General features: G+C 39.5%; 1 long non-coding RNA gene across 1 annotated transcript; it reads left to right on the top strand.

Moving 5' to 3' along the window:
- The first annotated feature begins 4,616 nt into the window (after nucleotides 1–4,616).
- On the top strand, nucleotides 4,617–13,494 carry LOC112996769 (uncharacterized). Its single transcript, XR_003262545.2, has 3 exons — nucleotides 4,617–4,711; nucleotides 11,105–11,146; nucleotides 13,180–13,494. It is a non-coding gene; the product is annotated as an uncharacterized LOC112996769 (long non-coding RNA).
- The last annotated feature ends 58,595 nt before the right edge of the window (nucleotides 13,495–72,089 follow it).

The following is a 72,089-nucleotide window of genomic DNA, read 5'->3' on the forward strand; positions in this document are numbered from 1 at the left end:
GTAGAAAAAAAATGCAGTCAGTCTCAAAATTAATATTTTGTGTCTGAGCTGGTCCTTTGTATCTAAATGTTTTATCCTTCTTCTGAGGAAAACCAACTCAATATGCAATTCATGTTCTTTTGTACTAGTCAGAGTACTTGTCCAGGATTTGTCTTTTTTTTTTTTATTGGCCATGTCTCTGCTTACTCCAAGCTGAACTGCTCCCTTTGTATCAATTAGTCCGACAACTAAGTGATGAGGGCTTACAGCTTGTAATAAGAGATCTGCTATTGAGTACCTTAATTCTAATTTGCGTAGGTTCTCATATTCCCTTAAGTTTGCTCAGTGTTATGGAGGAAGTAATGCCTTTCGGTTCTCTTCAGAGCAGAAATGAAGGTAAGTACCTGTGCCAGCTATGTTGGATTCCTTTCCTTATTAAGGATGATCTTGCAATGTTGAAATAATTTCATCACCTTGAATGTTTTAGATTTTAGAGAAAATGATTTCTGCTTTTTAAAAAAAGAGGTTTCACTACTACATCAGGAAAATTTGAAACATACTCCCTTTGATTATGCTGTCTCTCTTTTTGTGAAGCCAGTAACGTCAGTTGCTCATTCATGTACAAGATAGTATTGCAAAATGCCCATTCTTATGCAGTTTACTACCATCTGCTATTAGACTTTGCAATGCAGATGCCAACTCAATCCCCAGGCAGAAGCTAATATTTCAGCTCCCAACAATTTGTCGTAACTTCTATGCTAACCATAGTATGCGTACACTATCTACCTAATCAGATTCTTCCTATGTATCACAGTGATGCTGTGTGACAGTTACTACAAGTTCAAAAGTCCAGACAAACTGCTTTGGTTTAGATTAATGTCTCTTCTTAGGATTAGAAGAGAGAGTATGGTCTTGATCTTCAAGACTGCACAATGCACATGTAGGTTGATTCCACAGTTAATGAAGAGTGATCTAATATGGTCCAACCGAAAGCAGCAGATGGGAATTCAAGGAACTTTGTTTCTCCAAACGGCATACAAACACACTGTGATCTGTGTAAGAAAGAACAAACTTAAAGCAAAGACCATTTCCCCCTACAAACTTCCCCAAAACCTGATAGGACAGAGAAAGCAGGCAAGACTAAAGATGAGCATCAAACCAAACAAAGCCCTTCCTCAGGAGCGCCTTCTTATGTGAGGATATCCTCTACACTGCAGATTATCCTTTTAGAGGATTTTTCCCCAGCATTCCTTTTTATGACATTTGCAAATAGCTGCATATTATTCTCTTTGTTCCAATAGCTATAGCTATTTCTCTTCAGCTTCCCCATTTTTTATTTCCAAATAAACAGTACAATCTTTTGGTAACTTTCTTTCCACTGTTTAACAAATGAAGCAATGCTGTCAACCTCCAAATTTGAGACACCCGTTCTTTATTTCAACACAATTTTTCTGATTTAAAGCTTCTGAAAAGAATGGGATGACGACAGATGCATCTCAAACCTGTGGAGATGTGATGGAAACAAGACTAAACAAAAAATCATTAACAAGGGAGTGCTTCAGCAATTGAAGTGTGGTTTTGATTTTCTGTTTTCGGGGTGTTTTTTTGTTTGGTTAGTTTTTTGGGTAGTTGGGAAAGCATCTTTGCACAACTACCATTCTAGAAAAATAGACTAAATGCCCTTCCATGTGGAATTCTAAACTTCCATGGGCATAAATAGAGGGAAACAATGCCCTGCTATTTAACATACTCAGTTTTCTGAGTTAATTGATTAATGTTTCATCTTTTTCTTTTCTGTGTATAGCTTCTGCTTTTATAAGTGTCATTTCCCTCAGCTATCATGCAGAACACTGTATATTTTAGATGGCTTAGGTCATACCAAACTCATTTCAGTTAAAAGCTACCACTTCAATTCCTTCTCCCTTGCTACTTAACCTAGGCTCTTTCTGAACTATTCACCTATAGTAACAACTCAAAAAGAAAAAGATAATGATGGTAAACTGGGTTGTCATAGTTCTCTTTGTATATGGCCATTGTAACACATATAGCAGACCAACACTGACTCATCAGTAACAACAAGCCTGAAATTTTGCTGTGTTTGCAATTTGAAAGAAGAAAAGCATCTCACAATTACATGTATTCAACTTTCAGATCATGCTGAAATTATGATGTACATCATTTATATTATCTGTCAACCTATATGGAGAGAACATCGGGTCTTTATGTGGCCCAGGTGCACATTTCTTATAATTTAATCAGCACAAAGCACCCTCATTTCACCAGAGGACTCTAATTTATGCTGTGAAAACCGCACTGTGCCCTCCATCCTCCCCCCACTGCAGTCAGTAAATTACAGCTACCAATTCATAACGGCTACCTGCACTTAATCTAGCACCTCTTGCAGCAGGTTCAGCCCGCTTCGCTCCCCAGCCCGGTAGCATTAGGCAGAATGCCAGGAATTATCCTCGTGGAGATCAAGGGGATCAGAAGGGGCTGCTGCAAAAAAATGTAGTGACTGGGTCAGGGCAAACGCGTGTGGGAAGTGTGTTAACGTCGATCTCCGTTACAGTGCAGTGTCCTTCTGCTTGACAAGGGGGAATTGGTGTTGGACGGTAGCCAGCTGCTCGCCTGCCTTCCTCCCTTGTTTCTTTTTATCTTCCTTCCCTTCCTTCCCTGCTCGGCCACAGGCCAGTGGTCGGGGTAACGGCCTGAGGAAAAAGCAGTCTTGTCAGGGGAAACTCAACTTTCCTCGTGGCTGCATCCTGCAAGAAGATGTCAAATTCAGAAACCCAGGGTTGGGCCCGGGGCACCTCCACGACATCCTCCTTGGTCAGTCCCTGGGGTGGCTGTGCCTAGTGTGGGCTGGCAGGAGGTTTGATTTGTTTGTTTGTTTTTAAAGGCTTTTCTACCAGAAACACGGTTGTCAGGAGTTTGCTGTCAGCGTATGGGTACGAGCTAATTTACGCTAGCGATAGGCGATCCTCACACAGGGTGAGGCAGGGGATGGGGGGCTGCAAGGTGCCTGTTGGTGAGGGACTGTCCCTCAAACCTGGGGTGCCCGAGAAGAGCCGCTGCTCCGGTTGTGCCTCTGTCCCTATGCGCGTCCCGAGGGCCACATCACCCCGGAGGGGGATTCGTGGTCATGCGTGCTTAGCTGCGGAAGTGGCCCTCCTGAAGTGGGCCACTCGTGAAGTACAATGAAGAAGTTAGGGCTGGCATTTGGAAAGCTGTCCAAAGAGGATTTGGATGCTCTGTTCTCATTAGAAACCAGTGGAAAACCAGGTGCCAAAATCCTGTCGTAAATCGTAAATCTTCCTATCCCAAGCGAATGCCAGAGCGAGAACTGAGAAAAGACTAATGCCTTTTTAGTTAACTGCAACTGGTTGATTTCGTGTCAGGTTCAATAAATGTATTTTTCTTCGTATGTCTTCTCACCTCTACCTACTTCAAAATGAAGGTGTGGGGGCTGGAAGGAAAAAAAATCACCCAGGAAGTGTTGCATGCAGTCATTCTGATTTTTCATTTTAGAATTATATGCCTCTGTTTTATTTACCTCAGTTTCACTTTTTAAAGAAAAAATTAAAAAAAAATACTAATCAACTAAAAAGTTAATGCCTTATACTGTTCTAATGAAAACTATTTCTGGGTACAGGAACAGTCTTTGTGTGGCTTAGCATAAACTGGGTGAAAATAGGTATGTATGAGAAATGCGGATTTTTTAATTGCCAAGAAAATATTTTCCCGTTCTGGGCGAGGGGGATGGGGAGGGGAGAAGAAGAATAGATAGTCAAAGCTTAAGCTGTACTTAACACCAGCTTCTCCATTGATTTTAGTTGTATGCATAATACATAAGAAGAGAATCATAATTGATGGGTTTATTAGTTTAAAAAGAAAAACAGAAACTAAGGAAAATATTTAAAAGGCTTTTTTAGTTACAGTCTACTCTTATAACCCTTTTAAAGGGGAACCATTAGAGATAAGAATGTTGTGGAAATTAGAGCAGACCAACATACCTTATTCCCAGACTAAGGACTGGGCTCTGTCTTTGGGTGTTGTAGGCAACTAGAGTTGCTTTTATGTAAGGAAAATAATTTCTTTTAAACATTAATGATTTATGATTGGCATATCTCAGACCATCTAAACACTTATAAATTGAAAAGATATGTAACTCCTAAAGAAGTCAAAGGAGAATGCTTATATCGGCTAATATAAGGTGACAGTCTTGCAGTGAGCATGAGACCAGCAAGTAGGCATTGTAAATCCAAACTAAATGCCAGTGTTTCCTCTATTAATAAAGTTCATCCATTTGGTTCTAGTGAACTGTTTGATAGTCTGATGTGTTTGTTCTGGTTATCAATGCACTGCTCATGATGTCCCTGAGACACTTGTACATTTCTCAATCTCAGTTTGATAAATTTGTTGGTGTCAGCTGAAGATCAAAAGGGTTCCCGTGACACGAATGAGGACGTTTGTTCTTTGAGGTCTCCTGTTAACACTAGAATAAACTAGTCCAGATTCTGTATCTAAATAAGATCCAAAATACGCTGGGAAAAGCAGTGTTGTTATGCAGTTTTGGCTAGCCCACAGTATACCTTGCTGCAATTCGATCCCCTGACTGTGATTTGTATACATTGCAGATGGGTGAAGGGACCACCAGAGGGAGGAGCCGCTTGTCCTCTATGCAGCATGCCCTCCAGCTGCTGTGCATCAGCATGGTCTACCCCAGCTAAAGGTAACCTTGACACCTTTCCTTTGGTCTGCTGATATTCTTGTTGGCGTTGAGGTTATCCAGGCTTATACTTAAAACAGAACCACTTAATGATGTTTTTATCCCTTCAGATGTCTGGCCTTTGTTGGTTATAACTCTCTTCGCAGGGGAAACCCATTGCTGTAGTAGCATTGGCATCCAGTATTTTGCAACTTAAACCTTGCCTGCAACTGCTCAATATAGTTTGTTACAGCAAGTGTGGAGGTGAATGGGATGGAGCAGTAGGTTGAGGCTGCATATTCCCAAGTTTAAATCAGAATGTGGAGTAAATCACTGAAAGGCCACCATGTTGGGAGTTTCCTACCAAAGGCTTTTCACAGGCCTGTAAATAAGTCTGACTGCCGCTTACTGTGTTGATATACAACTCTCCACAGATTTGACTAGTTATGTAATAGCATCTAAGGACTGTATGTTGTTTCTAAAGTGATATGTGCAGAGTGTATTGAGATGTGCAAGTTATGGATTTTGTTCAATATTTATTGCACAGTACAATTTGTGTTGTCTGATACTTTGAGTGGTGGTGTACGCTGTTTAAATTACAAGTGAGTTCAAGTCCATGGAAGTTGCCAGTGCTATAGAAAAGCAAGAAGTTAAAGCAGGCTATTTTCCTTTTAGCTTCTTTACTGAAACACTTCCACTTGCTTATTGTGGAGGGACTTACATATACCCTCAGACAATTCAGTTCTTGACTTTCTCACTCTTTTCCATGGCAGATTACAGTGCTAGTGATCTTCCCCCCCCCCCCCCCCCCCCCATTGTGGTTACAGTATTTCTTCTATAGTAATTCTCTGGAGGCCACAGACTAATTTTACTTAAGTCAGTAGACGGGCATTACATGGCATTGACTCCTGGGTTCTCTCTGTCTGGTTCGGATTATAACTATTGACCTAGAGGTGAAAGGCTCTATATCCCATTACCAATTCCCTTAGTCATACAGTTCCTTATAACAGCGCTTTAAACAGATGATACAGGATGCTAGTATTCAATAGCATCTGTACTAATAGCACTTACTCAAATTTATTGGTAAAGATGCCTTCCAGGTTTTGGTTTTTGAACAAAAATAAGTGTCTGTATATAGCCACGCTCATGAACTCCTGGCAAAGTCTTGAAGTCCTTATTCATCTAGACTTTTTGCTGAAGACAAATATTCCAAGCAAGAGTTAAAGACTTTTGTCTTAAAATTCTGGCATACTATTATTCACAATAATATACAGCCTACAGTGAAAGCCCTGAAGTTCAGAAAATCCTGTGTTATCGATTTTCCTATTTTGAATGCTAGTATAGTCCTTTTCATTTGTGACTTAGCATGCTTTCTGATTATTGATATATTAAAAGCTACACGTATCAGCCTTTCAGATCCCTTTTTAATGTGCACGTGTTAACACAGAAGAACTGAGATAAAATGGAGGGAGAGTTCAGGAGGGCAATCTTTTTCTCGAATGCAGATGAAAATTGCACCTTCACCTGGCATTTTACTTGGGGGGTTCACTTCTTGTTCACACCATTACTATTATGTAATGGATGTTGGGTTTCATCCCATATATTACCCTCTGGCCATTTTTTGTCACCTAATACAACAGAGAAGATGTTGCTAAACATCTCAAAAACTATTAAAATAATGTCGTTCATTTCATATATTCTTACATAAGCAGTATATGATCTAGATCCGTTGAAGACGGTCAAAAAAATGTGCTTGGATGTGGAAGAATTTTTTCTGTTGCTTCAGTATAATTTAATTCCTATAGTCTGATTTTTTTTTCTCCCTTGCTTCTTGTGGAATAATCCCGTTTAAATAAAAAAATGCTATCACGTTGAAAAGTTCCTGTCAAACCAATGTCAGATAAGTGTATTTGGCCCATATAGCCAAATTTTACTTGCATAAATCCCAGATCATCTTCTGTAGAGTTATTCTGGTATAAGTGTACGCAAAACAGATAGTTTAGTAAGCACTATAATGTAGAGTGGTCAGCTTCTGATTAACGTTGAACTTCTGTTAAAAGATGGGAAGTATATTGTGAAAAGTAAACTGTTTCTAAATACAGTTAAATTGCTAAACTTTTTTCACATGCCACAAAGTTGTCTCTCTGTGTGTGTATGTGTATATATATATAAAATTTATAAGTGGCTACCATTTGTCAGTCATCTGTGAAATAGTTATTTCACATACTGTCATGCGGCTGTTGTTTCTATTTGTGCAGTGGGAAAATTGTTACAGTTTGGAAACGCCCCAAAGAAATAGCTTTATGACATTATCCTCAATATCCTTGGTTAATAATGAATTCTACTTAAAAAAAAAAAATTGCAGCACTGGAAAAAATGCATGAAGATATTTAAGACCTGTGAACGCATTCTTAATGAACTATGCATTCTGTCCATGTGCAATTGTATGAAAAAAGACACTCATAACCACCAAAAAATAAGTCACACACATTTAATTTGAGGACCATATCAGAATAAAACTACGAACAGGAAAAGGTGATCTACTTTTCCTAACACTATGAATATCTGAACTTGTTCTTGCAAGATGTATCTGACTATTTTCTTCTCTGATACTACACAAATGGAAATGAAAAGACAATGTACTTCTTGGTATCTCTTTACACATTACTACAAAACAACTGTGTGTCAGATGCACAGATGCTGACTAACATGGGCTAAGTTTCATTTGGTACATCAGCAAGAAAATTGCTTAAATGAGCAACAGCCAAGATTTGGAGAAGGGATGAGTAGCAGATACTGTATCAAAAATGGTAACACCAAAAAGGTGAAGTAGTGAGCAAATAGTGGAATAGGAGAATATATGTTAGAAGAAGTAGGATTTCAGAACAAGTCAAAATAAAGGGAGAATAGGGTACAGTGAAGCAGCTGGTTTACAGTTGCATTACTGGTACTACTTGGGGAAAAAATCTCGGATATAGGAAAAGGAGCGTTGTATGCTTTAGTGTTGAAATATGGTAAAAAAGAATCTAGGAATAAGAGGGGGTTCCTTTTAGGCAGTGTTGGTCTGACAATTAATACTAAAGAATATTTATACTGCTCATTAGACAGAGAAATAAGAAACAGAATATTTATGTTTCTCAAGTATGTTCTACAATGTGTTTTCTTCTCCTGTCCTCCTAGGCATCTTGAAGCTTGCGAGTAGGAGTTTCAAAATGTTTAGAAAGAAAAACTGAAAGCTTCTCAGTTAGGAATGCATGGCCAGGGTACCAAGTGAGATGTCTGTTGCCAAATGAGAAACAGCAAATACAAAAAATAAGTAACATGAAGCTTTCATAGGTTTCATTGTCATTAGCAGTGTTAACTGGAAAGTGGAGCAGTCTGGAAGGAAACAGGCAGATTAAATATAACTAAGTCTGCCACATTTCCATCTGCTTTTATGTATCCAAAATACAAAAGAGCCACCTGCTAATCAGAAGTGACACATTGCATTTATGAATGCAATTAGTCTTTTTTAGTTAATCATCTTAATTAGTTTAGAAATCTTTAAACATACGGAAAAACAGCAGAAGATCAAAAGATATCAATTCTACAAATAAAAGTAGTAAAAATATGATTAATCACATGAGTTCAAGATGAAATTATGAAAATTGTAGCATAAACAAGATTGTGATTAAAAAAAAAATACAACTAATCCTCCCCTCATCTAAACTAAACATTTGATAAAAATGAAAGAGGAGGAAAAACAGTAAAAATGATCTCTCCCCTGTGCATTACTACCCTCTCCTCCTTCAAAAATCACACAATATAAACACAGGCTAGGAAAAGGCAAACAAAACAAGTTCAGTTCACCATATTTATGTGTGCGTTACTTAATTGCACAGACGCACTTTGTCTAGGCTTCAGCTGGTTCTCTTTAGTTTCTTTTGGGCTTCATGTCTGTTTTCTTCAGTTACTTTCATATCAGAAAATTACATAACTGGTTGTTTACATACCAAATAGAGAAACAAGCATGGCCATTAGAGGCAATGATAAGTGAATTTCTACATTTTCTCAGGTTTTTGTCCAATTTTTGTTTGTATTCATTGATACAGCTATGAGTAAGTAAAATGCATCCAAGGGACCTGTACAAAAAAAAAAAAAAAATTGTTGTGTTTCTATGAAAGCTTTCTGTAAAACTGTGAGCACAACACACAGCTACTTTACAGCCTGCCTTTAGAAGCACAGTTTTGTGGTAGATATGTGACGGTGTTTTTTTATCAGCACTTGTTTCACATAGCTTCTCCTGGCCAGTTTTTAGTTGGAAGCAGTTTTGTTTGGTTTGATCAATCAGATGCCTTGTCTTTGGGGGCAAACTTCATGCCTCGAGTAATTTTAGTGGAGTCCCTGGACAAGACCTGGTTTACCCCAGCACAATTACAGTAGCTTGGCTGCTGTGACATGGCTGCAACTTGGTGAGAACTTTACCTGGCTGCAGCAGGCAGCTATTGGGTTCCCCCAGCCAGGCGGGCCAGGTGGACCAAAGGGCCTCGGAGAGCCACCTCTCCTTACGGCTCCTGAGCCACCTGCCGACTGTGCTGCAGGGTGCCCTGGAGCCTGTGGGCACTTCTCATCCTGCCAGCTCATTGCCCAAGGTATGCAGAAAGAGTAGGATTTGGTCTTTTCTCCCTATTTAGGTGTTTACGTTGCAGTGATGTACCAATGACAGGCAGTTATAATGCTTCATTAAGAAATTTCATTCTATGCTCACTTTCCTCTTGTCTTCCTTCCCCTTTGCTATTCATCCTTCCTTTCTGCAAATCTGCTATTCCAGAGTAAAATCCTCAGGAACTACAGGACATGTCTCATAAACCTTGGAGATGTGCTGGAGCAAGGGGCTGTATTCACGAGCGGGGCTATGAGAACAGGCATCCTCTGGTGGGCTGAGGATACAGCTTTTGGCTACATCAGTATGAAGTGTGCTGCATGCATTTTCTGAGGAAATCCTGCTGCAAGCAGCAGAGCAATACAATTCTGCAGCTCGGTTTGCTGTCGGTGTGTGCCCATGGCTGAGTTCAGCATGTGCCCATTCGTGTGCAGGTTCCCTTTTACAACATTTATGCGCAATCTAGTTTTCTTATGAGAGCAAGCAAGCAGTCTGCAAGACACACCTGCAGTGCCAGGGAGCGATAGAAAGATTGGCTTTTGTTCTTTCGACATGAAACAGACTTCTGGGATAAAGACGAGGAACAGTGAATTTTAATTAAAAATCCTTTCAGCTTATCTTCTCACTCAAGGGAATGTGATTCTTCAACCATTAAAAGCAACTGAAGCATTGCAGTCCTTTTTCTGGAAGTAGAAATAGGTCCTAATAGAGTGAGGCTTACTGTGTGCAATCCAAGAAATATTCCAAGGTGCTCCATATATTTTGCATGCACTGTATGCAGGACACGCTCTCAGCAGTGGGATGCACCAGGTGGTGTGGCACGGGGTGGGCAGACACAGCTCACCTGTGCCAAAATGGCCCGGATAAAAGCTAGGTAACACAGGAGTGTGAGTGTGAACTGCGAGTACACTCAACACCGCAACCCATCATGTCAAAGAGGAAGATGACCATTTGTAGAGAAATTTGTAGGTACATATTAACGTTGTGTGAGCACCTAGGTTTGTGTTTTATTTGCTGTACTGCTGATATTGATCCTGAATGTATAGGTCACTGATTGCCAGTTATTTACATGCTGTTAATAAATCAATAGACTACTTGGATCCTGATATGATTTAAACTATGTAAATTGAACAGTTTTTCCCTGAGACACTAGTGAATAGCAAGATCAGATCGGACAGATCAGAGAACCAGAGAACAGAAAATGAAAAGATTGGGCTGCAGAGAACACTTTGCACTTATATTTGACTGTGATGTTGCTCAGAGATATCATAGCTTCTCCATGTGTTTTTGCCTTAAATAGTGTATTGGTTGTTCTGCTGTGGGTGTTTCTTTGCTTCGTAGTTACAAGAAAAAGTATGTTTTAAGGTCTATATCAGACAACAAATTAAACTTTTTTCTCTACATACAAAATTATGTATTATGTAATGAAGACAAAAGAAGAAAGGTAAATAAGCACACCAGTATATCCTTTACTTCAGTTACTTAATAAATAAATAAATAAATAAAAAAGCAGGTGTTTGAAAAACCCTGTCATATAAGATTTCCACTTTCTCTGGAAAGCAAGAACATTTATCTGAATCCACAATTGCTGGTTTCCTCAAGAAACAGTAACACTGACCTTCCTCTAATCCTTTTGACCTACTATTGTAAGGCTACCTATAAACAGAAATAGAAACCACATGCTGTCAGTCAGGTCAACCTTTATTTCTCATCAGGAGTAAAATAAATCTATATCCTCCATGAAAGAGCTCATAATTTCTCTCCTTTCTTGGCAGCTGAGAAGGAGCACAATGCAAAAGGACACTGAAAAATCACAGGTGAGTAAAAGCTGTGGCAACACCTTTTAGGCCTGAAAAATATCCATTCAAAAGATAGAAACTATCCTCTCTTTCTCTCTCTTTCTCTCTCTCTCTCTCTCTCTCTCTCTCTCTTTTTTTTTTTTAATGTCTGTTAGGGTTCCTACAAACAGTTTCTTGCCCCCCTGCAAGTGGACAATTTCCCCATAGGCAATTCCTGAAGAAGTTTATCACAAAACACTGAACAAGCACTGATAACATTCTCAGTGACACTTAATACTGCCAATATTTTTCTGTTTGTTACCCAGCGTGCAGGCAAGACTGCCAATGGCAGTCCAGGGGTGAGGTGGGTTAGCATTTGGAGTTGGAGGAGCAGTGCAGTTTTAGTGTGGACCAGGGGACACGGCTGATCCCTGGATCCATCCCCATTTAGCACATGATGGTTCACAGAGCGGGGTCAATGTGTGTGAACTGGACTCCTTTTAGAGGAAAACGAACTGCCCCAAGTGTGTGCTGGAGGGGAGAACATAGTAATCTCTTATTTTTCTGCCAGCTCTGATGCATATGCATGATGGGGATGTTCAGTTCAGGGGCCCAGACTAACCATAGGCTGTAGCAACCCCCCCAAAACTGCTGTAGTGTAGTTGCATGGACCTCAGAACTGGTTGCTAATGTAGATAGAACACAAAATAAACAACCATTTGTAGAACTGCGTATCTTCATAGTAACTTCTAGTGATATGTTTAAATATCAACATTAAAGTGGGATTGATTAAATAGAAAAACAATTTTTAGAGTAGTCTCTGTTGTTTCAGATGTCTTGAAAGATTTGTTTCTAAGTAGACACAAAATCAGAATTCAAGTTACATATACTCATAAATATTCTATTAGGAGGGCTGATGTGCCACAAGCCTCTAGAAGATAACCTGCTGGAAAACAGTAGAAGTTGTGACTATTGCTTTTTAAGAACTCATTTGTATCTCTTATTAGTTTCTTAATGTTTTATTCTTTCTACTAGTCAGAATACCTAGAATACCTCAGATCTTGACCGTGGCATTTATGCTAAAGCAGTTTTGATGACATAAAAGAATGGGTTAGACAAATATCTGTCGGGATTGGGTTAGGTAATAGTGATTTGCTGTAGGATGGGGGGCTGCACTAAATCACCTTTATTGAGCCTTTAGGACTCTATTTTTTGTAGGATTCCATATCTTCTTGTTACTGATTCATGGTAAGACATTATCTGGTATGCGATGTTCACAATATCGAGTAGTTAAGATGACAGATTGCCCACCCAAATATCAAGCAATTTGGGTGATGGATTGTCATCCCAATTAGAAGCTTAGGATCAATTGCTCTAGAGTTCAAAATACAACTGACAGTGCAGCCAGAACATCACCAAGATGATAAGAAACCTTTAGTTTTCCCCAAAGTTCCTCATTTGTAGTAAATAAATGTGCCTAGATGCTTAAATATTTCCTATGATCACAATATTTGAGTGTTAAAAAAGTAGCCATGATACTAGACCTTACTGAGACTTTTTCAGAGGTACTTGGAGGGCTGTGGATATTTAAGGTATTAGCCATCTTTTTCAAGGATGAGAAGTGATAGAAAATGACAACCAACCAAAACACCCATTGCTCATATGAACAGTTTTGGTTTTGAGGCTGAGGTGTACAAGATGCATCTCAGCTCTGAGATGAGGTTTCTCACAGAACAAAAGTAAAACCAGTTAATTGTGTATAAAGAGGCCTCCACCACAGATGCTTGGTATTTCAGACGTTCAAGCCTCAGAGGAAAGATCCAGGTGCAAGCTCATGCCCTTGCTGGTCTTATTGGAGACTCAGGATTGGGTCTCCCATACCTCAAGCTTATTACCCATCATGCAGTGCTTCAGTCTACTGTCATGTGGGGCTTTCCCACTCCATCTGCTGAAGCTCCTCCACTTTACTAAGTCATTGCATCAGGGGCTTGATCTGTATCCCATTCACCTGGTATGTAAAAATGCTAGGTTTAAAGCCTTGCTCCAAGGAGTCTTTATTTATTTCTTTATAGAAAGTGGAACACTGTCACTAAGGAAGACCATCCACTACTACTAAGCAATGGCCTAGGGAAAGTCTGCTGGGAGATCCTGGTTTGTGCATTCCCACAAGTGACCCTTGGCATAGATGAGTCCTGTATGAAAAACAAATCGCAAACTGCTGTGACTATTGGAACTGAAAATGTAATGACAACATTTGCATTGTATTCCTCTCCTGGTTGCACTTCGAAGTTGTGAAGTTCCATCAGTTTGGGGGACAAATCTCTACCAAGGATGTTCTACTTGCTGCTCAGCTTACACTTGTTCACTTGCATCAGAAGTCAGAAGGACCCTGCAGTGCACAGGGGTACCTTGAGATGACAATTATTCTGATGTGGAATTTTGTGTACAATAATTAAACAGTCAGGTACAAGCAGACATGTGTTACCCAGAGATAACACACTTCTTGGAAGTATCATGAGGCAGCAGGTGAAATGAGTGCCTCCAATGACCTGGGAAATGCATTATCTCACCACAGCACGAGCTTGGAGTTGTATTGTCACTGTGTACCAAGTACTGGTCTTACTAGTTGTATTGTGTTTGATTGTGCCAGGTAAAACATGTTTTAAACATGTTCACTGTCATGCATTACGTAATAATCGAATCTGACTCTGAAGTACCGATATGTTAAGAGTGAGTCAAACGTGCACGAAGTATTGTTTTTTCACTGATGTACAAGCCTAACAAAAGTTATCTTGAAAGGGACTTTAGAATCAGTGTCCCATAGCTTCAACAAAACATCCATAATGCAGTAGAGGGAATACTGGTATGTAATCACCTAAAATGTAATGTCCACAACCATTGCGTATTATTATTAACTCTTTCTTATGATGGTATGCATATGTCTATGTGCTTGCATGCACGTGTCTGTGTGTAGAAGAGCAAAATGATTTTTCGGAGTTTCTTTTTAACTTGCTATTAATTTCTGTTTTTTCCCACTGTCCAATGCTGTTGGTTATTTCATTTTTCAGCTGGTTGACAGGAAGCATTTTATAGCTCAGCCATCGCCAGACAGCTTGGCACTGTAATGGGCCCGAAGGTGTGTTGGCTAAAGCAGCCACGGCAGACAAAGGCCTTTGTGCCGCTCACTCCTTCTCACAGCTCCGCAGCGCGACGCAACATCAGACAGGAGAGAAGGTCTATCTTTAATCTGAGCTGCTCAGGAAATCAAAGGAGGTGGATTAAAACAAGAGCAGTGATTGATTCCCGTAGGAGATCACTTTCCTGTTCCATTTGATATAATGAACAGGATGATCAAAGCAAGGTTAGAAACCCCCTGTACCTTTTCTCCTAGGATTTTTGTGATGTCAGTTCACAAAGTGTTATAATAATTGAACGCACATGTGATAATGATTTAAAAGATAGTTTCATTTCTTGCCTTAGAAGAATTTACATATGGCTGCTCTGGCAAGGTATGTGTCCTTGGAATTATCAGGCTCGCAGTTAAACCCATTAAATTGTATTATACCTACAGCTGCATGTTTCTTTGTGTTTTAGCATCTTTTGATCTTTACCAAAACTAGTTGCAGTGCCTGTATAAGGACTATATTTCAAAGGTATGGTGGGATGTTACTTTTAAAGTTCAGATCCAATAATGAAGCAAAAATATGATTAATACTGAGGGAGAAGAAGAAAGAAGACAAATGCTGTGGAAAGATGCACCACATTTGGTCAGGCTGTAAGGTAACAACCAACAGACTTAGAGTAATTGCTCTTTTCTTTTAAAAATGGGGTGCTGCCAGAACTGTGCTGATTCCTTGACTAAGTATGCTGAGGGGGCACATAATACCAATTACTCACGCCGTGGCCTTGGGCAATTTAAGTTGGTTATGGAGACCCAGGGGTCTCCCCAGCTGCTCCATGTGACGATCTCCCTGTGCGTGCCAGGTTCAGCAGAGCCCCCGTGGCAGCCAGGGGGCTCAGCCCCACGCATGCCACACCTGGGGGTGCCTGCAAGCCACCTTTACTACAGTGTCCCAGCATGAAACTTCTTATGGACTGGCACTAATGCAGTGACTCGAAATTCCCCTGGCAGCGCTCACCCCAGCTGCACCATGTGAAAGCACAAGAGTGCCTTTAATGTGGAGAGAAGTATTATGTCCTTTACTGGCAATACCTGCCATATAAGTGAAATGTGCTACTCTAATGTGTTTCAGGCAAGTTGCTGGGGGGGGGGGGGGGGTTCTCTCTTTTCTTCTACAATGAGGTTAAGGTGGCAGTGCAGGATCTCAGCTAATTCTCTGCTGGTTTTCTTTGCACTTCAGTTGAATCCACATGGGATGGTGATATTCAGCTCTGTGTTACTGCTATTTCTCACTTTAATGACCCTGGTAAATCTTTAATGATTGCCATCACTGTCAGAAGGGCACAAAGGGTCCTCATCTGTCTTGATGCAACCTAAAAAAATATGCTCACAGATGTCAATTAAAATAATGGCATTGGTGGTAGGTCACTTGTATTTTCATAGTTACCTCCCTCTTCTTGCAAAAAGTAACATAAAAATTCCACTCATAATCATTATATTCACTAAGAAAAGTAAATGCAGATGTCCAAGGTTTTGTTGTGATTAAGTAGGGCAGTACATTCCACACAAAATGAATTGGGACAGACACTTCAGAGAAATGGGCCTAATCCTTTGAGGAAGTCAGAGTACCTAAAGCCTAAGCTGTTATTCTAAATAAGGTATTCTAAAGCATCAGCTGTTCATCCTATAATACTTGCTTGAAAGTCTATGTTAGAGAAATTCATTTAACATCAGAACCAGATATTTCTCCACCACTTAAAGGTTGTTTCATCATGAGTGATTCCTCTATCACAGTATAGCCTTCAAGATGCAATTCCTTCAAATTATGGGGTGCGTAAGCAGTCTGGTGAGCTGGGAACTGGATATACCGGTCTCCTGCGTTTGTTAATAGCAGTTGCATGCCTAATTCACTGAGCAGCATGGAGAAAATGTAGCCCCGTGGGTCAACATCAATGGATTCAATGAGATCTTCACCATCTAAAAATGTCATTAGTGGGAGTAATAGCTGGCTGCGGGCCCTAGCGCTCACTACAGCTGCAGCAAGCTGGCTCTCTGGGGGAGCAAAGGTCTGACACAGAGGGACTCTGAGCTCATTTGGGGAAATTCCCATAATTCACCACTGCCTGGCCACGTGGGGTCTTGAGGAGTCTGCAGTCTTTTGGGGAGATCAAGACCTTCAAGCTAAATTAGGAAAAAGTGTCCTTAGCCCCAAACACCTCCTGTGAATACATAGTCAATAAAATAAGATTGGATGAGAATCCACCTTCTCATGCTGTATTTCAAAGTAAAGAAAACTTCAGAACATTTTTGCTGTACTTAGCAGTTATTGTTTTAATCCATACAACATCTGGAACGTGATGTTGGGAGAGGGTGAATGATCTAAGCAAGCACTGTGTAACCAAAATTTTATTAAAAAGGAATAACGAAAGGTTGATAACATTAATATTGGAAACTCTACATCTTTATTTTGTCCATAAAGCATATATTCCTAACATATTTTAATTACATTTCTCTGTTCACCTAACTTTGTAGTGCCTTTTGATTTTGTTTTTTCTGTAGTTATTTTCCACTTCTAAGTCATTTGATCTATGTTTTCCCTTACACCTCTGCCTCTCTGTATAGATTACTAGAAAGGAGCTCAAATACAATTTTGTCTCTGATGTGGATTTTTCTTTAGCGAAGATTATACAAAGACATCTCCTTTCTTGGGCTCCATTTCAAACAGGGCTTCAAATGCAAAATTAGAAAAAGAAATCCTTAATATGAGTAGTCCAAGATATGCTTGATTTCAGCTTCCCTCAATACAAGCTTGAGACAGTAATGTCAAAAGTGATCACTCACGTTCTTCAGTGCTATATAGGATTGAGTAGTCCCAAGTCTGCTAATTTTCAATTTGTAGATATTGCATATGTCTCCTTAAAAATAGTACGTTCTTGAAAAATGTAGCATAGTACTTGATTGAGTTCTAATTTTAAGATAAAAGACTCTCCTGTTAAATATGCATTTTTTGCTTGGATGTGGGATGTCCCCTCTGCATTTTGCTTTTTCTTTTGCAAATAAGCATATCACAAAACATTACAATCTAATAATTAGAATATTACTATGGGAATACATTGTTTTACGTATTTCTAATATGAACTTCACAGTTGTCCCTTAGTTAAAATTGTGTTGAGATTTTCATTTGAAATATTTTAAACCTCTTTGTCAGATATGAATTATAGAAAGACTATTCACCCTATACTTACAACACTTACTTGATTGCTGAATGGGTTCTGTGAGAATTTATGAGTAAAGATATTAGTTTGGGCTATACATTTTATTAGATATAATTTTCTGGCAATATAATTCTTGAAATTTCAAAGATGAACATTAGCCTACTTGGAGTTTATTCCAAAGTCAAAGATGTAGATTTCTCCTCTTTCTTTGTGGGTATATTTTTATTTAAGGGCATCATTATTTATATCCATTTGCATTTTATGTTGTAACGTTTTCCTCATACTTTTTTTTTCTTTGGACATCTCTGAGATAGCATGCAACTGATATAGCATTACTTTTTGAGGAAGAGAAGGATGCACAACTGAACTTTCTTCCTTAATGTATAAAGAGAAAGTAAGAACATATATATATATATATTTTTTTTCTTTAAAGAAGGCTTAGTCTTAAAGATGTTAAAGATTTCAATCCAGCACAGTATTTAAACACTGCTTAACTTGAAGCACTGTAGCCCCGGGTGACTTCAGTGACATCTGGGCTTTGCGTTTGAAGTTAAGTGAAGTACTGAGTTTTCTGCAGGATCCCGAGCTTATCTCATAAGCTGAAATAAATAATCTTGCTACTAACCTGGTTTCATACAACTTAAAGCTTTATCAGCTATGGTGAAAGCATAACCAAGGATTGGCCCTTTCTAACCTTCTAGAGGCAGGTGGTGGCACGAGCTAAATTACACCTGTGCTTTGTGGGAACATGAATCTCCACGTTTCCTGGAAAATTTCACTTTTCTTCAAAATACCTAATCCAAATCAGAACGAAAAACTGAATATGCCATATGGTTGGTGGGTGCAGAGGAGAGTGTGGTTTAAAATAAAATAGGCTAAGGAAGGACCAAAATGGCACTTGAAGGGTGAAGGCTAAAGCCTGGAGTCTCAGCTCCCTGGGTAGCCAGAAACATCTCAGGGCAGGGGCCTCTGCAAGGCTCAGGGAAGGACCCTGCTCCCTGGCCTCCCTCAGGCAGCCACCTCCCCACCTGTCATTCGTTTTCATGCTCCTACTGTAACATAGATTTGCTTATGTATTTTAGTTGTCTAATTAACAAGTCTGTGTGTTTACAGAAGCATTTGGGACCATATAAGTGAATTTTGAACTTGCTAACAAGATGTGTTTCTTTCTTTGTAGGTTTTGTGTTATGGAGAGGGTGAATGCACACGGTGAGTTAACCACAGTTGTGGGTAAGAAACTGAAGAGAAGAGAGGTTCTGTACTACTTGTCAGACACATTTACAAATGATACTTAAGGGATAATTTATTAAAAAAGACCAAAGAAGTTGAGACAATTGACAGATTTGTGTGTGCATGTTAGCAAATGTTGGCACGTATCCTGACTAATTTATTATCTTTCCTTTGACAACCATCAAAACTTCTTGATTTCAGAAGTTTTTTGAAGATATACATATCTCAAAAGCAAGGGTAAGCATTCATGCGCAGGCTGCTCACTCATCATGTTTCCTTCTTTTAGGAAAGACATTGTGTTAGGTTTTGTAGTAGATTTTGGAATATGTATTTCGTATTTTTAGTCTGCATCCGTGTATGTACTGTTCATGATGTAGAACTTGTGGGTAAGACGTTAATGAGAACATTTTGCTATCATTTGTTCATGTCTTTCTAAAATTGATTTTGAGGCGAAAGCGTGAAAGACATCAGATTACTGGTACTTGCTGCTGTAATTCAGCCACACATTAATTCAGAACTGCTACCAGAAGAAGCAGTCATACTCGCTGCTTCCTCTCTTGTTGCAACAAAAGTATTTATGACACTGAGCAGTGATTTTTTCCAACCTTGCTGTTTATCTATAAAACACCCAAACCTAGAGCCTTCAAAAAAAGCCTATTTATAGGAAAGGTTTTTTTGTTTTTTTTTTCTTTCATTTGTAGTTTAGCGTGAGCTTCAGGCAGAGTAGCTCTGCTGTTATGACTTGCCACATGGAGACCCTGAGTATGGTGTATGAATGAGTACTTTTTTCAGATTGATGTGTTTGAAGAGACAATGGTAAAAATTCCTTATATACACCAGACTTTATGTAGTTATTGCAAGTGTCCATGATGAAGCTTAAATTGTATGAATAGTTTCCAGAAATAAATAGGAATGCTTAACAATTTATGCAAGTGGGTTTTAAAGGGTTTTCAAGCTGAGAGAATTTATACACAGATAGCTAGTAAGGGGCTTTCTCCACAGCATACTCTGCTTCCACGATGAGCTACAAATTTTTACCTTCTACATTTTAGCCTTGTTCTTACAGGGGGCTCATGTATCTCTATTTCTTTTCAGATAGTTTTGGAGGCCTTAAACTGACAGAGGGTAGCAAAGGGTGATTTGCATTTGTGGCGTGTGAGGGTGCATAGAGCAGATGCTGCGTCTGTCCTGGATTAAAGCTCTACTCTGCATTTGCCTGTATTTATGGGGGACCGCACTGATCCAGTAGACCCTTTCCAGTCTTATACACTGATTTTAGAAGAGGCAACATTTGTTACATCTGCTGTTTTTTTAATTATAGGTACATTGATTCCTCTTGCAATCTTAGTGATTTTATCTCACGCGGTTATTATCTGATGTACGTTTATGTGATTCCCCCCCACCCCCGTCATTTTGTCTTGTTGGATCTGGAATTGGAGATTTGCTAATTGTTTGGTCCTTATGAATATGTAAGAAGCTTTCGCTTCCCTTATCATCACCTTACCAGCATCCCAGAACAAACGAGGATAGATCTCAGGCGTGTGTTTTGCATGAAAGTAATAGTGATGCTATTCAGATTCTCTCGAACCATGGGGTCCTCCAGGATCATGAAGTTTTGCAAAATCATCCAATAGCATAACAGATTATCTCCTTCATGTTCTTATGTAACTGGTCTTATTTTTTATGAAGGCACCAGATTCTCATTTTTCCTGCATGAGTAAATGAAGACCCTAAATCCCTCACACATTTTCCTAGGGCTTTTAATAAAATTATTTTAATTGATTTAACTCCTTTTTTATTGTTGTCTGCTAATTATTATTAGTAGTATATCTGCAGATCAGCACCTTTATCTTTTTCATACTACTGCAAGCCTCTAAGAGTTTGGGTGTGCCTCTGTGCATCACCATAACAAACCTTTCAAAACTCTACCTCACATCATTATTTTATTTTATCATTTTCGTAACGCACCAGCAGTATTTGACAGCATAAGTCTTTGTTTCTGTGTAATATAAAAAGTATTAAACAGATGATGTGCTTATTTAAAAGATAAAATTTTTCAGGTACTTTCCACTCTTTTAGCATTGTCCATGCAATGTGGTCTTGGAAAAATGAGTCGATGTGGACTATGTAACATCAGAAGACCGTAACTAAATTTGTATTGTGGAGTTTGTATCACTGCTGGAGAAATACAATCCAAAAAAATTTATCTTGACATAGTGATCATAAGCAATGGTTGCAGAATCAAAAAGCCAAAATTCAGTTCTGTATTGTTTAAGGCTATGAGACACCTGTGAGAGACAATGAGTGATGCATTTGCAGGGTAAATTAGAACTGTTAAAATGTTAACCTAAAATCTGCAGGTTTGAACAGATATAAATGGGAGCAAACTGTTTTCTAAATTTTTAATAGCTTTTTTATTTAACTGTTTATGTGAGATGCTTGCGTATATGAAGGATAGCAATTTCAGAATCAAAGTAATTCATGACAGAAGTCAATATAATTTGAACTGGAGATAATGATAGTTATGCCCACTTACACTAGAGGTGTTTTTGGCCCAGGGTCTTTGTAATCATTGTATAGACAAGGCTGGAAAGAAGAGTGAAATTACCCTAATTGCTTTCTTTATTGTTTGATTTACTGGCTTCTTAATCAGGAAATATGTCAAGTCTTCCCCCTTTCCCCACTGATCTTTTCAATGGCTGTTTTCATACTTTCTAGTGTAGAATTATTGTTTCTAATATTATTAAAACAAGAAGCACTTTTTAGCATCTCACCTTTAAGACAGCTTTGGGAATTTTCACTTTTGATGTTCACTCTTTTTTTTTTTTTTTTTAAAACCTTATGTAAACTTGATTTTACACTCCATCTCATATTGGCAATCTGCCATGTCCTTCTGTGTTCTCATTTTCTTGTCTTTTTGTTTCGCTGCTATCTTCTGCTGCCTTTTTGTGTAAAATTAACAAGCTCTTGCTTACACCATGGCTGAATTTGGTCCACTGACTGATCCAAATATGCTATTTGTGTCTGCATGTTCTTTGTGTCTGGAAAGAGTCCTGCTTTAACTTTAGAATTACCATTACAGCTGGCTGGAAAATCAAATTGCTTTCTGTGGAAAAATTCTTAAGGAAATAAGTTTCTTGCAAATATTTCCAATTTTTTGAAAAAAAACCTTTGTAGAAGTTTTCCCATCTCCTTTGTGAAAGGCTACAAGTAATTTTTTAAATGGTTTTTAATGTTTTGTTGGGACTTTGGTATAAAGAAAAGATTTTTTTTTTAAACATAGAAGTCATAGGAATGTAAAAAGATAATATTTTTATATGCTAACATATCTTGTTTGTATGTGTATTTATATGGTGCAAAAAGATGTTACCAAAGTAAAGAAGTCAATGCTATGTTATTTACTAGCACAAAAGATAGGAGTAAATCAGTATGTCTTGCCTACCACAGACTGATTTTTGTTCTCCTAGGTAAGTGCATCATAAAAATAGCCCTGATGAAGAATCATAGAGATTCCCTTTATTTTTCAAGTTTTGGGAAGTGATTTTATCTAAATACTTAAAATAGTTGTCTTTTAATACTGTCTAAAATGTTCCTATAGCACAATGGTCTAGTAATTGGAAAGCACTCTGCAAATTAAATTGCAAATAGATGAGTTCTGTAGGAGGTAGTCACTTCACGTTCCAGTTTTCATTGCTAGAAATTTAGGAGCTAAGACCAAAGTTTATAAAACAGCGGATGAATTGGGAGAGTTATATCATCAATATATCTGGAGCTCTGAATCTGTAAGTAACCTCCTGTTCCCATAGTTCATCTTTTCACTGTGACAAATGGGCCCTGTTACATCTTACACTGTATGTCCTCAAATCAAGAGCAATTTTTGAAAACATTGGCTTTGAAAATCGGCTGTGCAATTTGAAACGAAAAGGGTTTTGGTGGTCCCCATTCATTCAGTGTTATATCTGAAATCACAAAAATCACCTGGTGGTCTGGCTGAGGGAAAGCCTCTATGGCAAGGAGTATGGCTGCACACCAGCCCGATGGTAAGGCTACCCGCAGCCTTAGTGGGGTGAGGTTGGGAGTGCCTCAGCTCCTCTCCACATTGCACATAAACACATCGCTGCTGTTCATACAAGATAAAATAGAAATAATGCTATTCAGGCTTCATTTCAGCACTTCCACTGCCTGCAAGGGATAACACAGCGTATTATTTCTTCAGCTGAAAAAAGAAAACGCTCTTGTGGACAGTGTTTGCTGAGTCATCTAGTTCTAAAGGCATTATGGCAAATTACGTATGTCTTCTGTAAAGAGAAATCTAAGCGGAAAAATATTGCACTTCAGCTTCATCTGCCCCTGGGGGAAGGAAACACTGGTCTTGACCATGAGCCCAGCCAGGGTACAGATATACTGTGAGGAGAAAAAAGGCTGCCCTGGACATGCTTCCTTTCTCCCTCTGATCCATGCACATATGCTGCATCAAGCACTTTTATATATGTATCGCACAAACTGTTACAGACGAGCTGACAATACAGCCTTACTGGTGCTATTACTGAAACTAGTGTTTGTCATTCACCTGTTTGTTTTCCATAAAATTTAGTCCTCACGGGAGTCATAACAACACAAAACTTGTCATTGTCAATCTTTGGGTGATGTTTTGTCTCTTTTTAAGCCTTTGTTATGTTCAAAAAGCTGTGCAAATGTCCATCAGCTCTCACAGCATCACTGTGAGAAAGTGTAGGGAGGAATTTCTGGCCTGTTTCGCTGATGAGGCAGTGCAAAAAAGGACTTGCTGAAGGTTGGGTGCCCAGTATGTGACAGAGATGGGACCAGAACTCTTGGGAGTTTGGGATCGCACTTGGCTCTTAAATTTATTTCCCCTTTCTTTTCTCCCCTCCAAAAAAACCAGTATCTTTTTATATGATAAATATTTTAGCAAAGGCTGAAGTGACTGAGATGTCTTTATATGTTAGTATTAGTGTCATACTGGTTGGGGAACCTGCTACTCATTCTTCAGTACTGATTCATATTGGATCATCCTGCTTCTTACACTTTTTGAGGAACGACTTAATATTATATATGTAGCATGTATACTGTAGTAGAGCTTAGTCACCAAACAGGTAGGAAACCCACTGTGCTGGACTCTGTGCAACATTTTGGTAAGTGGTGGTCAACATCCTAAAATAGTATGGTTGCAGTCGTATGGACTGTTCCAAAACAATCCCACGGTGATTTCTGAAGTTCTGGTCTGGAGCTTGAGAGCCCATGTGCTGTCCCCAGCTTTCCTTCGGACATCCCACGTGGCCTTGGGGAATTCATTCACCTTCTTCTGGTCTCGTTTCTCCAACCATTAAAAGGGACAATAATGGCCCTCTTCCTGTCGGGGCCTGGGTGAGGCTCTCAGGTGCTGTGATCAGGAGATGAATAATTTGATAAACTCATTTAGAATTCTTCAAGGAAAACAAACCAGGGAAGGAGCAACGTGCTGCACAGGAATTAATACCAGTCAATTTCTGGATCTGCTATTTTTTCTCACTTTTATATCAACCCATGGAAAACTATATAGACCTAGCTCTGGTTTATCTACCTGGCCTGGATGTTCCAGAGTTCAGACTTCATGCTACTGATGTATGACCATTTAATGTTGTTGTAGTTTTGAAGTAAATACTAACATTTTTTATGTGATTGAGATCGGTAAAGTCTGTTTCTGCAGTTCAGCAACAAAGGCAAAGAGATGTGCCAAATTATTCAAAAATAATTAGAACAGATGGCAAAGGATGGCATCTCAAGCCTTCCAGAAAGAAACACCTAATATTCTGATTACATTTTTACAGATTAAATGTTGACTGAGATAAGTGCAGTAAGGCACTTCTTCTAAACTTTTATTGACAGCTTTTGTTTCCCACAGACAGAATTATGGTTTAGCTGGATGAGTAGACACACTGTAATGTAACTTCAAGACAAATTTCACAGACAAAATAAGGTAACACAGATGATGGCATCTGCATTTTTTTAATTTGCACTCATTTACAGGACCGAGAGTGAAATAATACATCTCCCGTGGACTTGTGCTTATTACATGTTCTTCTTTTTCAGTGAAATTATTTGTAGTTCTATCTCCTTAAAACCTCATGGAAACATCTGGACAAGCGAGTTAGCATGTAATGAGAAGACCTGTGAGGAGGTGAATCATACCTTGCAGTCTTAGGTCCCTTTTGGCTTCTCAGATCTTCCCAACCTCCTACTACTAGGTAAAAGTGGATCAGCAGCTGCGAAGATGCTCTCCATGATTGCAAGGCCAGAATTTGTCTCTTAAACCACAATTCAGAGGGCATTTCAATTCTACCAGACCCAAGAGTTTAAAGCTATAAAATAGGGGAATGGAGGGAAGAAAAAGAATTTATTTTATTTTGTCATTTCAGTGGCTTTAAATCCCACTTTAGTAACATTTTCCGGCTTAGATGGTGTTGTAGGTGTAGAAGGCTGGGGTCACCCAGGTGAGGGTGAATGGTGGGAAGTGAGAATGAGAAGGAGGAAGATGAGGTTTTTACCTCATCACTGACTCCCAGTAGCTGCAGTATTAAGGAAAATAGCAAACACAAGATCTACTACAAAAAATGCAGGAGGTGTCAGCAGTGGGCAGATTCCACTGGTTCCAGTATACTTTCAATCAGACAGTTAGTGTAGAAGAAGAAAACTGTTTAACCTCTAGAATAGATAGAAGTGAAAGGATAAATTCTGCTTACAGCTGAAGTCAGCTTGAAGAGCTGAGGAAATCAGGCCATCAGGAGCTTTTAAACCCTGGAGATAGATTTTAGTCAGTAAGTCCTGGAGCGCTCTCTCAAGGAAAAGAACAAAAACAAGTTAGGAAGTTGGCAGTTCAAAAACTGACAGAGATGAGGGCCTCCCTCATCTTTTAAAGGTTGCCTTGTAGGAAGGTGTGATGCCACAGAAGGAGAAAACAGTTACTTTTCAAGCTACATCTCATTCCGGGAGCACAGAAAGTGAAGATTATAGCAAATTTTCTGGAAGGAGGGAGTTGCAGGAGTTGCAGGAGCCTTAATGACTGGGGATAAACTGAACTTGTGAGTTCAGTAATTGCTCACTGAATTTACCTTTCTTGCAGCAAATGGATAACGTGCCAGAATGACACGTTGCCTGAGCTGAAGGGCTCAGGTGAATATTACCAGGCTATACCCCAGACCTTTAGTGGTGAAAGAGAAGGAGGCGAACTTAAGCTGTGCATGGGAGGGCAAGAGACATGGATTTAACCATGTTAACCAGTTTCTAGTTCCGCTGTTGGTACTTTGTACTGCATTTGCCTCTTTAGTAAGACAGAGTGTTGTTAAATGCGCTGTCTCTGAAGTGCTCTCGCCTGGAGAAACGACACTGAAAAATGCTAGGTCATCAAAATGGACGTTGCTGGGGGAATGTGTTACTTTGGACGATATTTTCAGCAGGAAAATTCAGGTCTTGAATAGAACATGCAGTGAAATGAGAACAAGGGAGAGCTAAACCTGTCATGTGGGAGAGCAAATTCAAGGCCCTGCTTTGAACTGAATAAGCACCCCAGGAAGTGCATAGTACACACCTAGTATGTATAGTGCTATATACAGAAGCCAGCTGTGGGGATGGTTGCTTGCAGAAAATGGAGCAGTGAAGCTGACTGTTTGTCAGAGCAGTGAGAATACGTTTCTCAGTTATGTCCAGGGCTCCTTGTTCCAGTTTTACTTTGATTCAAGCACAGCAGGAAATATAACCCAGATCTTCGACACCGCAGGTGGGTGCTTTATCACCAGGAAGTCAAAAGCGGCTGTGTTGGTACAGAATGACTACTGAATCAAATGTCAAAACTTTGAAATATTTCCCAAAATGGAATTTTTGGTTTTTGATATTCTGCAAGAAGTGGAGACAGAAATGAATTCCTTCAGATGGTTTATTTCACTTGCTGATAAACTGTAAATATACCAAAGATATAGGAGTCAGCTCTGGATGGTCGTCTATAATCTTTAGCACACCCCAGCGTATGAAGTTTGGGTGCTCTGGTTCAATCTCATTGGTCCTGCTTGGAAACAGCAGGAAAGGACCCTGAGGGTCCAGGGTTAGGTGCTGTGTTTGGGCTGGGAGGCACTGGAACTGCAAAAAGGCTTAGAAAAGCCAGAGGATGCTTTAGGCGAGAAGCTTGTTTGGGAGCTGGATGAGTTTTAGTGGTACAGATTGGTCGAGGGCTCTGGAAGGTACCACCACACTAATTTTAGGGTACTGGAAGACACGCTAATTTGATGCTGATCTGTTTCATGGTGTTAGGGCAATTACAGACTGGCATTATTTTTTAGCTCTCAGGCTGGAAGAGGCTCGCTATCTCAGGTAAAAAGGAGCTCAGGGGACACTCTCAGGCAGGAAGGTAGCAAATTATCTCATGGGGCTGCTATTAGATATTGTGATGGGCTATGGATAAAGCTAGACACTAATGGGTCACAGCTGAGGAGAGTGCCCAGGCTGAGAGAAACTGCTCTTTTCTGCTAGCAAAGGGGTTAATGGCAGCTGCAGGTCAGTGCAAAATTAGGGCTGGTTGTGTGGGAGCCTGAGGAGGAGAAAGTGAGAAACTGCAAACTCCAGATAGGTGGAGCAAGGTGTAGCTGACTGATTTTTGTTTCTGTATTGTTTCACTTTAGGTGAATAAATTAATGCCAAAATAATGTTATGTGCAGAGTAGCGAGCTAATACTGCTAGCTGCGTGTTCACTTTTCAATGCAACAGCTTTTTGGAGCCTTGGACCCAACAGTAAGTTTCAAGCTCTCAAGACTTCATGTTAAATGGTGTGGAGTATACATAAAGCATGCTGCCGGCTTGAGTTTTCATTTTTATGGTGTTTAATTTTTGTATTACCATAATTGAAAACTGCCTGTGTTGTTTCCAGAAACTTAGTGAGGCAAGACAGTTGCCAAAGTACTCTCTTCTTTACATTTCACCAAGTTAATGTAATGAAATTGTCTTGCCCTTTACATCTTAAAATAGTAGTGACATGGAATTTTACTTCAGAGAGGAAGAGAAGTGCAGGTTGCAAATGGGACAGCATTTTGTGTCAAGGGGATTATGCTCCTGTCAGGGTACTCCAGATTTTACAGACTCAAATCTGAATTTAACATATGGCCCCAGCCCTAGGCCAGAGTCCTATTTGAATTATTCCAGGCTTGTACGGAGAGTGCTGTGCTCCAAACAGGAATCCAATTACTGACAGCAGCCAGGCAATCGAATGGCTATAGAAGAAATACTCTGATAGAAGGGGGGAGGGCTGAAGGGGGAGGAGTGGGGAGAGGACTATGATTTGTGTGGTAATCAAGAGGAGAAGGTCAATTGTAATAGAACAGGCTGGTTTTGGAGACAAAGCTAATGCAGGATGCCTTCCACTTTGTTGAGGGATGCTATCAATAGATCTACTGCTTTCATTACAAAAAATGTCACTAGCTGACAAGATGAATATAGGCAGGGAAAGAAGGGCTTTTGATGGATCAGGTGATTAAAACCCAGACTGCAGACGAGCAATTAACAAACGCCAAGCTGATGACCTGTATGGGAACTTAAGTATATGAAGGGAGGAATGGAAAAGGTGCAGCAGTGCACACACACGCGTGCAGCTGGTTTTGATTGATGACACTCAATAGGCGTCTAAATGTGTTTTAAACTACTGTGGGGTACTGAATAGAAACTCCAAAAATGCCTATTGTCCCCAGAAAGAACATGTTTTTGTTAACTGTTTTATTGCAATTTAAGCAGCTAGCATCCTGCTTTTCTAGAGGCAGCGGTGATAGCGATGAATACCTATTGATCACCATTTGTATGATGACTGTGCGCAATAGCTGTTCAGAGCCTGGTTTGAAGTGTCTGCTGTGTCAGTGCTGGGACGCACAAATTGTACATTTCAGCCACTCATTTCCTGAGAGCAACCTGGCCAGCTGATGACACCAGGCCTGAGAAGTTGCTTACCCCCCACCCCCTCTCTTCATTTCACGAGATGAGGACTTTCAAAAAATCTGAGGGTGCACCTTCTGCAAGGATTGAGAACTATCAGCTAAGTGTTCAGTGCCTTCCCCCGCCTACAGATCTGTCTTTAAATCAGGAAGCTTTTTGGTTACTTATGTTTGGTTTACTGCTGTTTACATAATGTTATATTTGATTCTTAAGATATGGCAAATGAGTTAAGACTTCCATTAGTTTTAATTTGCTAGCATTTAGGTAAAAAAAATCGATTGTCAAAAAGCTTCTAGGGCAGTGTACATTCAATTTATGATTTAAAGAAATGCTATAGATTTCCTGAAATGTTTCTGGGATTTTAATTGCGTCTTTCATAATATAAAGTGTTGAACTACAACACTGAAAGAGAATGTGGGAACACCTACAAGCTTTGTTTGAAACATCTGCATTTCTTTTTCTAAAGGACCAGCTTTTAAAAAACTGGGGCATTAGAAGTTATAATGAAATGTCAAAAGCTATTTATTCTATAAAAGCATATGGTGTTAATGTATCCATCAGTGCTGATAAATCCATCATGGCTTAATCTGTTGTGCTCAGTGTGGTCACAGGACAAGAAGCAGCCATCTGCTTACCATATTTGATTGCTGTTTCGTCGCGCAAATATAGTCCTGCTTTTAGCACTTAAGAGTGATTAGCTGTAACTTATGGAGCTTGCTGTGGCGTACCCACTGAGTAATTACTGGAGAAAGGGATCGCAAGAGCATCTGAACACGGGGGCAAATTGTAAGCAACTGTATTTGTGACTGGTTTAAAGTCCAACAAATCTGCCTACATGTATGCTGTAAGGGAAAGAAGAAAGGGTAGAGCACAGCCGGTAAAGGACGGGGATGTCGATTACAGATGTTGTCCACAACCTACTCTGCAAAAGCTTGAAAAGCCTGATTTCCTTCCCCTCCAAGCCCCTAAGGGAAAACATTCCTTGATTAAAAAAGGAGAAAAATTTTAATTGCTCTTTCTGTCACATTCCCGGCTCAGTAATTTATTTTTCCAGTAATTGCATCTGTGTTTCGCTGGCATTTTGAGGGGCACCTCCACGGCTCCAGGATGGGGTTTTCTGCCATGCCTCCCCTTGCTGAGTGGCCATGGGGGTGAGGTGGTGGTGAGGGCCAAGGCGCAGGCATGGCAAAACCTTCTCTCCAGCCACTTTAATAAATGTTTTATTTATTCTGTTCAAAGTAGTAGTTCTCTAAAGTCTTTCTTAAAAGGAAGGAAGTCCTACTCCCAAAATTGAACCTCCCCGAAACCCTACCCTGTCTTGGCACTTTATTCAATCAAATGTTTGTTTACACAGGGGCAAATTAAACATATGATGAAAGAGAATTCATTTAGGAGAACAGACTGGGATATTCAGAACAAGTCCAATGTGCCTCTTCAAGTAACAGTTTTGCCCTATTTTGAGTTCTTAAGTAGGATTTGAGGTTTTCTTGGAATTACTTATGGTATGTTACGTACAGCAATTTTCTTTCTCATTACCTATAACTATTACCCTACTCCCTTTGCAGCATTATACTACCTTTTCTCTACCCCCTTGAAGACCCCAGCTCACTCTAATGGAAAATTAAAGCGAAACTTCATCTCAACTATCACTGGGCTTTCCTCCAAAAAAAAGCTTAATTGTGACTTTAGAATTGTATTAGCCTGACATAGAAAAGAATTTCTCTTAAATGCATGATACAGCTTTTGGAAGCACTCTCGGATATGTGAAAGATCCTCGATGTCATACAGAATAATGTATGTGTATTTTACTTGCTCTAAGGGTCAGCTGTATCTCAAGGTTGTGTTTTCAACGGTCAGTTAAATGGACACTTCTCTTCCTGAAGCAGGAATAACCTATGCCAACCCAACAACACAGCTGCTGAAGCCTCATCCATTCTCAAGGGGGCTGCCCTTGCACTTTTTTGAGAAATAAAATAGAACATTTGCAGTAGGCATGCGCCCTGCCCACACAAAGCGTCTCTGAAGGTGGTGGTGGTGGAAGGTTTTCCCTGGTGTTCATGGGCTGTGTAAGCAACTCTATACCAGAAGACACTTTATCCTAACTTACATGAGAGGCTGAGAGAAAAAGACATTTTCTATGCAGCTGTTGACAAAGATGTTTTTTTGGAAACGGGTCAAAGAATGAGTCTTTCCTTGGCAAATCCCAGAGCGTACCTGCTTTAAGAGTCTTCCTGTTTTGGATAGATGGGAGGAGCAGGTAGCCCACTTCTTTCAGCAAGATACAAGTAATAACAGAAACTACTGCCCAAAGCGGTCAACGAACAAAGGCGTTGTGTTCTTGCAGGCTGTGTGGGGACCCCAGCTCAGCCAGCAATCCGGAGTTGATCCGCCTAGCAGTTCTCTCCCCAGCAGGGTGGGTAAACTTGAAAATTGACAGACTTGTGTTCCTTTTTATGATAGGAAAAATTCAAAGTGACTGGGTAAGACAGAAGAGCAAGTCAAAATAGAAAAAAGGAGTCAACAAGTCAGAAGGTATGCAAGCATCTCCAGAGGTGCAATTGTGCAGTATTGGGGCAACTCCAGAAATTCAAGGCTGGTGCAAAGGTATTCTACATGTCCCTCCAAAAACATCTCAGGAGGAAGATCTTTCGTCCTAGCTCAAGGTCTGGTGCAAAACCTATAGATCAAAAAAGACAGGAAAAGCTGTTAGAAAACCAGTTTCCTTTGGCAATAACATCAAGGTCCTGATCATTCCAGAGTAACCAGATTCCTCTAAATCTACTAAATGGTGCAGCATATGCTTATTTCCAATGTCTAACTGTATTTTTTTCTACTTCATACTTTTTCTTTTTTTGAGTAAGGGTTTAATGCTGTTCGCATACCTGGTCACAGAACTCTTGTGTAACCTGGAAGAAATGGGCATATGGTGTCCCCAGGACAATCCTCATTCTGCCTCATTGTAAGGCCTTTTTCTTTCAAAGTAGCTGAATTTTTTGTTCCAGGCCATGATCATGGATCATACAAGAAAAAATAACTCTTTGCAATATCGATTCCATCTTTGCTTTAAGAGCAGGGGTTGCCAGCAGAGAGATTCCATTGTTGCTCTTTTACCTTGACGAAAAAGTGGTGACTTTTGCTTGGCTGGGTTTGTGCCAGAGCCATACAGCAAATTAAATATGAATTTCCCCTATAACCCCTGGCTAATTCAGATACAAAGTAATTGATTTTTAGAATAATTAATTTACATCTATAGCCAATATTTCTGTGTGTCTTTTGTTGTTTTAATTATCTAATGATCTGATGGTGCAAACAATACGGGAAAGAGACTTCATGTTTATTTGCTTTTGTATCATACAAAGTCCCCGATACGAAAAGCAGAGGTTTGCCATCCAAGTTGCAACAGAGCTTTAACTCAGCCACCAGTTTGACTTGGACAAATCAGCAACCTGCATGCCATTTTTATGCACAGACATTACACATAAGAAACATCCTGCACTGTGCTGCGCATAAATACTTAATTTTCCAATTTTATTTATGATCATGGAATGTGGTTTTTTGTCAAAGAATGAGTTCATGTGTTATTTTATTCAGGCAAAACTAAGATCTAATTTTGACAAAAGACTACTTTTTTTTCCCCTTTTGTTTTTTTCCAGTAGTAATAGTAGTATGAATTGACGTTGTGTGACCATGCATTTTTTGCTGTCTGATTATAGCATTCTAGGACATAGGATGCAGTTAGTTCTTTAGCTAGTTCATTATTGCTAATTTGCAACACGCCCTCTTCCAGCATAGCAAGTTAGTGTCTGTGCCATGCAAGTAACTGTGAAAAATGAAGCAAAAAGCTTAGGAGTTACGGAAGGATGGAAGGTGGTGTTATAGTTTTCTTCTCTCACTGCTAGCTTCAGGATCTGCCTGTGACGACAAGTGGAAAGCTCGTCATCACCTGGGGGGCTGGGGAGCAGGAATCCAACTGCCAGTATGGTAAATCATTGATCAATAATTATGTTAGTCTGAGGATGAGAAGGCCAAAAGTTGATGATGCCTTTGTGGAAACCTGAGTCAGAACAGAGACCAAAAATCCACAGCACACAGAAACTTAAGCTGTGAAAAAGGACAGTTGGGAAAAGAGAAGGGGGTGAAGTTAATGCCTAAAATTTCTCAGAAATAGCTTAACCATGCAAAAAGCACACTGTTGCGACAGTCTGGGATATCTAAAGTATTGAAGAGGATATGTTCCCTGAAGCAACTTGTCAATAGTCATAACTGAAACAATCTAAATTCTCACCTCATTGAAATTCATTAAAGTCAGTATTTAACAAGCATTTCTGGAGGGGATTGGCAAGGCATTTGCTTCTAGCAATATCCTGAGGAGTCTTTTGTTGCTGAAAGATGAGAGCAAGAGTAAAATTTGGAGATTTTGCAAAATTAGAGGATGCATGCAGGCAGAATTAAGTCTGTGGATGATGGAGCTACCAGACTTGATCAGATTCCTGCAGATTATGTTTTTGATACACAAGCGATTTGATACTATTTCCCCTGTTCTTGCCCTTCTCTCTCACATACTTCAGCTTTTGGCTGTTTGTGCAGAAAGGAGGGTCTGAGCATAGTTTACTCCAATATTGGGCCTTTCCCAACAGCCCAGTGCAGGTTTTACAGAGATGATATTTAGCACCGCTGCTTTTTAATTTGTTTGGCCTTTTAAATAGCTGCCTGTAAGAAACTTGAATACCACCAGAACTTTCTTCTGCTACCCTATATAGTTCCCCTGCCTGGTAATTACGTGCATATTATACCTACTTCTTTGTTGTTGCATTAGCTATATCTTATAGTTATATTATTATTTTGGTAAATACTAAATGTCTGTGCTATTTTCCACTGCTGTATATTGTATATACTGTTTTACAAGCTTCACAAACTGCTTCCATAAATGTAAGATCCATGAGCTCTTGAGTTTGAAATAGAATCACATAGTGCTTTAAAAAAAGTTATTCTCATTTTATAGCCATTTGTCAGGTAGTTAATGTAAAGGTCTTGTATACTGCCCTTTCAATGTGCAGGTGTAACTTCTATAAACACTAATAGGATTTACATTTCCTATTCACTGGAGACCGTACCCTTTAATTTGCTTCTCATTCTTTCAGTATATAGTTTAGGATGATCTGATACAGGGTAAAATACTACAGTGTATTTGCAAGTATTTTCAATATTTCATTTTGTCAACTTTGTCTTAATTTTATTCTAGTCCAAGAAGTGAAACACAAAAGCAACACTTTTATCATCTCTGTTTCCCAGTGTGTGCAAAGATAACATGGCACCCTCTCTGGACATTATTTCATAGCTAATATATTTGTCGGGACACAAATATGACTCTAAGTATTGATTACACACCCCAGGGAAAAAGACTCAGTGGATTAAAATTCTGACATGGGAAGCTGGGGTCATTCCTAGGGGAGCTGCTGTCAGAGCAACCATCCGGGAAAATTAGAAGAGGGCAAAGTATAAGGAGAGATGGGGTGAGTGGCCTTCTAAAATATGTGAGGAAGCAAAGAGCTGCAAACCATACTCCAAGGTTTATGGGTATACAAAAAACAGAACCCCAACAATGTTAGGAAGAAAATTTTTTCTGAACATTGAAGATTGAATTTCACCCTACTGCAAGTGGGTGTATTGTACATGTCTCTGCACTCCTGCAGCAGCGCTGAAATTGGCCCTGACATCTGGAGGCTACTGCATTATCCAGGTTTTCCTAAACAAACAAGCAAACAGGATAAGGTAGTGGTTCTTCCATACAGAGTAAAATCTTTTGTGTTTCAATTGCACTTTTGCTTATGCAGGGGTTTCTTTAGGGAGACTGAACTTCACCAGGTCATTGGCTGTAAGAGTGTGGGTAAAAAACAACAAAATGAGTTTAGGTGCTATTAAAATTGTAAAGAGACGGTATTCAAATTTCAGCAAGTCCGTCACATATGTCATGCTAATCACTATAGAGCTTTCTTCAGACTCCATCAGCAAAATCTGCTGGTACATCCCACAGGAGTCTACCAATGGAAATTTACTGAAAGCTGTAACAATTGTACCGCATAACAATTTCAGTCATTTTGAAGCACATTTATTTGATATTGTATATGGTTATTTAAGAGCAACTTACTTTTCCTTTGGTTCACAAAGAAAAAATATGCATTTGCTTGCTCGCTTTCTGTCCTTGCCTCAGAGCTTGACTGATCATTTCTTTCATCAGAGGTCATCTGTGCTGCTAAAAATGAAACCTGTGTGGCCAGTGTTTGTTCAGTTGTTGCGTATTAGCTCCTCAGTGTTTAAAAAGATCTGAACAAATAAGAGGGCTTACCCTACATTATATTACCCTTTATTAGTAGGAAATTGAAGTCTAGAGATTATTATTAAGCCTCAGCCACTGCAGGCTACCCATACTCTGATAAAGACCCCTCCGACTGACCTCTGATCAAGCCGCATTGGATGGATTTTACCCTTGTTACTAATTAAATAAACAGCTCTATGGTATTATTCTTCCTCATAGCCGTTTCATGACATAAGCTCTCCGTGGCGTCCGTGGACAAAGGGAATCAGGTTCCTCTTTGAGATGCGGTAGTGTATGAAGGGCCTGACACTGGGCCATCCGGAGCTCCGCTGGCCTGTTATGTTTAACGCACGGGTGTATCAAGTGTCAAAGGGCCTTTCATTGAAGTTTGGGGAGAATGAAGGCCAGGTTTGCATTAAAATAGAAACTTTGCAGATTTTGTTTTTTAAGTGGAAGACAGGCAATTTAATTTCTGCCTCGGTGTGCCAGAAAATACAGAAAGAAACAGCGTGATGTATCCAAGAAGCTGAGGTATCAAAAAGAGACTATCTGGGTAACTGTTTGGTACCTTTCTAGCACTTCAGTCGGCTTTTTATTAGGACTATATCTTTGCAGATATGTTTCTTTGCTTCAAGGTAGGCATATGGTTAAGGCAACGGACCCTTGAAATTTTGTAGTGTTTCAAATGGAAATTTCATTTTGAAGGGCATAATCTCTGTGCCAATGTAACCTAAAAGTAAATAAATTCCAGGCAGAGTATTTATTATTTTTTGTGAAAAAGTCATCTCTACTTTAAACAGATAGAGTTCACTGGAAACAAAATAGAGATGGATCTGGGGTTTATTTTGTTTTTCTGATTTTGACTGTATGAAAGAAGCCCTATAGTTTACACAGAGTAACAGTCAGATCAGAAGGTCTAGCCTGGATAACAGAAATCCTTGTCACTCATAGGATCACATAGAGAATCACCCTGTTGCTCTACTACAGACTCTCCTGCCTTCCAGCCTCGGTTATGGGGAACATATGAGCATGAGCCAGAAAAATAGATGTGCATTTAATCAAAATAAATAATCATCTCTTCTTCCTGATGTTATTTTTCTATCTTTGATGACATGGTATTGGGGAAAATATGTGGGCTAGGGCCTTGGTTTTCCAAGCACTGAAGGCCTGACTTCAGCTTCAATATTAAGAGGAATAAAATCACAATTTAGCTATTAAGAAGGACCCATTATGTTTTTCTGTTTGGTCATTTGACATAACAGAAGTCTTACAACTTCAGTGAAATGAATCCCACTTGAATTAGCACATTTCTTTAAATTAAAAAAAAATTGCAATTGAAATGTTAAAATTTCCAGTGAAGAACAAATCCATTTACAGTTGTTGGCAATTTGTTTCAGCTGCTGCTTGTCCTCACTGTTGAAAAGAATTGCTTGCATCTTGTTTTTCTACTCTGTTCTTTTCCTAGCTCTAGCTCTCTGTAGTTGTTTCTCTTATACCTTTTGTGTTCCAGATTACAAACCCCCTACTATCAATTTTCTGTTCCTCACATAAGTATGTGTAGCTTGTGCTAAGTGCTCTTTAATAATTTCTAAATAGATGAAGCAACCTGGCTCTGTGATTATTTTCCGGTCCTTTAATCATTCTCATCTCTAAACCACCTATATATTACACCCCCATCAGCAGGGTACCCTCACTGTGATGCCATGCTGTGGCTCGCAGGCAAACATCCCCGTGTCCCAGCGGATTATGTTGCCCAAGCATTTTGAGTCCGTGCTAGCATGACTGGTTGCCCGGCCGTCCTGTTTTCACCTCTTTGCCGTTGCTGTGCGTGTGTAGGTCTGAGCTCCTCGAGCAGGAGGATTTGGCTCTGCCTTGGTGCTGGGGAGTCTGAACATCGGCATCACCCGCCTCTGTGCCTCCCTTTGCAGTAGTGCATTTATGGATCTCGGCCTGTAAATTTACAAGATCACAAAATGTATTTTTCAATTTGCAGCTGACACCACGTAGGAGCGGAAATGTTTTTAATTTCTCTGTGAAAGATGAATTTGATGAGAATTTACTAACAATCCATAAATATTTCCAAAACCAGGATCAGTTTTGAAGTAACTCTGTTTATTTTATTGCTCATCTGTTTTGTAGTAGCTTTTGGCAACATAGGAACTTGAAGTGCAAGACAAATATTGTTGATTGTCAAACTCTATAAATTGTCATTAGCACTGCGTGGGAATTTTTCTTTGAAGAGCCTTCTACTAGAAAATGAAATCTTGTGAGAAGCAAAATATTTTGTAGAAAAGTTAACTTTGATCTATCTTTTTTGTGAGAGAATGGATAAAAATGGTAAGCTTGAAGATTTCAGTTTCAGTATTTCTGAAACATATTTTGTTCTTTGATTTTTTTTGTTACCATTTTTATCACATATTTTTATTACATCAAAAGTAAGAAAGGAAATTTTAATTTCACAAAAGCAAAATGTATATCAATGCTACACAAACTTTAAATTTTTGTTTGGTTTTCCCTTTTGCTGCAGAAAGTTTTAAAAGTCACTTAAATGCTGTCCCTGGAAATCTTTATTTGCTTATGCTGTGGACATTTTGGCTTGCACTTTTGCCTGAGGCTAGAGCCAGGCTGTGAAATTTGTTTTCACAACATGCTAGCTTGGGAAAATCGGACACGGGAAGGGAACTAACTTGGATGTGAACAGTGCGGACGCTGGAGGGGTGCTGTTCAAGTCTGCTCGAGTCTCAGCTCAGCGAACCTGAGCCCATGCTCGCTCATGGATCACGCTGGACAGATCACTGCAGACTCCCTGCAGGGGCTAGGTGTATGTATGCAGTATTTGAGGTGGCTCCTCCTGCATCTCGGTGCTTCCTTAGAGTTTTCACGAGACAAAAGAAGCTCCAGGTGAGAGAGAAGAAATAATTTCTTCCTACGGTTAAGGTAGGGAGAAATTTAGGCTATACTTAAGGTTATGGGAAATCTACAGATAAATTCATGTTTAACCCAGTTTTAACTCTGTTCTAGTTCCACTTTTTTTTACCCATTTTACAACCTTCCTCTGGGAGACATATATACATATGCATCTTTTGAGGCAAAATTTGTCATTTTAAATTTTTGCTTGTTTTTTCATTCATCTGTTTTTTTGTCACCCTTGTTCTTCTAGTATAATCATTTCTACAGAAGAGTTGGCATTCATTCATTCATAGCAACCAAACCTTGGTATCCAAGATACTTCTGTTATGATTTTTCTGAATATAAGTTGCCCTTTGAATAGCAACTGTCATAATTAGGCAGTGATAGAAGTGATAAACTGCATGAAAATACCTTCTCTAAAGGCATCACATCCTAACAGGGATCATCAGCATATATTTTTTCCTAGACTAAAACTGAGCACATAGATTACCTCAGAATAGTACATAAATTCTTGCTGTGTTATACAGTGTCATAGTATAATGTCATACTGTTTATACTTGCATCACATAAATGTCAGACTCTGTCACAAAGGAGAAAAAAGTAGCCTTGTCCCAGAGCCCAGAGCAGCCTGTACCTTCCCCCCCGCCTTTTTTTTTCTTTCAGTGGAAAATGAAGAAAATCCTGAACCCGGTGACCTTGCAGCCTCTGAGGAATGCGCATGCATGACGCATCCTGCATTCTGATACTGCAAAATTCGGTGCCCTCCATGTAAATCTCTGCTTGAAATACAGCTGCGCTGTTTGTTGATATGACTGATGAACTGTTGCGAAGCCAGAATGAATCACAACAAGGTAGTTATGAGAGATGGGAGAATGTAAATAAATCAAAGCAGAGATATTAAAGCAGTCTTTTAACCACAACATTTTTCACAAAGTGAAAGATGGGGGGAACGTTGCTGGAATTGTTTTTCTAAGTTTTCTGTGTGTCAATTGTTAAGCTGTCCTCCAAGAAATTCGCAGGCAATAGGATGTGCTGTTTGAGAAAACTCAGCAGTGTGCTTCTGCATCTTGCTTTAGTGATCTGTTCAAACTTTCAGTACAGAGTAACCTTCGCTGTACACCTTGAGAGAGGGAGAAACCTCTCTGTCCCTTTTCCTAAGATCTGCTCCTAGGAATGGCATGTACCAGAAAGAAGAATTAATCCCCTGTGTATAATTACTGACATTGTAGTTAGCATCAAAGAAATGGGTTGTTCGGCCTAGGATGTGGATTTTTTGATTTGAGCCACTCCCTGCTCCAGGAGGGAGTTTACTGAAACTCTTTAGACATCTCTGATTCCCAGCTTTGTATCGTTTTGCTTAATTGCTCTGCTTCAGAAAGTACAAGGTATAGAGAAAATGACTGTTCACAAAAAACATACATTTAGAGCAGTTACTTTAGTATGTGGTCCATTTTACTTACCTGCATATCTCAAAAGTAGCAGCAATTCCAAGAACACCATTTGCTTTCTCCTCTTCTCAGGTTGTGGCAAATCAATAACTGTCTTAGATTTCCTTTTTCTTTTAGCTTGCTTGAGAAGCTATGTTTAAATTTAGCAGACAAATTTAAAGCTGTAGGACTTTGCTATAAAAGTAGGTGTTCGTTGTTTTGTACATATATATATGCACGTGTCAGCAGGGAGATGCAGCAGGTGGCTGGAAGGGATGTTTCGATAGCTTCAGTAGCTTAAACTTTGTGTTCTCTATATCTCTGTCTGAACGGCAGACTTTTGCTTTTATCTGTTTTCGCATGTAATGATGGCTTTTCCCATCTGTTAATTTATGTCTGTTCCCAGCTAACTCATTTGGGGCAAGAATTTGGATCCTCTAGTGTTACTTGAGTTGTAGAAGAAATACCAAGAAAGAGAAACTGCATCAGCTGTGTTCCTTTTCACCTCCCTGCAAAGGCTCTCTTTATGGATTCTTCTTTATAGGAAGTTTTCAGCAATTCTATTACAAATTTTTAGCTCTTTGGAACAATGATGAAATACAATTTTATATATTATAAATACAAAGAATAGACTTTCCAGAGAAGTTTGTTTAGGTCTCCTTTCTGATGTCAAAAGCTGACTTTAAACCATGAAGCTTAAAAAGTCTATGGGTTTTTTATATAACATTTTCAGTTACTGGGGTGTGATTAACAAGATGTTTGAGTAATAGGAGAAGGAAAAGAACTCAATATATATACTACACCAAAACTAAGAGTTACTTTGTGATCATGAAGAATACTGTGTGTTTTGAATTCAGCTGACTGTAACAGTTTGTACTTTCTCTGTTTCGTTTATTTATTCTACAGGCTTTGGTGCATTAATACTTCATAGGCACATATAGCACATGGTGATCGACAGCTGTTCGAAGGCCCTGATTCAGGAAAGCATTTTGATGCATGCTGATTCTTATTCAGAGCAAAGTCAAGTATGAGAAAGCACTGCCTTGGATGGAGTGAAGCATATGCTTAAATGCCTTCCTGAATCAAAGCCTAAATAATCCTCGCTCAACGTGCACAAAATACATTCCTCACTCTTTTAATAGCGGAAAAATTGAGATACCTAGCCTCTGACATTTTGTTTCTTAGTGACTTCATTTCATTCATACTAAAAAACTGTCCTAAAAGGTATCACCATTGGAAAGAGGACAAAGCAGGCATTGGCACTGGGCCTTTGATCAGTCCTGAACAAAACACGAGCAGGAGCAGTAAAAAAGAATGACTTTCCCAATGAAGTTGCTGTGGAAATGTCAATAAGCGGACAAGCAAATGAAATGATCTTGTTGGGACTTCTTGTTTCTGTTGTTCTTTCCTAGTATGAGAAAGTACGGGAAGGAATATATTCACACAGTGTGGGAAGGAGTATATTACGAAAGTCCTAATGTTGCACCAATGACTGTCACTTGAACATCTTGTAAAAATGCAATTAGATCAGTAGGCCTATCATGGAAGGGGCAATTCGTTTCTCTCCTTAAAGCAAGAGATTGAAAAACAGTGGTGTTTATTCACAAACCATACCACAGTGGAAACCCTCCTGCTGCAGACAGCCTGAGAAGAAGCAGTACTGGAGGATGCTCAGCAGCGATGCTCAGGTCTAATCGCACCACTGGGGCAGCAGGCCTTTATTTTTGTGTGCCAGCGGTGCCCAGCCTGTTGTGTTTTAATTGCTGGCAGTGACTGCCCTTTTGTTTTTACGTCTTCCCTTTCTCAGTGGGCCATCCATTCTGGTTTGTTGGCAGCTTGGAAATACTCCTTGTTCCAGCAGTGATTGCTTTCATAAGAGTCATGAGAGACTGCACCTTTAATATTACCCGCACTGTAGGTAGACAGCTATAGTTATCACTGGCAGTATGCCCGTGAATAGAAAGCGACTTTTTAAATGGACACTACTGGTGCATCAAGGAGATGAAATTAAAGGGAGACTGTGACAGCTAATGAAAGGCTGGTATGGGAAATGTCCAGGGTGAATTTGTTGTTTACAGGCAAGTATACCTGATTGGATGGGGATGCAGCTGATTGCAATTCACTGTGGGAATAAGGAGCTATTGCGTGACAAATGCAGCTCTCCCAGGGTGGAGTGAGTTAGTCCTTGCCTGGGGAGATTCATAGGTTAAGCAACATCATCTGAAGTGCCATCATCAGTGACTGAGGGTTTCTGGCTGCCAAAGAAATTTTTGCTGCTTCACATGGGGAAAACAGCCTTTTGCAGGTCATTTCCAGATGTTAATAAAAACAGTGCATAGAGAGTGGCTTAAAAACAGACAGAATCAATCTAGCATCTTACCTTCATGAGAAAGGTAAAAAGGCCAACATAATAATACGTCTGAAATGCATACAATTAGTCAAGGCTAGTTAATTGCATTTACACAATTCATATCACATGCTAGCGAGTGCCAAAAGTGATTTTTGGAAAAATGTCTATGTAAAAACATTAAGGAAAATACGTGGGTGCTGTAGCAAAGTCTATGTGCCAAATTCTAGTCCCTGTAAGGTGAGTGGGGCTTTAAGCATTGGCTTCACTGTGACCATGAATTGGATCAAATTTACTCTCCAGGGATACATCACTTAATTGAGCAATGTCCTGGCTAGCGCAGTCAGTCTTGAACAAAGCTATTTTACAGCCATTTAATAAAATTTCATTTTGAGGAAAGTCAGAAAACATCAATATCAAAATTTTAAATAAACCTTTTGTTAATGTAGACCTTCTAATTTTATTGTTTAGACTTCTTAAGCAGAAGATTCATTTTAGGTCTGTATTTTTGGGCACGCTTCCATTTATACACTGTCTTGGATCACTGTTAAAATAGAAAGAATAAAAGGCAGGGTTTTCAAAAATTTCTAGCACAGCTGACATCTCAGAGCTGGTTTCAAGCCAAGGTTTCCAACCCACAGATCCAAGCTGGATCTGCAAAGGTATTTACCAAATGTTAGGAATGAAGTCTAGGTGTGTTCTAGCATTATTTTTTAATGCTAAAATAAACACGATCATGTTTTCTGTGTTTTCTAAAACTGTGTGCAAAGAAGGAAGGTACAAGGTAAAAATAGTCCTGCCTATGAATATTTTTAGGTGAGTGTGTGTGTGTGTGTGTGTGTATACTTATACATGTATATTTAAAATTGTTTGTTATTAGATCACACATAGAGATCCTGAAAAGAAAACTGAAGAAATCAGACTTATTAACTATCTCTTATTCTCAGTGGGAAAATCCAGAATAGTTTTAGATGCAGAACTTTGCCATTTCTTTACACAGTGGATTAAGCTAGGTAGCTGATTCAGCAGTGATGATTTTTTGTTGGCATCAGGCTGGTCCTTCTTTAGTGGAGCTGTGGGACCTGCAGATGTTGAACTGTTGGGATTCTACTGCGTTTCTAAAAAATATTACTCAGATAAAACCCATACGCATGGCCTGCTAAGAATCCTGCATGGTTATATTCACTGATGATTCAAGTTTTGAAGATTAATATTCTAGTGGCAACTGTGGGAAGCTACTGAAGAAGAGATAAAAAAAAATGATGTAAAAAGCTAGTGAAAAATAGCTATTGCTAATAGAGGTGATTGTTTCTAAGCATGATGTGAAAGCAGTTGCAGGTATATTCTTATTTTTAAACAGCTTCATCCTTCTCAACAGGGACTTTTTGCTGCTGAATTATTTAGGATCACATTGTTTGTTGTGATTGAACAGAGTTCAAATTTAGAAATATGGCGACCAACAAAAAAAGAGAAACTGGAACTGCAGAATAAATAAAGATTTCAGACTTCAGAGAGTCCTCATCCTGCCTCTTGCCTCTGCTTGTGCCACTTATCAGCACAGCCAGGGCTCGAGAGGTGCTGCGGAGAGTGATGAATTAGTTGTTGGCCTTGCAGCTGGCTCCCCCTGCAAAGGGCTGGCACTGAGACTGCCTGTCTGGGACACCACAAAGAAATCCCTTCCTGATGTCCTGCAGTCTTGTCCTTCCCTGCAGAGGTAAGGGAAGGCAGCTCAGCTCAGCCCCAGAAGGGAAATAGTAACAGTGCAAAGCCCCAGGCTCATTTCTGGGCCAATCACCTGGCCGTGGGGGAAGAGTCGCAGTGCTGAGGCCAATACCCCGGTGCTGCCCCAAACGGAAGGAAATCCCAGCTCTCTGGGAACACAAGGCTGTAGGAAAAGATTTAGGGATGTGTTGATGGGGGAAGCAGAGATGGGCTGGAGGATCCAGCTGTCTTATAGTGCTTGATGGTGGAGAGGCACAGGATGATATAAGCCCATAAATGTGAAGGTTCATACCTGTTATCACCATATCTTAAAACTGTGGCAACAACAAGACACTAAAGGCCTCCTTGACTAGAATAAGCATCGTTTGAGGTGGACTGGACCACTGATCACACAAAAGGGTACTAGTATATATTTGGGGCTCAGGATTCCCATAATGGTACAGTGAGAAGGTCTTTTGTATGAGATTTTTGCCTCTACCAAAGATAAATCTGTTGATTTATTCCCAATGAAAATTTATTTTTGGGACTAATTCCTAGTTACTTGACATTTTTGACAGAGAACTGAAAGATTTGGATCTACTTTAAGGCAAACGGTATTCTCCCTGATGTCTGGCTTGGGACTTGGGAATCATGTAGGGTGATTTTGGGAGATCATGTAGGGTTATATTAGCTTCTAATACTTTCAGGAAGTAGCTAGACTGCTGTGAAATCTGAATGCAGGTATTTTCATTGGTACAAAACTGGACGTGGATTTACTGAAAAAACTACAACTTACTCTGGAAAGTGTTAAGTGTAAATACAAGTACAAACTGTTTTGCACTGGTGTAGCATCTCAAACTGAAATTTATAATGGATGAGCTGTGTTTCCTGAGGATGTAGAAGACCATAGGCAATGGAATAGTTTGGAAACCTGGCAGACTGAAAACTTTATGGAGAGGTTGTTCAAATTCAACTCTATGTAATTTAAAGGACAAGGAGCATATCCAGTGAACAGGAGATATAAATTTATTTTCAGGCAAGCCAGGTAAAAGCTGCTTTCCTCTGCTTTCATCACATAGAAAGCAGAGGTGGTTTCTTAATATTCATAGCAAATTGAAAGTATGAATGCTTATTTACACAATGAAAAGAATCATGTTTCTCATTTCTAAATGAATATAGTGCTTGAGGTTGGAAGTTGCAGTTAGCAAGTGTCTGTGAGTTGTAGGAGGCAGGTGAATAATTATCTGGGAAAAGTAACTTGAACCATCTGCTCAGAGTACTTGAACTGCATTTCCTGTATTTTCCAGATGTGTGTCTTTTCTTGTGCATGTTCACTTCTCAAATCAGAAATCATTTAGTTCAGAGAGAGTGTGTGTGTTTTTAATGACCGGATCTGTACTTAAAACAAGAAAAAAAATCCTTCCTCTCCTCCAAAAACTAAATCTTGAGTTATTCCAACTCATAAACAAGTAGAAGCATCATTTTGATTACATCTGGGCAGCATAATAAACTTGGACATATGGTTCCTAAGCAACATCTTTTTGCTGTAGAAATGAAATAAGAGCATTCAGTTTAATGACTCAAAAAGGAGCAGTTCACCAACTGGAAAACTCAGAAGGAAGTCCCCCAGCCACACCTATGCATACCTGCAGGGGAGGAAAGGTCTGAGGACACTTTCTCCACTCTGTGTACTGCAGACTTTGTGTTCTTCCCATGACAATCTTTAGAGCAAGTTAGGTGCACGGGGTGAGGATGGGGGGAGGAAAGAGGCTCAGCGGTCTGCCATCCGAGGAAATGATACAACAGAGAGCTAATGGCTTCCAACGAGATGGGCACCTTTTTGATCTCCTGCAGCATGTCCATTTGTCTGCAAACATGTCAGCATATCCAAGCAGGCCTGTGCAAACAGGCTCCCTGTTGTTGTAAAATGACTAATGCAGAATTAGCTGTTGTAAAATAGATGCGAGTAAAGATCTCCAGACAAACCCGAAATAGATTGGTTTAAATTTCTTCTCATTTATGATTCTTCAGTGGTGTCTTAGATTCATGTGGAGTTTCTATACTTACGTGACTGGAGGAGACCCAAGGAGAATGTCAGTCATAGCCTGATTAGCATGAACTCCTTAAACTAAGGCTTCATCTTTGACAACTGTGATATAAACTTATTCTTCCAAGAGTAACCAGAGGACAGGTACCTATAGATGTCATCCATCACCTTCAGCTCTACTGACTTACTTGCAACCTGCCTTCATAGGCTCACTTTGTATTCCTTGACCTTGGCTAGATTTTTTTTTTTTTTTTTTTAAAGAATTTGAACTTTGTACTGGACAAGTTCTGTCCTGAATAAAAATGTTCTCCTCTCTACACGAAATTGTGGAATCCTAACAATTGAGATGAAAGTTTCAGCCAGCTGTAGTTTGTGTGTGTGTTTTTAAATGCAATAAAAATAGAGCAGTGCTGATGAAGTTACAAGACTTCCTCAAACATCTAACAGTGGCATCATTTTTTTGTCTACTCTGACTAGGTAACTGCTCTCCTTGAAGGCTAAAAAGGGCCAAACTGAGAATGTGGGAAGCAAAAGTGATGTAAAAGACAAGGAGGTTTGTGAAATAGGAAGCAGGGCATGCCACAATATTACTCCTTTTCTTCTTGGGACATTTTAGTGAAACTTTGAGATAAGGAGCAGCCACTTTAATCCATAGTCTGAGTTAACACATGATAATAATCCTCTGAGGTACTGCTGCTCATAGGAATGCAGTCAGACAGTATCACATTGGACTAAATAGTTTTGCAGGTTTGCTTACATATTTGATGATATGCTTTTGGGGGTCTGAGAGCGCTTGGTATTTCTGAAGTTCTGGTGGTTTCATCTTAGGACGAAACATAAAATTTAAGGTCCGCCAAAACAGTAAGGCTGTGCAGATTTGAGCCCAAGTGATTAATCTAGATCTACATGGGGAGAAGTGAGTGTGTAGAGAAGCATAGAGAGTCAGAACCGGAATCACAGCTCTGAGATTTCCTGGTTTCCTTGTTCAGGGGCTGTTCTTGTTTTCACTGAAGTGAATGGTGAAAACATTTGTGTTCCTTTATGAAGGACTGAGACAAATCATCTTGATACCTTAGATAACTCTCAGCACAGGGTTTCCTGAAATGGTCTTCTAGCATAAGATCTCTGCCATTAAATGCAGGCTCGTAATGTTATTCACTTTTTCAGTGTTTCCACAAGTTAGTGTGATATGGACGTATAGTCCAGAAAAGTTGCCAAGCGCCAGGACTTTGATTTTGGCTGGTTCCTGCCTTAACTCTGCCAGCTGTTGCTGTGAGTGGTGCTGTGTACAGTTATATGTGCTCATCTGAATTTTATAAATTGTTTATCCCACTGAAAAAAATAAATATAGTCAAAAATAAAATTATTTGTTAACACTGAGGTATGACCTGAAGGCCCCCACCCCAGCATGTGCTGTTGAAATCCAAGCTCTGTCAGCAACTCAGATGACTGGTTCCTGAATCAGTTACAGACACTGAGTCTCCCTAGGTATGTAAATAGACTGCTGGCAATTGGGACTGCTTTTGAACAGTAAATTGCTCTCTTCGTAATGTTGGTTTCATATACACTCCATGTAACACACTTCAAAACCTTATGCTTTTTAGTTTATTATGCCTCTCAACCCCGTTTCTACTTTCCTCCTCCCCAATCCCCCGTCTTCCCCCAAATAGCACCAAAATAAGTCTGGAGAGAGAAAGGAGAAATCAGTTGAAAGATGAAAATAAGCATCTGTACACAATCATATCCTCCATCAGTGTGAATACAAGGCACTTGAGTCTCATACAAAGCTGTGAACATTATGTGCCAAATTTGTTACAGGTGTAGGCAGAAGCTGAAAAATACTAAAAAGAGACTAGCAGTTCTTATTTTCTACCTCCTTACAAAACATTTTGCAGCCAATAGGTATTTAATAAAAAAAAAAAAAAAAAAAAAAAAAAAGAGTAGCACAAAAACAGATGGAGTAGATGCCTCCAATAGTATAGGTTTTATCCAGATGTAATTCTTAAAAATGCATCTTTATATGCATTAAAATTTCTATGGACTCATTTTGTAAAAAGTCAGTTTCCCAGCATGTTCTACCTTCATAGGAATTGTGAGGTTAATTTACCTGACTTTTGTTTTTGTGGCCAACGTTAGCATGTTTTATTGCTTTGTCATGCAGTTTATGTTGTCATTTTTTGTACCTTAGAATCATTCCATGTAGGATACACTGATTTTAACAGAAAGAAGTTTTCATATTTGCTTCTGCAGTCTTCCCAAATGACCTGTCCTTAAAAACAAACAAACAAACAAACAAAAAACCCCCACCTTATGTGGACCTAGGACTAGTGACAAGATTGAGAAAAACAAGAGCTCCCCTGCCTTTTATTCAATTAGGTATTTCTGATTTTAATAAAGACATTTTCACAAGGACCATTGATCACAAAGTAAGTGCGGAACTGGAGTTTAAATACCTTAGCAGATCCTGATTCTATAACTGATTTTTCCTACCAGACTTGGACATGGCGTCTGAGTGACACAAACTCTAGAAGAGCTTAGAGTGAACAGAGTTGAGGTTTAAAAATTACCAGATGTAGACTTAGTCATCTTTATCTTGTAGAGAGATATTGGCTAGCACTTCTTTTTTTTTAAAAAAAAGACTGCTTTGGAAGAGAAGAGATCTGCTTTTTCCATGGAAAAAGTTATATGTTTTGCCTAACACTGAATGTGGTATGGCTTGCATTCAAAAACCTGCTAATTTTTAATGCCTGGTGGGATTTGTGTTTTGGTGCTTTATGAATTCACTTTCCTCTCTCAATTTGGCTTTTCCTGTTATCCCACAGCTCAGCAAGAAGAGAGGTGACTTTGGCGGGGCCTGGGAAAAAACATCTGACCAAGAAGGCCAGTATTGAAGGGAAAATGGGAACTCTTCAAACTCTGACTTCCATAATTGGCCATGCTAGTATTCACTAAGCAAAACTTCAGATCTGATACTTGCTGTCAAAACATCAGCACTGGTACATGGAATCATAATTTCAGACAGGTATGAGATTTGGTGGGTTTTACCCTTATGTGTCTATATAAGATAGATAAAAGCACTTAGGGGATTGCAAGAACTGTCTGCCCTGGCACATAGACTTTGCCATTTGGTTTGGTGCTTGTGAAGGTTAGAGGGACCAGCAATCCAGATAGTCTGGGGCATAGCCTGTGTCGCTTGTGTCAGTATAATCTTGTAAAACTTGTACCTTTTTTGTATGCCAAATTTCAGTGTACTGAGTTTAATCTGCATCTGGAATACATTCACACTCCTGAAATCCTTAGTCTAGTCTAGATGCTAAAATGAAAAAGGTGGGATGCTTGATATCTTCTCACCACTACTTTGTGCAAGGTCCTCCTAAACGGACAAAGCATATTGTCCTCTTAGTTATCAAAATATTTAATATCACTGTGACTTTGGAAGAGCAGATATTTCATGTTCTTTCTTGTGTAACAAACTCATCAAAGCTATGTCTTCTGGTGGCTGGTTAAGACATACAATTAATCTGCAACATCATAGCTGTGTCTATCCAGCGCCATCGCTAAATCAGGTTGCTTTCAGAAAATTTGTATCTAAATAAAAAAGGCTAATGGATCCCTTTACCTCTTCCCTATACCAACAGTCCCAGGAGTACTGACTAGTGTGGTATGTAAGCCTGAACAGCCTGATGGAGTTGCACATGCCCAGCCTTCGTTGTTTGGATCAGGGATGTATCTTAGTTTGTTTTACTTCTGGAAGCACAGTTCGTTTTGCAGTTGCCCATATTTGCGTGTAGACACACAAATACACATATCTGATTTCAAGTTGTTCATTTTAAAGACTAAATATGAGTTCCAGTTGGAATGGCAAACCAAACAACACAGTAAATCTGCTGTGTTAAGACATTGGTGGCATTATAGTATCTTTGCTTTTCTGAGAATATAATCTTTTTCTGAGATGCTGTTTGTGAGGTAATTTCCTTTATTCACAATAATGAGTTAGCTGATTTCAATGGTACTGTTTCTGAATTAGGGTGGTGTTTTAGCAGAGATTACTGCATCTGATGTAGTAATAATCACCCCTATGCCTAGATTTCTTCTCACATGCATGTATTATAAAACACCATTAAACAGCAAAACTGGAGACTTAAATTAAAAGATTAGAAATGTCAATATTTAATATTTAAGACTGTTGTTTAACATATTTCAGTGTGACTGAGTTGTTTTTTTTTTAAAATAATCTTTGGTTATAGAAGTACATACTGTCTTAAGTTCCTATTATCTGAGGTGAGGCTGAAGATGCTTGATGGACACTTCTGCATCTTCTCAGTGTTCTGCAGGTGGATCGTATCTCCTTTACAAAATAATCTTCAAATCTTGTTGTGGCAACTAAATGATTAATTTCCTCATCAGTTTTTCTTCCTGACATTTTCTGGGGCATCACTCCAAGTTCTAGGCTCTGCAAGCAGTAATTCACAATAGTGATGGAAAGGTATTCATTAATATTGGGTTCTTGATACAAGATACTTTATATGTCATGTTTTGAAAGAGCAGCTCCCACTCAGTTCAGCTGAAACTGAGTAGTTCAGAGTCCTTTCAAATTAAATCACAGAAGTTCAGCAGATGAAGACCACAGAAACCAAATGTGTAATCTAGACTTGCACAATATGAAACAAGGACTTCAGCAGATGAAGCAAACCTGGTTCTCTTTCAGCCCTTGCTTTCACCTTCCCATTACAATTGCTGCCATACTAATGTCACGGACTCCCTACAAATGGCAAGGAATTACTAATAATCTTCTTTTTGTTATCTCTCAGTGCGTTTGAATTTGCACCTCTAATTGCATTCTTTTTTCAAGTCTTATTTTTGAGATTTTAAATACTTAAAACTAACTCCTGGAAATTCCCTCATAGCATCATGTTGACTTCTATTCCTATTCATGGAACTAATTGAGTAGTTGCTACTGTCTCTGTGAACCAGCATTAGAGGAGAGGATGTGCTGCCTTTATAGGCACTTCACTTGAGTTTCTCAACAGCAGAGGTATAACTCCACTCAATCTACAATTTAGACGAAACATAAATCTCACGAGTTCAGAGCTGCAGCTGACAGGAGGAGTCACACTCAGCCTCCATTAGCTTTGGGAAATTAAGCTGTAAAGGTATAGCAGCACTATGGACAGATTGGATTTTGTTTTGTTTTTTTGTTTTTTTCCCTCAAAATCTTATTTATGTCTTAGTCAAGTTGTGTTTTGCAGAAATGGCAAAAGGTATACCCTGATACAAGGGTCATCCCTGCTGAATTACAAGTGCCCGCTCTGACTCATGATCATAGACTGCCAGCTAGAATTTTGCAGGAAAAAAAGGGTATTTCCTTGTATAGACCTTACTGGAAATAACTGGGTCATTTAGACCGAAGTGGGAGAGAAAGAGAGACAAAGGAAACAAATATCAGTAGACACTTTACAGGAGAATTTTAGCCAAAATGGTTGGAGTATTTACAAATGTATAATTAACTGAAAATAGTGTAGTATAATTTGAGTGTTGGATAACTTACCAGTTAATAGGTTAGAGTACGTGTCCTGAAACTGTTCAGAGTTGCATCGGAATTAAAAAAACCTCCATTTCTGTCAGCAGCAGTCAGAGAAAACTTTCATGGAAAAAAAGACACTAGTGGGTTTTGGAACCTGTTCTTGCTTGTTTCAATAAAATTGCATTTCCTGATGGAGTTTTGCACTGTTGCCTGTGTGCCATAGGCAAAAATAACTCAGTGCGTGTATTTGTCTATATTTCTGTCTGGTACGTGTGTATGTTCATATGTACGTGTGTGTGTATATATATATATATTCTTATGCAAACTTGTAAATCATTTATTTCAAGAACAGATGCTCTTCTACTGTTCTGAATCTCAGCGTTTCTGCACTCAAGAGTGCCATAATTCGGAAAAAATTGTAACTGTCACAACTCTGCAGCAGTAATGGTTTTGTAAGAATCAGCTTAATGAAAACATCAGGCCTCTGCTTCCAAAAATTTTATTATAGTTAACAACTCAGCCAGCTATCAAATATGTTGTTCACCAATGCACTCTCTCTATGTGAATGATGACACGAGTCAAAGTTTTGGATTTTTGTAGCATCTTTAATATATACACACTGTCTTACAGCCATGTAGGAGTCCTTCGAAGGAATAAAGCCATGCAGGAAGGAAGGATAGTCCTCATCTGAAAAAACTGTTTTATGACAATAAGGTTTCACAGGTATCAGAGCAGTTTACCTGCATTCATTTACACAAAAAATTTGCAGAGTGCATTTTCTGGACCTTCGCTATGTGGATTTCTACTTTTCTAAAATAAATACGTTATTTTTAATAGCTGTGCAAGTTCCTTCAAGGAATCAGTACTGACCTTCACCTCTCCACAACGCACTCCCTTGCAAGTGTTTACTTGGGAGTATTCCCATGAATAACCTCCACAATGTAAGTAGTTCTATACCTAGAACTGTTAGAGATTTTTATTTGCCTTGTATACATTTCTTATGTATATAAAATGTGTTCATATAAGATCTATAGTCTATTGATATTCTTCAGGTTCCCTCTATTGTTTAAATGTTTGATATGAGTTGGCTTAGAAATTGAAGCTAAGAAATGTTGATTTGGGAATCGTGACTTTTGAGTAATGTGGAGAATTTTGTAATACACTGATCCTCAAATCTTATGCTGTTATTTATCATGCTGAACTAAATGTCAGTTCAGTGGGATTTTACCTTTTGCAAACATGAATGCATTTGATTCATTGTGGTTTCTGGAAGCTAGTGAATAGAAAACAATGACTTTTTCAAAATGTATTCTCACTGATCTTTTTCTGCCCCCAGAGATATGTTCATTGTATGGTAAGCTAAGGCCATTACATTTTTCCAGAGAACAGATGTGATAATTAAGAACAGGAATAAGTTTCAAAATTCAATGAAAAAAATAGTTATCGAGTTTCTTTCTAAAATGAAGCACAGACAAAATGCATGTTGATATGTGGATGATTAATGGGGGAATGCCAAAGTCTTTCCATTAATTCCTTCATACTGCTGTATGCAATCATGCATACGCTATTTGGCCATCAGAATTTTACTCTATTAAATATAGTTAAATGTAATGTCAATCAATAGTTTCTCCTACCAAACAAAAACTGTTAATAGTTTCAGTCCTGTCTCCATTTGGACGATAAAACTTTCTCTGCTTCAGCTAGTATAGTATAGTATAACTTTTGTCATTATTCACTTCCTCCTCAGCTCAAAGAGTGTGCATCTAAATTAATTCCTGTCACTTAGGTGCTCTCTTGATAAATACGTTATCTACATTTAATTTCTCGTTATTCTCATTTTATTATATGTGTGTGCAATAGTGAAAGAAGATACCTAATAAGGCAGAGTATCACAGCAAGAGATTTTGCTATTGCTTCTGTGTGCCTTTGATGGAGCATACTGTAAGCCATGAATTACCTACATATACACTTATCTTTTTAAATCTATGACATAAAATTACTTCATATTTATATTACACTGATGAATACCCCTAAGCTCCACCCATACAGCTATAGTATTTGTTTCCATAGTAACCAATTAATTTACAAACATTATGGGCAGGAAGACTATTTTGAAGAGAAGAGGTGCAAATCCAGTATAATCGGTGTTTGTGTGGGTGCTATGAGGCTTCTGTTGCCTGTGCCGCAGGTAGTGCTTTAGTTAAGGAAAATGAGAGGTTCAAACTCAATTTCTTAGGTGAAGAGTGATTTATGGTTGCAAACAGAAAGCAGTACAGAAGTCAAAATAATAAACATTTGGTAAGTTTGCACACTCCTACATTTGCTATACATAATTATTTCCTGTGCATAGTATAAACGTCTCAGGAGGAAAAAAGCTTCTCGTAACATGTCCTCCTGCAGCGTTGCTAAGCTCACCTATTAAATACATTTTTTTGTGCAGGGCTAGTTAAAAAAAAAACAAGTACTTTATCTAAAAGCTGTACAGTCCTTCTGTTATGGGCAGGGGAATTTACAGGTTCCCATTGTTTCTTCGATGCGGTAAAAACATATGGAGAACTACCAGTGTACGCATATTACATTCAATATAAACAGGTTTCAAACAAAAAGCAGTTCCCCAACATGCTCCTTGTGAATGAAAAATCACTTGAAAATAGGACTTACATTGTTTTTTGTTGTTTCTGTTCAAAAATAGGAAAATGTCTGTCAGGCTTTAAACGTACCATTCTCGGTAAGAGTATCTATTAAGCTCTTAGGGATCACAATCGTGTTCCCCGTAGTTGATACAGAGTAGTTACAGTAACTCACAGTATGATAATCCGCGTTTCCTACCAAGTTTAATTGTCTGCAAACAAAACGAGATTTTTTTCCTCTTTTATGATGGTTTGACTCTCTCTGTGTACAGCATTAATGATTTGCATTGTTTCTAAATCTGTAAAAAAAATTGAGACTGTTACTTCTAAGGTATTTCTGGAAAGAAGTAACACGGACTATAAAACACATTGTGAAACACAAATAATGAGGATTCAAAAAGCTGTTCTTGTAGACTGTGCTTTTTTATGTTCCTGTACCAACCGCTTGTGCCAAAGCCCTATCTCTTGACTAAAATGTAGGTGCTCTAAAGGACCGATGCAATTCCATCACTTCTCAGTGACCCCACTGCTGCAGAGTTCAGATATCACAGGAGTGGGCACTCTGAAAAAGATCTACAGGAGAAAAGTCGATCGGACTACAATACTCTGGCCATCCAAGCTGATTCCCCATATCCTTATTCTTGATGTGGGTGTCTAGTTAATGTCAAGACAGCTAGATGTGTGAGAAAGACCAGCAGACAGGGATCTCAGGTTCTGTAGCTTAATATTCATAGGCCATCATGAAAAATTAGCAATCACCAAGTAAGAGTCAAGATATTTGAGGAACAGAAGAAGGAATTAGAATAAATCATTGTATTGCAAGTTGTCAATGTTTAGTAGGGCATGCCACACTGTTCTGTATTAAGAAATCGTTCCATATGTTGTAATGTGTGATTTGGAAAACAGGATAAAAACTGAAGCATTAAAATTTGCAGCTGACAAGAAAAATTACTTTGGTTAATTGGGATTAGATGAAATTCTCTACTGAAAAATGCAAAATAAAATTATTTGGAAAAAAATTTCCTGAATTAAACAACCTATAACTACTCAGAGAATTACTGGATATCATTTAGTCTATAAAAACCTCACTCCCAAGATGCTCAAAAAGAAAAAAGTGTGTGAGAGAACAGAATGGATATGAATTTATCTGAAGCAAGTATTATTGTTTTTTATGGGAGATAGGGGAGAGGTTAGTGGTGAAGAGGTAGAGGTAATTTTGGAGTTTCAGATTCTGGCCACTGTTAAAAGGACAGATCACTATGCTACATAAAACCTTCATCCACAACAATATGTTAGTTCCAACTTTTTTTTAAAGAAAGAAAGAAGAACTTTTTTAAGAACTATACCTCACAATGGCTCTCTAATGAATCTGCCCCTTTTGCAAATTCGAGAATAGTTCAAATAATGTGGAAAGTGGCATTTAGCTCCAGTGCAGCCCCATTTCATGCTAAGAAGTCCACAATGACACATCAAGAGTTTGAAATTCAAAGTCTTTCAGACAATATAGAAATATGTGTGCAATTAAAGCTGACTGATCTTGCAGTCAGCTATAGTAGCTGCTGCAGTCACTTTCCTACTTGATGACCAACAGCCAGAATGGACAAAAACCTTTTAGAAATTTCCTGGTAGTGGGGTGGATTGTGATTTCGAACAAGAGACCCCAAAGTTACATAGCATTGGTATTCCAGCTGTTTACCTGCTAATCCTTCAGGTCAGGAATCTTTTAGTGTCTCACAGGCTTCTGTTATCCTCACACATGTGAGAAATGTACAGTCTCTCTCCTTTTTTCTACAATGTGTCTTCCATGCTCATGGATTGAACCTGGTCTCCTGCTGTATCTCTCCAGAGAACACCTGCAACTCCTTTCCACTTCCACAGCATGTCATGTTGTTTTGCCAGCAAAAATAGTGAGTTCAGCCACAGCTGCATCAATTAGCTTCTCAAGCCTGCAAATAGTGACACTGGTGACACTTCTTTGGATGAATGAGGAACCCACTAGAGAGTGCATGAATGAAATGATCAACCCTTCCTTTCATGTTTCTTTGTGTTTAGACATTTTTACCATCATGTACTTTGGAAATGACAATCCTCTGCCCTTAACTCATAGAACACTTACAAATATTTTGCATTTGACACAGCCAAGCTTCAGAGATACACAGATGTGCAGCAGTTAAAAATATGTGTTCCTGTTGGCTGGAGATAACTGATATTTTGTGATACCAATTATCACATTAAATAACTGGTATCTTGTGATCTCTGAATTTTATTGTGTTGTTCTTATCCTGCACTTGCTCCAGATAATGTCTCTCATTTGACATTAAGTATGTGAGATCTCCTAGATGGGGTTGTCTTGAACTCCCCTCCCAGTATATGCACAGACACTTCTTCTGTGGGGACTCGGTTGCTGAGGCACCACCACTTGACAAAATATTAAAACCAGCTCACTTGACTTCTCTGGCCCTAAGTTCGTTGGTGCTATTCCAAAAGTGAAGATAAAGTTTCTGGCTCAGGCGAATGAATCGTTTCAACAAGCTATTGAACCTACTTGAACTTATCCAGTAAAAACTATGCTGTTAATAATGTGCAAGAAATCTCTTTTCTTTAGATCATGTCTGTCTTTGTACTTGGTAGTGGCTGTCTTACTGCTATCATCCATCTTTAGTCTATGTTCATAAAGGTATGCTATATCTGGTAATCCAGCCCTTTTTCAAGGTTTCCTCAGAGGAATGTTGAATCAACCCCTTTGGCACATCATGTTTTAACATGCCCTGGGACTACAGTGGTAATGTCTACGAGTTGCGTCCTTAGAGTTGTTTTGGAAAAACAGTAGTGTTTGTAGGAAGAAAAGCAATGGTAGACATTTGTATCAAGTGGAAGACAAGGGTGTCACCAAGAAATATGTGTCACTGGGGGAAGGGGGCATGCAGGTGCCACAATGACCAGGATCATTTGCAGATATTTAATTGGGCTGGGACACAAAAACTATAGGGGCTTGTTGGGATGATGGAGAACATATCCATCAGCAAGATGAGGGAAAAAAGGACTTTGGGAGTCAGTTTGGCAGACTGTGCAGCTGGATTAGAACTGCAACAGTGGTAAACACAAGACCTTGAGGTTTATTACTGACCTCTTGGGCCAGTCACTAGAGCTGACAAGAGGAAAGCAGTGATATTTCACAGTGGATTCCAAGGTTTTGATATTTTTTTAGGTTAATATTGAAATGAAGCAAAACTCCTGAATGTTTGCCTCTGGCTAGAGTTCTGGGAGATGGGAGAGGGTATGTGCACCAAGCCATTTGCTGGCTCTTTTCAGGCACGGATTTGGGACAGAAGAGATGCAGACATAGGTCCTGCTCTGCTTGACTCAGAAAAGCGGTTTCCAGTTCAGATCACTGTTGGGCAGAGTAGGTGCTTGATATTTTCATGAAAATGCTGCACACAACTCTACTTGTCACAGTAGCTGCAAACTCCCTCTTGTTTACCTTGCTTCCCTTTTACTTTCAGGGGAGGAAGGTCTCTTTGATCCTCAGGCTGTCTGAATGCAGGAGAACAGTGGATGTCAGTGTGCGTGTGTGTGTGTATTCAATTGCCTCTTCATATATTTCAAGATCATGATGGAAAATCTATCTTGAAGGAAAAAACACCAGAAGACTTGATTCTGACCCTGCGTTGATATAACTCTATTAATGTCAGGAGAATTGTTGCTGATTTATAGCAATGCGAGGTCAAAGAGCCTAGCTTTGTAGTAATCAGAGCAGCTGGGATTCTCCTGCAAAGGACAGTAAATAGGCAATCCTAGCTTTTCTCAGTTGCTGCTTTGCTACTTCAAGTCTCAGCTAGGAATTATGTCTTTTTTCTCCCTCTTCTTGCAGTGGTACATGAATGTGCCATGTCAGACTTGCTTACAGTCCAATGCAATTCATAGGCTTCGCACAACTGTAAATCAAAAGCAGTTTTGTAGAGGCCAAAGAAATTCCACCAATGGAAAATTAGTCTAACCGTTTTGTTTTTCTGTCAAGTTGTGTGAGAAAAAAACAACAGAGAAAGATGGTCTTGCTTTTTATCTTTAGCCTTTTTATATTTCCTCTCTCATTATGGTTTCTTGTCAGCTTTTTCAGTGTCCTCACTTTTTTTTTCCTGAGCCTTTATTGACAGGTAGAAGAAAGAGGGACTAAGCCAGAGGAGAGTTAGCAGCAGGTTATAAATTTGGCAGCATATTATGAGCATGCTTCAATATGCTATATGATTTATAAGGCAAAATATGCAATGTGATTTTACAAACAGTCCTGAATCACAGGTATATCAAAGAGCACAAAGCTGAAGAATAGGCCACTAACGCTGCTTATAATAACCTCTCCAGAAACGCACCATGTGAAGGGTCTTGTATCTGTCATTAAAGCTGTTTTCGTTCTCCATTTAGCTGCTGTACCCCATGTATTTATCAGAAGTTATTGCTAATATGTCTTTATTGATAAAGTTCTATTGTATCTAGTACTAAAAAGAGAACAAAAAGTAATATTCTGTGGCATATCATGCAGACTCTCATTGTGCAGCATTGACTTCAAGGGCCAGAAACTTCTCTTGTTAAGCTTTCTTCTCTGCTACTGAATTCCTGGCAAAATCAGAACTCAAACACTGAGTTTAAAACCTAAGAGGAGTTGAGCGTGTAAAAACGCTTTATAAGCTGAAAGAATAGAGAAGTTTTGGACACAGCTTTACAATATGCACATCGTCTTAACTGATCCTTTATAGGGGAGCTACTGCTCCTCTGGGCAGGCAAAAATGAATTATGGCCCTGCCCTACTTCTGCATCCTAAGCCACATCCTGCCTGGTTACCTTCACCCTCTCCTCTGTGAGGAAAGGAGTCAGGGACCGTGTCTGGCCGCAGGGAGAGAAAGGAAGGTGAGCCGCGCATTTCCCTTCCCTTTCTCCTCTCACAGCAAACAGCAAAGTGCAGGAAATGAGCCAAATCTGAACAAAACCTTCAGGATCTAAGCGCTTTTGGAATTCTCTGTTTTATCTTATTCTTTTTGCCAGGAAACCCAAGATATCCAGAGGATGTTTTGAAAGGAAGAGCCACCCAGGATTACCTGATGGGCCTGAATTTGGAGCCAGGAGTATCTTGGTCTGGCTGTTTATAACCAAACCAGAGGAAAACCGCTTAAACACAAGGCACCATGGAGACTCACAGACTATCTAGAAATGCCAGAAACAGACCAAAATACATGAAATCATATGTAAGAAAGGAAGAGGGCACTTCTCTCTTAGTGCCTCCCTGGCTGCAGAGGAATATTGAATTAGTGCAGGAGCCCACAGAAGCCAGCACAGACACGAGAAGTATTCTAATGCAATGAAGAATAAATACTAGTCCTACTGAGGGGTATCTGAACCATCCACAAAAGCAGAAGCCCTTCTTCACTGCAAAGCAGATAGCAGAAAACAGCTACCTCCAGAGAATACAGGAAGTTTTTTCAGGGAGAGAAGTGTGCTGTGGTACCAGAACTGTGACCTACATGCCAGACTACAGGACCAGTGTCAAGGTCAGATGAAAGATACTGGACTGATGTGTCAGTATGAGAGCGTGGGCTTTGGTATGTGTTGCCAAACCAAGCAATATGTACCTTGCTGTGAGGAAAATAAAAAGTTCTTCAGACACTCTGAAAGCTTTTGTCTTAGAGCTGTATCCTGAACTGGTAGCACTCATCCATGGTCCATTAGTGAATTCTCCTGTAAGAAAGGACTAAGCAACAGTCAGGGTCTTAACAACCTCCATGGGTTCTATATAGACAGTCCCTTACTGATATGGCTGCCAGGAAGGAAGAGCTGTGGGGTGTGAAGTGTGGATGGAGCACTTGTAAACTTCTGGGAAGTTGTGGGTTGGTTTCCAGGAGAAGAGTAAGTCAACTAAAAAAAGTCTGTTGCTATTGACTTCCTTGTTTTCTACAGGACATTGCTGCAGGACGTTCACAGTGTTTTCCATATGAGATGCTGCAGAGGCAGGCACTGCAGGGCTGGTGAGGGATGGAGAAGTATCTGGTATGCAGTGACTCCTTTGGGACTGTAGTGTCTAAAAGATGGAGGAGGGCCAGGAGAGACCAGAGGCACAGTGTCTGCTAAGACACAGTAATTACAGCTGTGTGTATATATGGTTGTTGGGGATATTCTGTTTTCTGTTTTGATTTACTTCTTAAGCTGCTACAAAACACCATTTCAACTCAATTTCAGACCGGAATATTTTGTGAATTAAAAAAAGCTTCAGATTCTTTTTTACTTGAATATAAACGTGTGTGTTTATAGTTACAGGTGTGTATGCTATGACTGTCGCATTTAAGGGTAAGTTTAGGTACTTGCACATTTACATTATAAAATTTTGTGTAAAACTGAAATGGTTCACTAAAAGGGAAACTATAAAACAGTAAAAAGATTCATCATCCCTTACTGGTCTTATTTTAACAAGAAACTATAAAAGGAAACATTTATTTTCTGTGCTAAAAGTAAAGGTCACTCAGAAGCTTTCAGTTTTCTTTCCCTTTTTTGCCTTCTTGGCACTCACGTTGGCTTCTGAAAATATTTCATTCCTGTTTCATTCATTCCTCTCCTTTCAAACTCACCATCTTTCACTCTAACAGCTTCTTTCTTCGGCACAGTTATTTCCCAGCAAACTAATATCCTTGGGGGTTCTCCTGCCTTTTATTACAAAAAGTTCGTATCATCTGGCTCTGTGAACTGGAGGGTAGACAAGGAACTGTTTTCATCACTATAATGTTCTAGAGAGAGTCTGCACACCAATCCAAACAAGACTAATTCTTTAGTTATTGCTAAATTTTCTTTTCAGTAGAGCTTCTGGTGCCTCTCAGATGGAAGACAATCAGTGGTTGCTTGTACAAAATGACTAGGAAGCATTAAAAATTATGTACTAGCCTCCAAAACACAGAAGCTACTAGCACTTGAGCATTTTACTGAGACATAGGATCTGTCACCTCTTATTCATAAGACGTCAGCTGCTCTGACTACAGAACAGCAAGAGAATATATGGAATAGAAGCATAACTTCTCTTACCCCCAGGGTCTCTCCTAGGTCTTAACAAATGAGAAGTATAGAATATATTAAGTGGCACTTTTGAATAGAGTGGCTTCTGCTTCCCTGGCCAAACTCTTACAGTCAGGTCCTGAACTATCTAAATAGCTTCTGCTTTTAATGTGCTAAAATTTCTGATAAACGGAGTCATGGCACCTGCAGGGCTCTTTCAAGGTGCAACAGTTGACTTTATTGCAAAAGTCCATCCAAAGCCCTTCATATTTTTGACATATTCTGTGCCATTCAGTAATGTAGAGGGCCTCATATGGGTTTTCAGCACTAAATTGATTTTTATTTTATAGACAGTCCATGGACTCAAGAAGTTCATGAGACTACTGATTAATTAGGCATCACCAAATCTTGCAAATTTGATATTAACATAAGATTTTTGTCCCTTTCCTCTCTGAAGATATCTTTTCTTTTTTCTGTTTTTCCTTTTCCAATTGATTTTTCCTAAAGAACTTCTACAAAGAAAAATCCTCTTGCTTATGTTTCCCAGTCCAGTGCTATTTTTGCCATTTATATTTTTGGCAAGAAGTCTTTAATTTATAGCGATACCAAACGAGCTTTATAGATTTTATACAGTAAAAACTGTGCTTTTGCAAAGCTGCAGACCACTAGAACTGTTGGGGGTGCACATGATAATATTGCTCCTTTCTTTCCCTTCCATTTGGAATGGAAAACATTGTTAATTTTATTCAAGCTCCATCTAGTATTCTCATCACCTCTTTCCATTCAATGCCCAGGAATAAAAGCGTTTTCTCATTACTCCACAATTTACTTTTCTTCAATTATTTTTTTCTGTAGTAGACTTGCTTGGCTGGTAATATAACAAAAAGGAAGGTATTTGTCCCCTCAAAGACTATCATAAAGTTCAGATTTTTTTAATTAGGTATTCCAGCCTTCTCCAGAAAACCTTAAAATTGTTCCTTTTTTGATTGTTTTCAATTAGCTTGGAAATATATACACAGAAGAAAAAAGTGAACTGACAGAAACTAAATGCTGGAAGAATTCAGAATTTTGTCTAGAGAAACCTAGTAGTAATAACCTTGCACTTCCCTCCCCTGTTTTCCAGCCTATTTCCCTTCCATACCATGAGCACTTGCTGTGCTTGTTCATCCCATCCGCCTTTGCTGAGATACCAGAATGGCCTCTCCGCTTTGGCGAGAAGAAAGGGCGCTGACCTGGGCTGCACTCTTCCTTCCCATCCTCCTTCCTGTCTTTCAGCCAGGAACTGAGTGTCACTGTCTGCTAACCCAGTAACAAGTGGTATGGGAGTTTCAGTGATTTTTCACCCTTTTGGAGAACACTGGGTTGCACTGAGCTATTTAGCAGATATCAGTACAATCATACTCTTTGCCTCTGTCCCAGGCAGTGGAGCCAGCTGCTGTTCCAGACGCTTTCCGAGCACTCGGAGAGTGTTGTTTGGTTCTGCTTCTGCTGAGACACTGGTGTGACAGTGTTGGTGGCCCTTTCGATTAGAAGAGAAGAATGAAATCACTGGTATATGCTATTGTTGGCAGAAGCTGTTGTTGCTTTGACGGGTGCTAATACATTGGACCTTGGCTCTGTTTTGAACAGAAACTTGCATTTGCTCCCAGAGCTCATTATGATTTGTTTTTAAGGTACCTATGTACATATTGCAGGGAGACTCCACTTAGTTAAATTAGTAGATCTGATTAATCAAATTACTATAAAAATAAAGTTATCTAAATGGAATTATTGGTACAGGAGTCTGTCTAACGCTCACAGCTCTAAATAACCTGCAGGGGCTAGTTCTGAATCTTGTAGGCTAATTGTATGTGAAAAATTCAGCATCTGCACAACAGATGAGAATTTCAACGTTTATCACTTTCAAGAAGGGCTGTGTTGATAAGTCTTTTTAATACTTACTGCGGAGAGAAGAAATTTGGTAACTTTTTGAGGCCTATGGCTCCATTCTGTATTCTGGCCTTAATCACTTAAAGCAGCGGCTTGTCTTTTTTAAGAACATTATCTATTACTACATCAGCGGTTGTGCCAGAGCATGGAGGGACTGCCAGGACTCTAGAGGGATCCTGGCAGCTACAGCCTGGTGAGTCTGACTTCTATTCCTGGCAAGATGGTACAGCCCGTAATAAACAAGAGTTGGAGTTAGGGGAAGTACAGTGAAGAGCAATCAAGACAATCAAGTGGATGGAACTGCTGCCCTTACAAGGATGACTGAACAGTCACTGGGACTTTTCTGTTTTGAGGAGAAAGCTGAGGGGGGGATATTCACAAAGGCAGGAGATAAACTGAATACAAAACTTTCACTCATTAAATCCCACAGTACAAGAACTAGGGCTCATTGGAACTAGTGGAAATAGGTTTAAAACAGACAAAAGAAAGCATCCTACCCAAGGTTTAATGCACTTAATAATGGAACTCATTACCACAGGCGGCTGTGTAGGCAAGCAGTATCAGCAGATTCAAAAAAGCATTAGACAGATCTATGGATAAAATGTCCAATAAGAGATGGAGGAGACTATGTACCCTCCAGCATTCATAATCCACTTCTTGTGGATGCTGGGGTAGTACAACAGGATGGGACTGCAGACGGTGGCCTGGCTCATGTGCTCTTTCCATATAGCATCTCCTGCTGCCACTGGGTTGGGTGGAGCACTGGTCTGACCTGGTGTGGCATTTGCTATATGTAAACCAGTCTACTTGCGCCAAAGGGTCTACTTGCAGATTCAAGCCTACCTAAATATATACAAATGTTTTGAAGGATTGCAGCTTAATAGAGTGCAGTTCAGTGAAGAAATACAGTACATTTTATTTATTACATCTTTATAATTCTTCAGAAGAAGTGCTGTAGAAATATATCTAAGATACCAGCAACTGTAAAACAAAATAATCTCTTGAAGCACTAGTATCGAGTAAATCTGCCCAGCTGAAATGCAGCTCTAAACATTTGAGGAACCTAGGTAGCTATGATGAAGGAGAAAGCACTGACAATTCTGGCAACTCCTTCTCAAATGCCATTGAGTACGACACAAGAGTGTAGAGCAGATTTCTTTGCAGCAGGTATGTCTTCTTTCTCTGTCTCTCTCTCACAGCTGGCTTTGTCTACTGTGTATGCAAATACCTATACTATGTTCCTCACTGGTTTTCTGTCCTTTTGTCTGTTTCCTAGATACTCCATTATTCTGGTGAGGCTGTGGAAGTGTGTGTGTGTTTGTGTGTGTGTGTGTGTGTGTGTGTGTGTGTGCGCGCATGCACACACACACAGAGTGAACAATGCCATGAACTATTCATTGGAGTGATAAATTGTGTTCACTTTGATGCTGGGTACCCCTCATTGACTTTAGTTTCTTTCCTATTGGATATGTTTAAGATTAACCAGGCATTACTCATTAATCAAAGAGGTATCTGCAAATAAATTTTTCATCATAATGAGCTGTATAGTTGAATTAATAGTATTTGCACTTTCATTATTTGGCATGATGTATGGGCCTGGGACCAGTGCAGTGCTCTCAGCTTGACTGTTGGTGTTGCTGTGATCTCAACAGATAACTTGGCAACAAATCAAATGCTCACGTAAGAATATGTCGGGCCATCTTTTAGCTGCATAAGGATTATAATTCTAATGTTTTAGGTACTACACTACAGTTTTGTTGTCATAGATACGCATTTTTGGTTAAATAGTTGTTCTGGTACTGATGACAAAGCATATAAGCACATAGTAGGCTGAGACAGGTCAAAGATGGGTTTGGGGGTTTGTTTTGATACAGTCTAAAATATCTTTTAACCCAAGATCTTGCATTATGCACATGCATATTTAAAGTTTCACTGTACTCTGATTCTGCAACTTCTACTTATAATGAGGAGTAAACAAAATCTTTCGTGTAGAAGCTTAGTTTTTAAACCTGGGTGTGGGCTTTCTTGGTCCTGTGATTCCCCACACTTTAATTTGTATCGCCTCTACCTAACAGACAGGCACCAGAACTGACACTCTTCACGAGCTGGGAACGGCTGTCTTTTGCAAAAGAGTAACATTTCTCTTATGACTGGCCAAATTCAGGAAAAAAAAGATGTGTGTGAACAATCAGAGAATACAGCCCATAATATAATTTTGTTGTGGATAATGAGCATTTGGTATTAATTTAATATTCAGGTTAATAGTGCAGAGAAGTGTTCACTAAAAACACAGCTGTTGCAAATATTAACCTGAATGTCTAGATCTGTTTGTTCTCAGAGCAATCTCATGGATGTTTTAGAAACTATTTTATTATGTATTCATACTATTTTTATTGAAGAACTGTAACTGTAATAGGTTGCTTTCCAAAAGGGACTTTTCATGCTTCCAAATGGAAGGCATCTTATGTCAGGGCCCTGGGGGCACTGACAGGCTAAATTTCCCTCACCGGCCCCCCCAAAGCCTCCCCTACAGATGGGGGCTGGGGGTGCCCTCGCCCTGCTGCCCGATGGGGCTCTCTGGGCATCTCCTCACCACATTGGGGGCCCCCACAGGATGTATTACTGCCCCAGCCTGGCTTTGGGGGCCCTGCCCCATGCTGGGGTCACCCTCGCCCCCCCGCAGCGACACAGCCCTGCGCCCCTGCGTCTTCGCGGGGTAGAACAGCTGCATGGGGAATAGTCGATTAGTATCAAATCTGGATAACCTCACTGTCTCTGAGCAATTTATGGGCTGAAATGCACCCAGTCAAATGCTGCACCTGGCATGTGGAACAGGCCTATCTGGAAAAGGTAATTCTAATTTCGGAAATGGAACTTGCTCCTCAAGATGATGAATATTGATGGCATATGATGAATCTGTCCTATTTGTAAAAATGAAGGAAACAACAAAAAAATCTATGAACAACGCCCAAAAGGACAATGGAGAGCTCTCCAATGTGGAGGAAAGGTGAGAAAAAGTTAAATCGTAGAATAGATTACCTGAGACTTTCTCAACCATTTTCTCAATCTTTGTATTGTATTATAGCATGGAAGGAAGAACTGTGACTTCATGTTCATGCAGAATTATGCACCCTCCTGACCTATTTCAGACTCTAAACGTTTGCAGGAGCTTGACAACACTGACAGTCTTCATCCTCGGCAAAAATTGCATTTACTTTAGCACAGTCGGTGTTGATGTCCTTGTGGGCATATAAAAGAGCAATATGATTGAGGAGAGCTTGTCCCATGGTACATCTATGCCAGGATTTCAGTCCCATTGTGGCACTGAAAGATCACTCAGCTGTTGCAGATGAGGCAGGAATACCTAACGTAAGGCAAAGCAATTGGAGGTGCTCTTTGAAAAACAGCCAGGTCTTGGATGCGTTCAGCACTAACTGATGCTGACCTATAGCACGGAATAAGATCGGTTTGCATTTCTAATTTGTATCCTAAAGTAGGTGGGCTCCCCAGAGTGGCATATGGGCTTCACAGCGTATCATTGAGTTGTCTTTGAAAGGAAAGCTGTCTCTAAGGATATGTAAAAATTAAATCTATTGAAAAGTGCTGTGTGATCAAGCTAGCACAGCAAACACAGATAACTGCTTTGGGATGTAAATAAATCTAAACGTTCATATAGAACAATACAAGCCTGTAAAGTGGAGGAAGGTATTTATCTGACAAGTCTTTCACCAAACATACAGAATTTACTTCACAGATCAGAGATCCCTCTTTCTTCTGATACCTCATCCCCCGATTATGTCTTAAAATGGGATTGCCCTGATTGTAATGTCTGTGATTCCTCCACAGCCGTAGCCTGGGGCTGATTTTCAGTCTTGTTCTTGTAGGGCTTGGTAACTGAGGAGGTCGTGTTGGGGAAGCCTCACTGTTTGTTGCCTGTTTTTTCACTGCTGTTGTTTCGGCCTTCCGTGTTGCCCTGCAGCGGGCCGTGCCATAGGATCATCTGTCCGCTATTGTCTGACAGCAGCAGATGTCCCAAATTCACCCCCCATGATCTTCCTGGTGGTGAGCAGGGAGCTCTGGGACAGCAGGTATGTTGCTGTGTATCTCTGCTTACAATAGTAAAAGCTACAGCCTACCAAGAGGAGTAATAGTCATAATTATCACTGAAGTGTTTTGACGCATGTTTGTAAAACTCCCTAAGAGCATATACAGAATATATTATTTATTTTAATGAAAGTCTGTCTAGCCTAGACTATTACTCACTCTGCCTTCTTTGCCTTCTATGAAGCACCAGCTCAGAATATGCTCCTAATGATGAGCTTCAAGAAGTACTTGGGCTTTGCAGACACGGGCTTTCCCAACACGTTTGGGTTTTAATCAAGGGATATTACTGAGATAACAAAAACTTGGGACGTTGAGGTATCTAAGCAGAGTAGAACTCTTGCAACAGGATTGTTTTATTTTCTTGTACAAAAAGATTGAAAAAAGAAAAGTTTGTTTCTGATGTGTATTGAAAGTAAGTGGTGTACTACAGGCATAGGCAGGAAAACAGATAAAGCGTTTTAAAACCTTCTGAGCAAAAGTAATTAATCTGTGGGCTGGTAAGCAAGAAGGCGAAGTCCTCCCTTTCAACCCAGGAGTGAGATACAGAACGATGGGGAAATCATGTTATTCCCATCCTTTGAATCCTCCTTATCCTTATGTTAGAGTTTGTGGAGCTGTCGGAGCCACAGCGTGTAAGTATAAATACAACAGATACCTCCGCGGCTCTGTTGCCGCAGCAGCCTGTTGGCTTTTGTCCGCCAAAGGACTCCTGCGGTAGCCAAGGTAGAGAGCGCTGCGGTTGCCCACGTCAAGTGACCCCGCTGTCCGGTGCTGCCGGTGACGTTGGCTGCGCTGAAGATGTCTAAGCGAGAGAAGTGTGTATTCCCGTTTTGCTGAGGGAGTGATATGGCCAGGGCATCTGGTCCTCGCACCCCCCCCCCCAAAAAAAAACAAGCTTCACCTGTTTGAACGGGATTTAAATCAACACGAGGTTTTACATCCCGGCTCTGATTCAGATATTTATAAACCTGACATCTGCATTTCTGTAGAAGGAACACTTAACAGGTTGACTAATAGCCAAATTGCTGCAGGAAGTGCAGAGGAAGAACGTTTGGAGGTCAGATAATACTTAATCAGGAAACTTTTCAGCACATCTTTGATGTTCCTATTAATTTTATCTTTCCCCCAATACATAAATAATATCCATCTGGAGAAACTTAGACACATTTATTTATGTTTTATTAAGCAGGAAATAATGCGCTGGTCACATGTTTTTAGGAAACCACACTTGGTTTTATTTTTTAATTCCCAAGGAGAATTGACTACTTACATAGTAAAATCTCCTCCCAGTTATGTCTTGGCTACAACCACAGATTTTTCTTGCATTGCTCTCCTGTTGGATCACCTGAGAATAAACCCAAGCACCAATAAAATTTTGTGTTTACCCTGGATGTCTTGAAATACCACGACTCTCAGGAATTACTTTGTTGTTTCACCTAAAGGGTACGTACTACGATTGATTCCAGCGCATCATGACATTTACAAAAGTGCTTTTTGCAAGCAGGCTCATAATATCAGCGAGAAAAGAATACGTTCCTAATTTACGGTAATTTTTTAAAATATATTTTACAGTGAATTTTGTGCATGTCGAAGAAGTAAGCAGCCTGGAAGGCACAGGGGAAAGGGAGCCGAAGAGGGCTGGCCACAGAGGCCTGATGAAGGACACCCGACCAGAGGCACGACTTCCCCGGGGCAGTTGTACATACACACCCCTGCTCTTGTGCTCCCACCGCCATTTCGGCCCAGCCTCCCACCCCGGCCACCATTTTAGCCCACCCCCCCGCCACCATTTTGGCCCAGCCCAGGGCCATCAGCCCCTGCTTTGCAGTGCCACAGCAGTGCCAACTCCAGCCCCACCAAGGTCCCGCCCCTACCTGGCCGCAGTCCCCCACCGCTCTGGCCCCATAGCAGTGCCTGACACCACTGGGGCTGGGACTGCCCCCAGTGCCCTGTGCTGTCAGGGCAGGCGGATGGGCCTAGCTGCCAGGCGCTGCCCTCCTCTGCCTGCAGCCCCATGGCCTGCACTATGCCCTGGCAACAGACCCCACAGGTGTCATTCATGATAAATCAGTATTTGATTGGGGTGGTAGCTTCTTCAGAGCTATTTATCAGCCAGCAAAATTCAGATTTAAGGCTTGGATTGCTTTCTTTGTCGCTGTGAGTTGTATAAAGCCTCTGCCTGACCCCAGGCTTGAGGGTCTCAACTCAGGCTTCACAACTGTAAAGTGTAATATGGTGCACAATTTTTTTTTTTTTTTTTTTTTTTTTTTTTTTTTTTGTGTCCTTGCTCTTAGATTCTGCGTGCCATGTCAGGTCTGCATGTGACTTTCTTTTTAAGCATAAAATAAAAATATGCTTGTTGTTCTTTTAAAATATAATTTATGCATATTTTTCCTGTATTGAAAGGAAAGAGGAGTCTGGGGATGCACTATTACAAGTGTGTTGTGTTTTATTACCTTCATAAATTTGGCAATGCACAGATTTTAATGTTTTAGAGATCGTAACAGATTTCTGATTTTACTGCACATTTTAAACCAGAAGTAAAAAAGCTCCTTTGTAATTAACAAGTTATATATTAACAAAAACGTTAAAAATTGTGGTGCTAAATATGCCATGTTTACAATGTGAGAATTCTCTGAAAATCCTTTAGAACAGAGTTTTGGTCTCTATACATAAACACCAACAGCAATGGCATAAGTTAACTTTGTATTATTCTGTGATGTGTTACAGGATATAAAGTCACATTGAACCAAAACTTCATTGTCTGCACCAGAGTTACCATGCCAAAGGATGGTGTGAAGTAATATTGTAAGTAATTATAACCTATTCCATCCTATATGCTTGTCCATACAGTACGTTGCTAACATATTCACACCAAAAAAGAAAATAAAAGGTTACAGCTGTTTAGAGCCACTAAAATGCAACTGCCTTTATTTATTTTTCAGATTTATTTTTAAGCACATAGGCAAATATCATATAGTACATAATGCATACTATTAAACAGGTACTAAATTGATCAGCTAGTATCTGCTTCTTCTGCAACCGGTTAGGATTTAACTGCCCAAATATGTCATGGTGATTTGGAGGCTGGGATAATTCTTAAAAGAAACCTGAATAGAATGGGAGTTTGTATTTTGAAATGACATTTTGAAACTGGTATTTTCCTCTTTTTAGTTGGTAGCAGAGGTAAGATAGAGAAAATAGCTATCATATTACATAAATGTCCCTTGGAGTTCCATAATTAAGGCAGAACTGAGCTGCTTTTAAAACAGGAATGACCCACCTGGTCAAAGGATAGTGTTTTCTTCCAGAATTATAGCACTTTGCTTTTCTTTGAATTTACAACTCAATTACTGTAAATTAAAGATAATTTTAAAATAGGTTCTTAAAGTCCTTTGCCATCCAGTGTCAGACTGTTTGTCCAATTATAAGTTCAAAACAGTAAGCCTTTTAAGAATTTTAAATCCTATCTAGCTATTGTGTAAGAGAGTTACTTGTGAACAGGAGATAGGAAGAAATGAAGCTAGGTTTTCAAACTGGGAAAATAGAGGTATTGCAATAGGGATGAGAAAACTGCATGTTATGCACGGGCTGCTTCCAGTGTGCTAGTGGCATTCTGGGCATACTGACTCCAAACAGCAAGCTACAGTGGAAAGTTTGCTGTGGTAAACTAACTGGCCTGGCTCCATCACTGAAAACATCCATCGTTATGATAGCACAGCATAGCACACGATTAATCAGCCCTGATGAGAGGCACTGCCCTGACTAGATCACACTGCATCAGAATAGAGATGAGCCACAGAGCACACTGGTGTGTCTGGGTATAAATGCTGGAATCAACTAAAGACTAAAGACAGCTCCCATTTCCAAATCACTAGAAATATTAATGGAATATTTTAACTAAAAATGGACAGTCCTAGATAAATGCTTTGCTTAGATTAGTACATCAGTAGGTTATATAATTATTTTGCAAATCAAGTTTTTTAAAACCAAAATATTGAGCTGGGGTTGAAGAGAAATACTTTAAACCATGGGCATGCGCACTTAGGGTATCCAAACAAGTTTACCTTTGCCCTTTAATGACAGCACATTACAGAAAAAATGCTTTAACATCGCCTTTAAATTCTCAAAATTGATGTGGGACTATGTCCATTAAAATGTTGTTGTTGCAATCTATCTTAGAAAAGCTATCTGAGTATAATTTTGCTGCTTAGGACTGTGTTTTTATGAATTATTTTAGCCTGCTTTTGTAGGGAAACAAGATTTATCTGCCTTCTATCTGTGATCTTCTTCTTCCTTCCATACCCTCCTTCCCAATGTCTTTTAAAACCTTTGGCCATTTTTCAGTAAGATATTATAGAGGTGCATCTAGGATATTACATTCCTGTTTCTTGGAGGAATAGGTAGCTGGGCAAAGCTATTAATGCCACAACTAACAGCATGAGCTCAACCTTCATAGGCACCAGAGTATCCACAAAAGAAGTTCAAACTTGGAATAGAAGGCCATAGGTACCCGTGTCTCATTTATTCTAGACACATGAACTTCTGTTAATTGCCTTCTATTTTAATAAATAAGTTACAATAGGAGCAAACTTGAAGAGTGGAATAGTTGGTGCTGAGGCCCACACTGTATGAGTTTGGGGGTTTCACTTCAGGCCAGCTCCAGTTTGGTGCAGTAGGCTGAAAATCCCTTAGTGGCTGGAGCACACTAGGTTCTCGCTTGGAGCACATGTTGGGGTTTAGGAAGGAATCCAGCCTGCACATTTCCAACCATTCCTTGGGATGAACCAGGGTAAATTTGGTCAATCAGGAGATTTTCTTCAGGAGTCCTAAAATAAATGCAGGCATAATACAATACATACATAGTATAATATCATGGAGGTACATCCTTCCCCTGATCTAAATAAACCCAGCTGGATGTGAAAGACTTTGAATACTGGAATAGTATCTTCTATCCAGTGGTTCTCAGACTACTTAATAGGGAATGTCAGTATTATTGTTGCATTGCATAGAAGGAGAAATGGAGAAGTGACTTGATCAAGGTCATCTAGAAAGAGGCTAATTGGCAAAGTTGCTTATACAGTTCTGTCCAAAGAATGATTGCAGCAAAACTTCATACTGTAGACAAGCTTGATTTGCAATAATATTGTTTGAATAGTGTATCTGTATAAAATTAAATATATGCATGTGATTTGTTGACTCAAAGCTAGTGTGTACTGTAAATGCACAGAATACTTTACACTTACCAGTACATAAAGAACCATTATTTTTCTTTGAGAAAATTACTCTGTAAAATTGAAGCAATGTTTTTATCTGACCTCATCTACCGAGGCACATCTTAAATTTATTTCAATTAAGTGCTTGATAGTTGGCCTGTATTTTCCCTGTTAGTTTTCCCGAATAATTCCCTGCTTTCACCTGGCTCTGAGTCTTTCGTGAGTGTCAGTTATCTGATGCATCATGCATATAGCATCATGCATATAGCA

Source organism: Dromaius novaehollandiae, chromosome 1 (genome assembly GCF_036370855.1).
Source record: "Dromaius novaehollandiae isolate bDroNov1 chromosome 1, bDroNov1.hap1, whole genome shotgun sequence".
Taxonomy (NCBI): Eukaryota; Metazoa; Chordata; class Aves; order Casuariiformes; family Dromaiidae; genus Dromaius; species Dromaius novaehollandiae.